Source organism: Anomaloglossus baeobatrachus, chromosome 2, assembly GCF_048569485.1.
Source record: "Anomaloglossus baeobatrachus isolate aAnoBae1 chromosome 2, aAnoBae1.hap1, whole genome shotgun sequence".
Taxonomy (NCBI): Eukaryota; Metazoa; Chordata; class Amphibia; order Anura; family Aromobatidae; genus Anomaloglossus; species Anomaloglossus baeobatrachus.
Window position 1 is genome coordinate 65236334 of NC_134354.1, and position 72089 is coordinate 65308422.

Below are 72089 nucleotides of genomic sequence, written 5' to 3' on the forward strand. Positions count from 1 at the left end.
TGGTCTGTGCTCGGTGGCCTCTGTGCCTCCTGCCTCTGAGCTCCTGGGCCCCTGTGGCCTCCTGGCCCCTATGACCTCCTGGCCTCGGTGGAACCTGGCCCCTGTGGCCTCCTGACCCCTGTGGCCACCTGACCTCTGTGGCCTCCTGGCCACTGTATCCTCCTGGCCTATGTGGACTTCTGGCCTTGTAGCCTCCTGCCCTCTGTGGCCTCCTGTGTCCTCTGTGGTCGTCTGTGGCCTCTGTGTCCTCCGGGCCTCTGTGTCCTCTGGGCCCCTGTGGCCTCCGGGCCTCTGTGTCCTCCGGGCCTCTGTGTCCTCCGGGCCTCTGTGGCCTCCGGGCCTGTGTGGCCTCCGGGACTCTTGGATTCTGTGGCTCCGGGCCTCTTGGCTTCTGTGGCCTCTGGGCTTCTGTGGCTTCGGGCCTCCTGGCTTCTGTGGCCTCCGGGCCTACTGGCTTCTGAGGCCTCCTGGCCTCCTGGCTTCTGTGGCCTCCTGGCCTCCTGGCTTTTGTGACCTCGGAGCCTCCTGGCTTCTGTGGCCCTCATGCCTGTTGGCCTCGGTGCCTGTTTGCCTCGGTGCCTGTTTACCTCGGTGCCTGTTTGCCTCGGTGCCTGTTTGCCTCGGTGCCGGTTTGGCCTCTGTGCCAGTTTGGCCTCTGTGCCGGTTTGGCCTCTGTGCCGGGTTAGCCTCTGTGCCGGTTTGGCCTTTGTGCCGGTTTGGCCTCTGTGCCGGTTTGGCCTTTGTGCCGGTTTGGCCTCTGTGCCGGTTTGGCCTCTGTGCCTGTTTGGCCTCTGTGCCTGTTTGGCCTCTGTGCCTGTTGGCCTCTGTGCCTGTTTGGCCTCTGCGCATGTTTGGCCTCTGCGCCTGTTTTTCCTCTGCGCCTGTGTGGCCTCTGCGCCTGTGTGGCCTCTGCGCCTGTGTGGCCTCTGCGCCTGTGTGGCCGCTGCGCCTGTGTGGCCTCTGCGCCTGTGTGGCCTCTGCGCCTGTGTGGCCTCGGCGCCTCTGGGCCTCTGTGCCTCCGGGCTTTTGTGCTTCGGGGCCTCGGTCCTCGGTGCCTCCGGGTCTCGTGCTCCTTGACTTCGTGCTTCCTGGCCTCGTGCTCCGGGCCTCGTGATTCTTGGCCTCGTACTTCCTGTCCTTGTGCCTCTGTCCCTCGGTGCCTCTTGGCCTTGGGCCTCTGTGCCTCCTGGCCTTGGGCCTCTGTGCCTCCTGGCCTCGGGTTTCTGTGCCTCCTGGCCTCGGGTTTCTCTGCCTCCTGGCCTCGGTGCCTCCTGGCCTCGGTGCCTCCTGGCCTCGGGCCTCTGTGCCTTGTGCTTCCTGGCCACATGCCTCTGTTGCCTCCTGGCCTCTGTGCTTCCTTGCCTCCTGGCCTCCGGCCTTCCCGGTCTCTGGGCCTCCTGACCTTTGTGGCCCTTGTGGCTTCTGGGCCTCTGTGGCTTCCTGGCCTCTGGCCCTCCCGGCCTTGGGCCCCGGGGCCCCGTGCCTCTGTGCCTCCGGGCCTCCTGCTTCTGGGCCTCCTGGCCTCGGGCCTCTGTGTCTCCTGCCCTCTATGTCTACTGGCCTCCGGCCCTCTGTGCCTCTTGGCCTCTGTGCCTCTTGGCCTCTGTGTCTCTTGCCCTCTGTGCCTCTGGGCCTCTGTGTCTCCTGCCTCGGGGCCTCTTGGCCTCTGGGCTTCTGGGCTTCTGGACTTCTGTGCCTCTGAGTTTCTGTGCCTCTGGGCTTCTGTGCCTCTGGGCCTCTGTGCGTCTGGGCTTCTGTGCCTCTGAGCTTCTGTGCCTCTGGACTTCTGGACTTCTGGGCTTCTGTGCCTCTGGGCTTCTGTGCCTCTGGGCTTCTGTGCCTCTGGGCTTGTGTGCCTCTGGCCCTCTGGGTCTCTGGCCCTCTGGGTCTCTGGCCCTCTGTGTCTCTGGCCCTCTGTGCCTCTTGGCCTCTGTGCCTCTTGGCATCTGTGTCTCTTGGCCTCGGGGTCTCTTGGCCTCTGTGCCTCCGGGCCTCGATGGCCTTTGGCCCACAGGGGCCTGTGTTCTGGCTTCCGCCTCTGCCGCCTTGCGCCTCCTGGGCCTTGCGCCGGCCTTGACGCCTTGGGCTTCGTGATTCGCTTCTGGTGTTCCTTTCTGCTCCCTTCCAGCCCTGCCGTCCCTGGTTCTCCCTCCTGGTGGCGTGCTTGTTCGGGGCCCCTGGGTTCTTCCGTCCCAGCCGGCCCTCCTGTCGCGGAGTCCCTTCCCTCCCCCCCCCCCCCCCGCGTCGCAGGACTCCCCTTGCTGGTGTGTTTTTGTCGGGGCGTTGCTGATGCTGCGATGTAGGCCGCCTGTCTGCACTCGCCCTTGTGGTCGGCTGTGGTTGCTCTTCCTGGCCTCTCTTCCTTCCTCCTCGTCTGCTGTATTCAGTTGTCCTCTGTTCTGCCATTCTCCTGTCGGGGGGGTTTTGGGTCTCTCGGTCGGTCCCCTCCGGGTGACAGTTTCTGCCCTGGGCGCCCTGTTTACATCCCGTCTTGCGGGTTCTGTGGGGTTATGCGCTTCCTTCCGACTGGGGGCCACTGCCAGCCAGTCCGTCTACCGGCTCTCCTCCCGGGGGTCTTGCTCTGGGGTTGGGCGCCCTCCTTTGCACTCTTCTTGCCCCTCTCTGTCGTGTGCTCTTTCTCCCTTCCTTCCTTTTGCGTCCTTGCTTGGGGGGGCGCTGTCCCCTCCCCGGGTCGGTCGGCGGCCCCTTGGCGGCTGGATGCGTCCTTTGTTTTTGTCTGTCAGGGTTCCGGCTGTGCTCCTCTGGTGTCGTGCCGTCCTTTGCCCCGGTGACTGTGGGCTTCGGTTTCCCTCGCGTCGGTGGTGCAGCCTGTTCTCCTGTCCTCCCTGGTGACGGATCGTCTCCTGCGAGGTGGCCTCCTACTGGGTGGCTGTGGCGGATGTCTCCTCAACGGTTTGGTAGGACTGTGACCTGGTCTTCTCCTTCCGCTTTCCGGGCTCTGCCGGCTGACCTTTGGTTCTTCCACTGGCCTTCTGTTTGGCAGCTTGGCTCTTCCCGTGGTTGTCCCGCACTCAGTGTGTCTTCTCTCTAAGTCTCTCATGGGTGCTGTCGTGACGAAAGGAAAAGACTATATTACGTACCGGTAATGGGATTTTCCTGAGTCGACGACAGCACCCTTTACACCCCTGCCCTTTCTTTGTTTGTTTTTTCTCACGCTTCGGATATCCTGGGCTTCATCTGTGTTATTTACTAATTCTTTGGCGGTTCCTCTCCCGGTCTCTGCAACCAACTGATGAGGGAGGGGGACCGCCCCTTTTTATCTGTAGGTTTCCTGTCCTGAAGGGGGCGGATCCCTCTCTCGTGGGTGCTGTCGTCGACTCAGGAAAATCCCATTACCGGTACGTAATATAGTCTTTGTTGTGGGGCCTGGGATCACAGACCGGGTCACGCCACCGTGATACCTCTAGAAGCGACCCCATTGGCCCAGTTCTGAGTACCCCCTATCCCTGGGCAACACAATAGCAGTTCTGATGTCCTTAGACAGCTCCTTTGTCTTCAATATTGTAACAAAGGAACAGAGCCTACCATGTGGCTTTTTAAAACACTGAAGTCATCATTCATGGGCTCATTCTTGTCCCATGGGTACTGACAATTTATCACAGGTGGGAGGTCATTGAATCTCTTAGATTCTGGTGACCTTGGTATAGGTTTTGATTATTCAAGGCTGGTGTGACATCATCAGTATATCACATCACATAGATAACGTTACACCAGCCCTGAGAAATCAAATGCTGGGAAAACCGGAAGGTAAGAGATTTTCAGACCACTGACCTAAACACTGCACCAGAGTCCTGTCAATTAATCTGCTCATCTCTATTTCTCTGTAAATGCTCAGGCACTCATGGGTGCTTTAAGAGGACCACCATGATTTTCATATATAAACTAAACCCAGGGCTATTCTAGCGCTATCATGCTGAATCTATACATACCTTTAGTTGTGTGATCGGATGTATACTTTCTGAAATATAGGCAAGTAAAGTTTCTGAAATACACTTTTACTTGATTGATAGCTGCTGCAGAATATCTAATAGGTCAGGTTTTGCTAGTTATTCCCGCCCCTGTCTGCCTACCTGTACTTCCTCCCCATCTCTGTTATTACAGGGGAAAGAAGGAGGGAGCTAGGACAGGCAGCAAACAGGGGTGAGAATAACTACCAAAACCTGACCCACCTATTAGATATTTTGCAGCAGCTATCAATCAACTAATAGTGTATTTCACAAACTTTACTTGCCCATATTTCAGAAAGTATACATCCCATCTCACAACTAAAGGTATGTATAGAATCAGCATGATAGCACCAGTATAGCACTGGCTTTAGTTTATATAGGAAAATCCTGGTGGCTGGTCATCTTTAAGTCAGCCCTAAAAAGCCTTGGATGTGACATTAATAGTACTGTGTTTTACCAACGTAAGACACTAATACTTTTTTTTGCCCCCCAAAAAAACACTACGGCTTATTTTTGGAGGAGGTCTTATTCTTGGGGAAAAACTTACCCCACAAAAAAGCAGACACCCCCCCCCCCAGTTCCCAGGAGACTCATACTTACCAGACCCGATCATCTGTGTGGCTCCCAGGTCCTCTTGTGATCTCTGGTGGGTGCTACACACCGTCCTCCCCTGCTGCTGGCTGACACACACATACACACACACACGCACACACACGCACACACACACACACACACACACACACATCATATTACATCCAGCGCTTCCGGCAGCAGGGAATGATGGGAGGAAGTCACGTTTGTCCGCAGGTCCTGTTGCGGCAGGTCCTTGCGCTCCACTGCAAAGCCTCTCAGGATTCTGCCGGCGAGAAGAAATCGGTGTCGATGGATGTGGTGAGTGTGGGTGCGATACGATGTGTGTGTGATGCAATGTTTATGTGTGTGATCTGATGTTTGTGTGTGCGATCTGATTGTGTGTGCGATCTGATTATGTGTGCAATCTGATTGGGTGTGCGATCTTATTGGGTGTGCGATCCGAAGTGTGTGTGTGAGATTGGATGTGTGTGTGTGAGATCTGATTGTGTGTGTGTGAGATCTGATTGTGTGTGTGAGAGAGCTGATGAGTGCGGGGGTGCGATCACTGCAGAGCCTCTGCTCAGCGTCTGGTCAGTGTGACTGCGGGGTGCTAGCTGTCTATAATGAAGTGTCCTGCAGTATCCGGGCTGCTCGGATCCGGATCCGCAGGGTGGCTCGAGGGATCTTCCGGACTCGGGGGTTTCGTAGACACTTCGAATAAAAGGGGACGTATTTGTATGGGATTTACCATAATCACTCTGTGACACCACCCATGGTGTGTGGTGAGATGTGGCACCACTGCTGCTGTTATGCGGTACCCGGGGGCGATGGGATGGCAGCTGGATATAAACCCCTCCATGGGTAGGGATGGATGCCCCAGGGCCCAGAGTCTCTGTGCTGAGAATGGTGATTGCAGGGGCCAGTGCGCCCGGTCAGACCAGGGGATATTGGTGTACTCACAGTCAATGAATCACACAAGTCCAATCGGTAAACCAAGGTGTCGGTGGCCGGCCGCCGCGGCCGGGTGTATTCTGGTCCCTCACCCGGGGTGATGGTCTGTGTCACTTTCCTCTGCACTGTTTTGGGTGTTTGTGGATTTCCCGGTATGGAACACCGGAGTCCGCTCCCGGTACTTTTGTTGGGAGTCTTGCCCGCTGATGCTGGCCCTTGGGATCTACCGGGCCCTGGCGGATGCCCTAACCCCTGCGGTGGGCTGTTGTCTACTTTTGGGACTTTGGTTGGCACAGGACCTATAATCCTGCCCTCAATTGGTTAATTAGCGAGGCCGTTGGTTCCGGTCCTGGCTTCAGGGACCAAGTACCCCCTCTGTGCACGGTTTCCAGGTCAGTTCTCCGGTGTTGGTACCGGTGGGCTCCTAACCTGTCCCGGTCCACCTCGGATCTCCGGCTGCCATCTTCCCGTCTCCTGTCAGACACTGACCACCATCTTCCACCTAGCCAGTACGCCAGGGCTCCTACCCCGATGCCTTTCCTTTCTGTCTTTGCCCTTGAGCTTCACTTTCTCCTCTCCTCCTGCTCCACTCCACTCAACTCCTTTCACTTTGAACTCAGAACTTAACTGAACTGACTCTTTTCCGGCTCCGGGTTCTCCAGACTCCTAGGTGGGCATTCTCCATCCACCTGGTGCCGCCTACTGGTGTGCCTTTCCTTCCCTGGGGGGGGTGACTAGGGTTTTTGTTGGCATGATGTAACCTGGTGAGGGATGGAGTTATGCGGGGGCCTATTCTATGTGTGACCACCTGACGGTGCCAGGGCGTCACACGGACACTTCATTATTGGTCCGCGACTAGGGTTTATTTTCGGGGGAGGGCTTATATTTAAGCCTTGCTCCGAAAATGCTGAAAATCCCTGCTAGGGCTTATTTTTGGGGGAAGGCTTATTTTTGGAAAAACACGGTAGTTTGTGAGATATCAGAGTAACTCAATGCGGAATGGCAAAGAGTTATCCAGCTACAGGAAAAATAAACAAGACCCAGCGCTGGAGACGGGACAGATTAGTTCAACCAACTTTAAGTTCAGACAATGACAGTATGGGATCAGTCAGCTAAAACAATTGTTTGATCTTCAGTTTTACCAAACAAATAATAATTCTGGCTGATATTGTTCAATCTTAACCAAACTCTAATGTCCATAGGCATCTTTATGATAGCAGTCACTGTTGAGCGAGGACCACTGATGGAAGGAACCCTGGTGGCAATCACATCTTTAATTTACCCCTCATATTTGTACTTTCTCTTTGTAAAAGTTAAAATATATGAAACCTCTATAAATCAGATTTTTCAGGACACCTGCCAACATCTTTGATGAAAAATAAAACTTATTTCCAGGCTTTAACCCGTCCACCCAGTCTGCCAATCTCTCATTCGTAGCAGACACCTATTGAGAGATCTCATCATAGCTGGAGCAGCTTCTTCATATCTTGGCTGTGTATAAGTGAGATAAACAGAACGCTTATATCAGCAGATCACAATGTGTGACACGGCATATAAGGTGCCAACTGCTCACTTTAATATTTTTGGTCTTAGCAGATTTACCTCTTTAAAGGCCAACAGTGTAATTATTCTGTAAAATAAGAGCTGTATGTGAAGCCTCTGAACAGATAGATCATTTTGGATGTATAGATATGAATCTGAAGCAGCTAGGGGCATCCATTTAGGTAATGTAACCTTGAAGAAAGCAGATGCCGCAAAGTGACAAGAATATATAGAGTTTTTTTCTAAATAATTTGAAGGTTACGAGTGTAAAGTCATAGTAGACCTTGAAAAAGTTTGTGTAAAGAAGTTTACTTTTTATATGCAGGGCTAACAACAATTTTAGAGGCTTGTCATTTTAGAATTTAGAGGTCATTAAAGAGGTTGCCTCCAGCAATTAGCTTTAATCTGCCGAGTAATTTGGCAGCTAGTGGTAGGTTTCCCTGCAGCACCTTCACAGGGGAAATTAAGTATTACATACTTTCCAATTAAATCAGTTGTGCTGGTCCTATAGTGCTGGGTCCTCAAAAGATAAAATACTCTTTGTAGCCAAACGCTGACTATTTAAATAAGAAGTAGACTGAGACAGAGCAAGTAAACGTTGGGATTAAAATAGGCGCTACGACTATTGAGTTGAAATGGGGGAAATGTATGTTGGCGGCTCTCCTCCTTTCCGATTGACCACATCCTTGTGCACACTTAAAGGGAATATGTCAGCAGATTTTTGCTACCTCATCTGAGATCAGCATGATGTAGACAAAGAGACTCTGAATCCAACAATGTATCATTTAAGGCCGCTTTACACGCTGCGACATCGTTACCGATATAGCTAGCGTGCGTTCCCGCCCCCGTCGGTTGTGCGTCACGGGGAAATCGCTGCCCCCCGTGGCGCACAACATCGCTCGTGTCAAGCTGTACTCTAAGATGTACAATAGCAGTACAGCGCAGTAATGTGGGACTGAGAGGATTCCTGAAACTATCTGAGAAGGTAGTTAGCTGGTAAACCACTAGGGGGCGTAAAAGTGGAGGAAACGTATGAGCAGGGAATTCCCTAGCAGAGGTTATACTAGTCAAGCCCACCAGATGGCAGTAGAATCGTCAGAAAGCCGTGTCACAACATGAGGTCTTGTAAGTACACAAGGGCAAAGTCTAAACGTAGTCAGAGGGAAGCAAATAGTCAGTAGCCGGGAAATCAGAGCCTAGGAGCGAGGGGGAGTGGGAAGACAAGACAGAATTAAGGTAAACAGATAAGGAACGAACAGGGAGACAGCGGGAGAGACACTGATGGAAACAGACAACAGAGGAGGTTAACAGGTCAGGTGAACACGGAGGTCAGGAGGGGGCAGAGCAGACAACAGAGGAGGTTAACAGGTCAGGTGAACACGGAGGTCAGAAGGGGGCAGGGCAGACAACAGGTCACTCAAGAGCAGAACACAGCAGAGCCAGAAGTATCACTAGCGAAGTCCAAGAGAAACAGTGCCCTAATAAAGCAGCCTGACCTCCAGAACGAGGCAGAAAGGATTAACCCCTAACGTGACTTGCATCAGAAGTGAAACTAAAAAAAGGCTCAGCTCCAGCTGAGCCAGGAGTCAATCATGACAGCTCGGACCCGTCACATTACTTACCTGCCTAGCGACGTCGCTGTGACCGGCGAACCGCCTCCTTTCTAAGGGGGGCGGTTCATTCGGCGTCAGAGCGACGTCACTAAGTGGCCGCCCAATAGAAGCGGAGGGGGCGGAGATGAGCGGGACGAACATCCCGCCAACCTCCTTCCTTCCTCATTGCAGGCGGCCGCAGGTACGGTGAGGTTCCTCATTCCTGCGGTGTCACACATAGCTATGTGTGCTGCCGCAGGAACGACGAACAACCTGCGTCCCGCAACTGCAACGATATTTGGGAACTGGACAGCGTGTCAACAAGCAACGATATGGTGAGTATTATCACTCGTTAACGGTCGCTCCTGCGTGTCACACGCAACGACGTCACTAACAAGGCCGGATGTGCGTCTCCAATTCCGTGACACCAACGACATCTCTTTAGCGATGTCGTTGCGTGTAAAGCGGCCTTTAGAATACTGGATGCAGCCATTCCTACACAATCAGTTTTTAGATTTAGCAATGCAACAGAGCTGAGAGAGCTGTCCCCACCTACACCAGGCTCTCTATAGCGATTGTACATTGACAGTGAGGTGACAATCAGAGAAGGGTGTGTTTGGACTGCCATGAGTGTGACATTGTAGTCTGAGCAATGATAATCGCTAGTTGATAAAACCTTTAGTTTAAGTAAACAGCACACAGCCTGATAAGAAAGTCATAGTTGATTTTTGTTTTTTAACCCCTACATCATGCTGTCATCAGATTACATAGCAAACACCTGCTGACAGATTCCCTTTAAGTTGCATGCTGCACCATTTTTGCCATTGAATACATATAACTACTGTTATATCTCCTCTGGGACTTGCTCCAGAGATGTCTGTTCTGTCACCCTTCACTGTTGTGTTCTTTCTTCTAGCAGCACTGCTGATGGGGAAGATGATGGGAACACAAGCTCTGTGTGGTGCAGACTTTGTCCATTTTTTGAGACCTGTACTGCTATCCATGGAGGGGTGGTTATGCTGTCCAGCTAAAGTAATCAGCTCCCTGCTTTAGAGACGAAACCACACCCTACTGGTACTCCCATCTTGCTGCTGAGAGCTGCCAGATATCGTTTTAATAGCCTTGATTCAACTCTCCAATCCAGTTCCTATTAGCCTTAGATATCGTTTTGTTCTTGGCCTTTTAATGTCCTTTTTTTGTTCCTTGTCTGTCCTGGTTTCACCTCAGGTTGATAACTGAATATGCTCCTTTTCCCCTGGTTCTGACAATGCTACCTTACTAGTGATGAGCGAGTACTAAAAAGCTCGGGTGCTCGAAGCTCGGGCCGAGCCTCCCAAGATACTCGTGTACTCGGGCCGAGCAATGAGCCCAATGTTATCCTATGGGAGACCCGAGTATTTTTGTGAAATGACCCCCCGGCAGCATGGAGAAACCCTAAAAATGTCACAAAAGTCTCAGAAGAGTGCTCAAATGACATGGCAACAGCATGGGGAAGACCCCTTGAAGCATTTATCACTGAAAAGTCATAGCTGTGAACAATTTTGTCCGCGTTTTACGCCATTTTTACAGACTCACCAGAAAACCTTCCAAAATGACCCCAAAATGATTTTTCATGGCGGAAATGTTAAGGGCACATACCCAATAGTGAGATAGAGCTGGTGTATGTTACTTTTTGAGATTAATACATGAAAGATTTTACGTGAAAACATTGTGTGGCACTCCGATGTCCCTGAGAAGAGACGTACATGAAGGCCTCTTGAGTCTAATGTGCCCATTTTGAGGAAGTGAGTCTTTGTAGTATTTTCCTTTGCCAGGGCAGTCCAAAATTGTGAGGTTCACCAATGCCCCTGCATACAGACGTGCATGAGGGCCTCAAAACATTAAGTGTCCATTGTCAGGAAGTGGGTGTATTATAGTATAGCCCTTAGGCAGGGCAGCCAAAAATTGGGAGGCTCCACGTTGTCCCTGGATAGAGACGTGCATGATGGCCTGTAAACCTGAAGTGCCCATTGTAAGGAAGTGGGTGTATTATAGTATAGCCCTTAGGCAGGGCAGCCAAAAATTGGGAGGCTCCACATTGTCCCTGGATAGAGACGTGCATGAGGGCCTGTAAACCTGAAGTGCCCATTGTAAGGAAGTGGGTGTATTATAGTATAGCCCTTAGGCAGGGCAGCCAAAAATTGGGAGGCTCCACGTTGTCCCTGGATAGAGACGTGCATGAGGGCCTGTAAACCTGAAGTGCCCATTGTAAGGAAGTGGGTGTATTATAGTATAGCCCTTAGGCAGGGCAGCCAAAAATTGGGAGGCTCCACATTGTCCCTGGATAGAGACGTACATGAGGGCCTGTAAACCTGAAGTGCCCATTGTAAGGAAGTGGGTCTATTGTAGTATAGCCCTTAGGCAGGGCAGCCAAAAATTGGGAGGCTCCACGTTGTCCCTGGATAGAGACGTGCATGAGGGCCTGTAAACCTGAAGTGCCCATTGTAAGGAAGTGGGTCTATTGTAGTATAGCCCTTAGGCAGGGCAGCCAAAAATTGGGAGGCTCCACATTGTCCCTGGATAGAGACGTGCATGAGGGCCTGTAAACCTGAAGTGCCCATTGTAAGGAAGTGGGTGTATTATAGTATAGCCCTTAGGCAGGGCAGCCAAAAATTGGGAGGCTCCACGTTGTCCCTGGATAGAGACCTGTTAGGTTCTTAGTGCCTCCGTGCTTGCATTTAAAAACCGCACGTGTGTGCCTGTTGGTGGCAGCTTTCCGCTGCATTTGTGTGAGTTTTGCAAAAACTTGGATATAACGCACAAGTCTAGTGAATACACATCAGCACAGCATTGCAAAATGCGCAAGGGCGTTGTCAACGAACAAGGAAGTGGACGTGATGGTGGTGCAGGCAGAGACCGAGGTTGTGTGCAAGCTCTAATTTCGCCACAACAAAGGGCCACATCTAGTCGCTCGCACGTCCTGTCCCAAATTCTTGGGGACCGCAGCAGTACACCGCTCTTGAACCAAGACCAGTGTCAACAGGTTGTTAGTTGGATAGCGGATAATGCTTCCAGTCAGATTGGCACCACCACAAACACTCTGTCTTCCACACGGTCAAGTGTCAGTAGCCGTGATACTGCACCGCACATTTCAGAACCTGATCCTCCTTCCTACCACCAGGCCGAGTACACGTCCACGGACATTACTGATCCCACACTTGGACACTCGGAAGAGCTGTTCGTTCACGTTTCCATTCACAAATTCTGGCCTCTCGCCAGCTCCTGTTGAAGTGGGCCATGACGAGATTGTATGTACAGATGCCCAAATATTTGAGCAGCTACGTTCTCACGAAGTTGGCAACGTGTCTCAACAAGGGGTGGACGATGATGAGACACAATTGTCAGGAAGTCAGGAGGAGGAGCAGGGTGCGGAAGAGGAAGACGACGTGGTGGATGATCCAGTAACTGACCCAACCTGGCAGGAGGATATGCAGAGCGAGGACAGCAGTGCACAGGGGGAGGGAGGCGTAGCATCACAACAGGCAGTAAGAAGCAGAGTGGTGGCCCCAGGCAGACGTCAGGCAACTGTTCCCCGGAACAACACGACACAAGGTGCCTGTACAAATGTTAGGTCTTCCCGAGTCTGGCTGTAATACTATTGTATGTATTGAGGATTTCGATTGCGTTAGGGCAATGACAACCAGAGACGAGTTCTTGGTGCAAGACGTTTATAATATGCAACCAGCAAATATGTACATAAACGGAACAAAAACACAGTAGAACATAAATACAGGAAATACCTTCCAGGGACGGAGCGAAAGGGAATTCCCGGGACCGCGCACCGGACTCCCCCAGGGAGACCACCAAGAGCGAACCCCTATACAGGGACTGTCTGGCAATCACCCCAGAAGCCCTAAATGCGCAGCAGCCGGGACACAAAAGGGCAATAGGTAAGTCCAAAAATGTCCGTACGTGATGTGAGTCCAGAGTGGTATTAAACGGAAGGAACCGGGCAGAAGTGCCGACCAAAGATGGCAAACGGAGTCCGGGCACAGCTAGATGATACCAGATGAAGTCCAGAGTCGGTGTCGGTTGTTTTCCAAGAGGATCCGAATAACAATCAGGAACCAAAAGCAGCAGGGCAGGAGCACACAGGAAGCAGTATACTCAGGCACTGGACTAAGCTTTAGGGGCGGCTTTTAAACAGATGGACAGGAAGTAGGGCAACAGAACAGAAAACTCCATGTTAACAAAGGGCAAGCTCTTTCAAAAGAAAACTGGAAAACCCGGAACTCTGACACTGGCAGTTTTTTAAGTTGGCTCCAGATGATTCTAAAAAGGCCATTTGCAACACCTGCCATGCCAGCATCAGCAGGGGTACCAAAACTAGCAGCCTGACCACCACCAGCATGATCAGGCACATGTCAGCCAAGCACCCGACTTTGTGGGAAGTACAACAGAGTCGAGGAGCAGTGCTTGCTGATGTCACTGCTACGTCTTCGCTGGTTGTGCATGCGAGCCAATCCCCTGTCCATGCTGCCTGCGAACAAGCCTCCTCCACTCCTGCACCTGCAGTTGCCTACGCAGAAAGAACACCATCATCAAGCACGTCCTTGTCCCAGCGCAACGTTCAGTTATCCATTCAGCAAACCTTTGAACGCAGGCGCAAATACACTGCCAACACCCCCCATGCCACAGTTCTAAATGCTAACATTTCGCGACTGCTTGCGCTGGAATTGTTGCCTTTTAGGCTGGTTGAGACAGAAGCATTCCGCGACCTGATGGTGGCAGCTGTCCCACGTTACTCGGTCCACAGCCGCCACTATTTCTCCCGGTGTGCCGTCCCCGCATTGCATAACCACGTGTCACAAAACATCACACGTGCCCTGAACAACGCTGTTTCAGCCAAAGTCCACCTAACCACAGACACGTGGACAAGTGCATGTGGGCAAGGCCGCTACATCTCGTTGACGTCACACTGGGTTAATATTGTGCAAGCTGGGACCCAGTCTGAGCGAGGGACGGAACACGTCCTTCACACACCAAGTTTTGCAGGCCCTACCTCAGTCAGGGTTTCACACACACTCTACAGCTCCGGAATGTCATGCTCCTCAGCCTCCTCCTCCTCCTGCGCATCCTGATCCACTTTACCCTCCACACCAGTCCCAAGCTGGAAGTGTCGCGGGCGGAGGAGGGGACGGTGCGCTCTCCCACTGCTCGGGTCCGGCTGACGCTGCTCTACGGCTGCTGCTGCTCGTTGGCTCGAGCGATGGCCGGATCCCGGGGACTCGAGCGGCGCTACTCGCCCGTGAGTGAAAAGGGGTGGTTTGGGTTTTGGGGATATTGTCCGTGACGCCACCCACGGTTGTGGTGATTGTGTGGACACCACCGCTGCTCTGGACGGGGATCCCGGGAGCCTGTGACAGGGAGCAGCTTTGTTGTTATTTCTCCCCTCCGTGGGTAGGGGGGTTGGTTGTCCCGGGGCCTGGTGATGGGGTAGACATGGATGACAGGCGGGTTGTGGGGCCTGATGAGGTGCAGGGTCGCAGGGGCAGCGCTGTGCCGCACGGCACGGAGGTACTCACTCAGCCCAATGATGATGACACAGTTCACGGTAAAACAAGTGGCTGGATGGACGGGTCACTCGGACGGCTGCGGTTGTTCCTCCCTGCAGGTTAGTGATGACTGTCTCTCCCTGCACCTAAGTTAAGTGTTGGTAGTGATGGTTTCCCAACGGTAACCCGCTCCCCGACCTGGATATGGGCCGGAGGAGCCCCTTTTGCCCACAGGCGCTGGCCCTGGGAGACGGTTGCCCTTGGCGGTGGCTGTGTCTCCCCTTCACGGTTGTACAGTTGCCTTCTATCTGGACTTGGCTGTTTGGAAACCCTGAGGTTCCCTTCACTAACGGATTTGTCAAATTCACGGCGACACCAAGCCTTGCCGGGATCCGAAAGTCCTCTGCCAATGGTGCTGGCTTCTCTTTGTATACCGGTCCGGTACGGCCGGGTCACCACCCGTCCACGGTCCTTACGGCAGACTCCAATCGGCTTCCACTACAGACGGTCACCACATCCTGCCAACCTTGCTGTCCTGTCCGGGCCACACACCCGGACCAACTTCAGGCTCTTTGCTGTCACTTTTCTCCTCTCTACTACTTTCCTCCTTCCACTTCCTTAGCTTAACTCTCACTGCCTGTGTTTTCCCTCCTCCTCGGTGGGTGGAGACCAACCGCCTGGCTCCACACCCTGGTGTGGACAACAGCCCCTGGGGAAGGCAACAAGGATTTTGTGTTTTGACTATGATATGCCTGCAGGGAGTGTGGGGTGTTTAAGTGTTGTGCTCTGTGGCCCCTGGCTTGTCCAGGGCGACACAGAAGCACTGCAGCACTGCCTCGGCGAAGCAGCAACAGGCAGTGCTGAAGCTAATCTGCATAGGTGACAAACCCCACAATGCAGAAGAGGTGTGGACAGCTCTGAAACAGCAGGCAGATCACTGGCTCACAACTCTGAACCTAAAGCCAGGAAAGGTCGTGTGTGACAATGGCCGGAACCTGGTGGCGGCTTTGAGGCGAGGCCAGCTGACACATGTTCCATGCGTGGCCCATGTGCTCAACCTCGTGGTTCAGCGGTTTCTAAAGTCATACTCAGAGCTGTCTGATCTGCTGGTAAAAGTTCGCCGCCTGTCTGCACATTTTCGAAAGTCACCTACTGCTTCAGCCGGCCTTGCCGGCTTAAGACGCCGTTTGCATCTTCCGGCACACAGACTGGTGTGTGATGTCCCCACGCGTTGGAATTCAACTCTGCACAAGTTGGTCAGGATATGTGAGCAGAAGAGGGCAGTTGTTGAGTACCTGCATCACCTAAGCCGTCGGGAAATGGGTCAAACTCCACACATAACACCTGAGGAGTGGAGATGGATGTCCGACCTATGCACCATCCGCCAAAACTTTGAGGACTCCACCAAGATGGTGAGCGGCGATGACGACATTATTAGCGTCACCATACCGCTTCTCTGCCTTCTAAAATGGTCTCTGCTCAAAAAACAACCATGATGCATTGCAGGCGGAGCGCGATGAGTTTGAGCAAGAAACAGTAGTGGGTGTGGGTGATGATAACACACAGCCCAGCCTCGTCTCATCACAACGTGCAGTGGAGGACTATGACGAGGAGGAGGATGAAGACATGGAGCAACTCTCTGGCCAAATTGAGGATATGACATGCAGTCATATCCTCGGTTCAGCGTGGCTGGCCAGAGGACAGGGTAGATGATGAGGAGGAGGAGGAGGAGGACAGCATGTTCAGTCATCGTGTTGGTCAGGATACTGAAGTGATGGCTGTTAAGAGTCTGGCACACATGGCTGACTTTATGGTAAGCTGCCTGTCTCGTGACCCTCGCGTTAAGAACATCTTGGCCGACAATCATTACTGGTTGGTAACACTGTTAGACCCACGCTAAAAGGAGAACTTTATGTCTCTTATTCCCGAGGCGGAGAGGTCAGGCAAAATGCAGCAGTTCCAGAAGGCCATAGTCACGGAAGTAGGCAAAGCATTCCCCTCACAAAACGCTAGCGGCATAGGTCAGGAATCAGTGGACAACCAAGGCGTACAGCCGAGAGGGGCACAAGTCCAATCCGCCAGAGGTCGGGGAACAGTCTTTAAGATGTGGGACAGTTTTCTCAGCCCCTCACATACCACAGCCCCTGAGGTGAGGGGTAGTGCCACAAGAAATCCTAAGTTTGGCCAGATGCTCAAGGAGTACCTTGCAGATCAAACAACTGTACTCCGACATTCCTCTGTGCCTTACAATTAATGTGTATCCAAGCTGGACACGTGGCATGAATTGGCTCTCTACGCCTTGGAAGTCCTGGCCTGCCCTGCCGCTAGCGTTTTGTCAGAGCGTGTTTTTAGTGCCGCAGGTGGAATCATTACAGATAAACGCACCCGCCTGTCAACTGTAAATGCTGACAGGCTGACTCTGATCAAGATGAACAAGGGTTGGATTTGGCCAGACTTCACCACACACACCAACAGCAAATTACAGCGGAATTTAAAGTTTGTAACGGGAATTTGCCATGTACCTCCACTCACCCATGGTAACACACTTCTGGACTTTGGCTAATCGCTGGACTGCTCCTCCTTCTCCTCATGCGCCATCATGGTGACCGTTACAATAGTTAAGCCGTTGTTTCAGGTATACCCCCAGTGGTAAATTTTTTCGCCCATTCTTTCTGAATGGGCATTACAACGACAGGAGACCCGCTCCTTTGCAATGGGAACAATGTTTTGAGGCCCTCATGCACATCTCTATCCAGGGACAATGTGGAGCCTCCAAATTTTTGGCTGCCCTGCCTAAGGGCTATACTACAATAGACCCACTTCCTTACAATGGGCACTTCATGTTTACAGGCCATCATGCACGTCTCTATCCAGGGACAATATGGAGCCTGACGCTGCCACCGACTGCCACACACATGCTGTTTTTAAATGCAAGCACGGACGCAATAAGAACCTAACTGGTTTTTAGGAGCGACAATTACTGAGAAGTCTTACACTATCAGACACTGCTGACTGACGTGTATTATACACTAGACTTGTGCGTTATATAATAGTTTGTGCAAAACGCGCACCTGTACCCTGCCACCGACTGCCACACACGTGCTGTTTTTAAATGCAAGCACGGACGCAATAAGAACCTAACTGGTTTTTAGGAGCGACAATTACTGAGAAGTCTGACACTATCAGACACTGCTGACTGACGTGTATTATACACTAGACTTGTGCGTTATATAATAGTTTGTGCAAAACGCGCACCTGTACCCTGCCACCGACTGCCACACACGTGCTGTTTTTAAATGCAAGCACGGACGCAATAAGAACCTAACTGGTTTTTAGGAGCGACAATTACTGAGAAGTCTGACACTATCAGACACTGCTGACTGACGTGTATTATTATACACTAGACTTGTGCGTTATATAATAGTTTGTGCAAAACGCGCACCTGTACCCTGCCACCGACTGCCACACACGTGCTGTTTTTAAATGCAACCACGGACGCAATAAGAACCTAACTGGTTTTTAGGAGCGACAATTACTGAGAAGTCTGACACTATCAGACACTGCTGACTGACGTGTATTATTATACAATGAAGAAAAAACAAAAAGCCAGCACCAAATGTGCACTTCAGCACTAAACATTCCAAACTGTACTTATTATAAAAAATTTTTGAGATTTTTGGCAAAAAATTGCAATTTCTTGAGCTGCCTCGCCACGTCACGGCAAATCTCATTAGAGGCAGTCCTACACTAAAATATTTTTATAAAATGTGCCATACGGCCTCACATATGAATAGTAGAACTGCTCTCAGCAGCACTCACCTGGTCTATTTCAATCCCGTACCCATGACTGAGTCATGGCTGTGGGCGGGACAGGTCCAAGCAAATGCTGCATGAAGTATATAGCCTGTGGACAAAGCCTGATGACTCAATGTGAACAGTCACCAACCGCCAAAATCTAGACAGATGGAATACATCCCAAATTGGGGTGCATAGCAAGGTGGAGGTCACCCACCGACCAATTCAATGAAGAAAAAACAAAAAGCCAGCACCAAATGTGCACTTCAGCACTAAACATTCCAAACTGTACTTATTATAAAAAATTTTTGAGATTTTTGGCAAAAAATTGCAATTTCTTGAGCTGCCTCGCCACGTCACGGCAAATCTCATTAGAGGCAGTCCTACACTAAAATATTTTTATAAAATGTGCCATACGGCCTCACATATGAATAGTAGAACTGCTCTCAGCAGCACTCACCTGGTCTATTTCAATCCCGTACCCATGACTGAGTCATGGCTGTGGGCGGGACAGGTCCAAGCAAATGCTGCATGAAGTATATAGCCTGTGGACAAAGCCTGATGACTCAATGTGAACAGTCACCAACCGCCAAAATCCAGACAGATGGAATACATCCACTACATCCAATACATACACTAGACTTGTGCGTTATATAATAGTTTGTGCAAAACGCGCACCTGTACCCTGCCACCGACTGCCACACACGTGCTGTTTTTAAATGCAAGCACGGACGCAATAAGAACCTAACTGGTTTTTCGGAGCGACAATTACTGAGAAGTCTGACACTATCAGACACTGCTGACTGACGTGTATTATACACTAGACTTGTGCGTTATATAATAGTTTGTGCAAAACGCGCACCTGTACCCTGCCACCGACTGCCACACACGTGCTGTTTTTAAATGCAAGCGCGGACGCAATAAGAACCTAACTGGTTTTTCGGAGCGACAATTACTGAGAAGTCTGACACTATCAGACACTGCTGACTGACGTGTATTATTATACACTAGACTTGTGCGTTATATAATAGTTTGTGCAAAACGCGCACCTGTACCCTGCCACCGACTGCCACACACGTGCTGTTTCTAAATGCAAGCACGGACGCAATAAGAACCTAACTGGTTTTTCGGAGCGACAATTACTGAGAAGTCTGACACTATCAGACACTGCTGACTGACGTGTATTATACACTAGACTTGTGCGTTATATAATAGTTTGTGCAAAACGCGCACCTGTACGCTGCCACTGACTGCCACACACGTGCTGTTTTTAAATGCAAGCACGGACGCAATAAGAACCTAACTGGTTTTTAGGAGCGACAATTACTGAGAAGTCTGACACTATCTGGACTGTTTTACACTGTGTACACCAGCCCCAGATATGATGAAGGCTGGTATACGGTCACCACTACCCTGCCTGCCTGCCTGCCTGTATACTGCTACAATAGTCCTGACAAGGACTCTTCTGGTCACTAGCCTGTATTCCGACCTGGCTATACCCTGCCTGTATATAGCAACAATAGTCCTGAGAAGGACTCTGCTACTGTACTCCGACCTGGCTATACCCTGCCTGCCTGTATACAACTAGAATAGTCCTGAGAAGGACTTCTGGTCACACTGTTTGCAGCCCTGCTCCGGAACTAACTATAAAGGGCCGCAAAGCTTTCCCTGAATCAGCGACACTCTCCCTACACTGACTGTCTGGATAGTTGTGAGCAGAGCACAGCGCGCCGGCCGGTATAAAGGCTCGGTCACGCTGTGCAGGCCGGCCAATCACTGCAATTCCACAACTAACAGGGCTGTGGCATTGCAGTGGTCTGCCAGCCAATCCCTGCATGAGGGCTGGCTCTCAAAAGAGCGCCAACATGCAGAAATGAAGACCACGAGTACAGCACGAGTATCGCGAGATTACTCGGTCCCCGCCGAGCAGCCCGAGTACAGCGATACTCGTGCGAGTACCGAGTAGTTACAAGCATGCTCGCTCATCACTATACCTTACCACTCCAGCCAATCTGCACATTTGGCCAGCAGCCAACTCTGTTGCCCCAGCCCAGTGGTTCCTGTGGAAGTCTGGATCTTTGTACAGGGGTTAAAGGGAAAAGACAAGTGCAACGCTCAAGATCAGTTACGTCGTTGCGTGTAACGGGGCCTTTAGTGCAAGCATCTCGGTGTATCTAACGATATATATCGCCGGGGTTACGGATTCCGTGATGCACATCCAGCATCGTTAGCGACGTCGTTGCGAGTGACAGCAAGGAACGACCATTAAGGATGGAAAATAATCACCTTATCGTCCATCGTTGACATGTCATTCCTTTTTAAATAATCGTTTATTGTTGAGCACGCAGGTTGTTTGTCTTTCCTGAGGCAGTGCACATCGCTACGTGTGACACCTCGGGAACGACGAACAACAGCTTACTTGCGTCCTCTGGCAACGAGGAAGGAAGGCGGTGGCCAGAGTGTTACATCCCGCTCATCTCCGCCCCTCCGCCTCTATGGGGCGGCCCCTTAGTGACGCCACTGTGACGCCGCATGAACTGCCCCCTTAGAAAGGAGGCGGTTGGCCGGCAACAGCGACGTCGCTAGACAGGTAAGTCCGTGTGACGGCTCTAAACGATTTTGTGCGCCACGGGCAGCGATTTGCCTGTGACGCACAAACGACGGGGGCGGGTGTTTTCACCAACGATATCGATAGCAATATCGCTGCGTGTAACATCCCCTTAAGGCTGTCCATGGTAGACATTTTTAGAGCTTTTGAGGAGCACACTGACAGAGCCACAACATAGTTACTTATTTAATACAGCACGGTGGCTCAGTGGTTAGCACTGCCGTCTTGCAGCACTGGGGTTCTGGGTACAAATCCCACCAAAGACAACGTTTTTAAAGAGTTTGAATGTTCTCCCCGTGTTTGTGTGGGTTTCCTCTCAGGTAATCTGGTTTCCTCCCACACTCCAAAGACATACAAGGGAATTTAGATTGTGAGCCCCAATGGGGAGAGTGACAATTATGTCTGTAAAGGGCTGTGGAATTACTAGTGCTATATAAGTGAGTAAAATTAAGAAATAATATGGTTGAAAAAATGTCTTTCACATTCAACTGAAGGATGGGAAAGCACAAAGGGAAGAAGCACAATAAAAGTAATTTTGACCAGAAGTGCCCAAACTTTTGCATGTAACTGTAAGATATAGATAATAGTCTGCTTTTAATTATCTGTTTTTGCTCACAACATGCCCAGTTATCTGAACATATGCATTTGGCTCTCATAATTTAACCATAAGGGATTTAATCTAAAGTGTGGATGGAATGAACACTAGTTGCATGTTGTGTGTTATTTTCCAAAGGGCCACAAAAAAAAAATCAAACTGGTACTTACATGAATATATCCCCAGAACCACAGTTAATAATCATCAAAAAATAAGTTTTCAGTATTTAAAAAGGATGTGAAGAGTTTCTGCTCCAAAAAATCAGTGTGAATGTGGCGCCCTGGACAAGCCAGGGGCCACAGATAACAACACACACACACCCCCACCCCCAGCAGTTCACAGCAGACATCCCCAAAGTGACCTGCTTTCTTCCTCGGGCTCAGACAGAGACACCAGGTGGGCGGAGTCAGGAGATGGAGACGCCCACCCAGGAGTTTGGCTGGCCTGAGGCAAGAAACAAGCCCAGTCTAGTTCAGGCAGAGGAAGAGGGAGGAGGTCTGCAGAGAGGCAGACATAGCCAGGGGCCTAGGTTGGAGCCTAGGGCCCTCGTACAGAAAGTCAGGCAGACGGTAGTGGCCGTCTGCAGGGAACCGGGAAGACAGTTAGTGGAACCGTAGGTAGCCGGGGCTGGGCGGTGGCCCACCGGTACTGAACCGGGGAGCCAGCTGGAAACCGGAACGCAGGAGGAGTGTGCACGGAGGTGAAAGAAAGGACTTACACCACCAAACTGGGTCAGGGGAGAAGCAACACCGCAGCCGTCTGTGGGACCCGTTCATCCAGCCGTGTGTTTTACTGAGAACTGTGTCATCATCATTACCGGCTGAGTGAGTACCACCATGCCGTGCGGCACCGCGCTGCCCCCGCGACCCTGCACCTCACCAGGCCCCGTAACCCGCCTGCTACCCATCCACCTACCTCACCGGGCCCCGGGACAACCAACCCCCTACCCACGGAGGGGAGAACTAACATCTAGCTGCTCCATACCATCACTCCCGAGATCCCCGTCCAGAGCAGCGGTGGTGTTCCAATCTCACCACAACCGTGGGTGGCGTCACGGACAATCTCCCTTACCAAATCCCCTTTTACTGTGGAGCCTGGGATCACAGACTGGGTCACGCCACCGTGATACCCACAGAAGTGACCCCGTGGCCTGGATCTGAGTACCCCTGGTCCCCGGGCGACACATTTGGCGTCACGAACAGGATCTTACCGCTCTGCCGTCTGGTAGAGGTGCGCCTTGCTACCGCCGGAGGTGTCCGGCCGGAAAATTTCAGAAGCCGCCATCTTTAGCGCGAAAATTTCCCGCTCGAGCGTCTTCCCCGAGCAGGAAAGGCGCGAAAGTGGAGCCCCACCCCCTGAAGAAGGAAGTGCTAAAAAGAGGCTAAGGGGGACGGGATGGCGTCCGGCCGCATATGAACCGTGGCTGTGGAAGCAGGGACGCCAAGACTCTGCCAGTGTTTCGTTCCTGGAACACCGCTGCACGAGCTGTCCCGTCCATCCGGCACCGCTGAAATCTCAGTGCCCGTGGCCAACGCCCCGACCGACCCGTTACCCCTGTCACCGGTAGCGGAGCTCGCAGCGTCTGTGAGGGAGGGCCCAGGTCTTACCTTTGTCACCGCCCTGCCACCGGTCCCGACTTCCATCCCAGCCGCACCGCCGATGACGACGGCCCCGGCAGTCCGCCCGGCCGCAACGGAGATGACGACGGCTCCGGCAGTCCGCCCGGCCGCAACGGCAGCGAAGCACCCATCCCATTAACTATCTGGGCAGCCTGGTTCTGGACTGGGGTCAAGGGGTGCTGCCAATTTCTTAGGGGCAACATCAGGGCCAGGTTGTTTGGGTGGGTGACTAAAGGACCTGTTCCGTTGCCATTATTAAAAGTGTTTATTTTTGTTGCAACGTTGAAGTAATGTGCATCCCGTTGTGGGAGGTTTGCAAGGGAATGCTTGTGTTTTGATGTTTTATTCTTTTTGCAGTTAAAAGAAAAATAAAACCGGTGATGGACGGGCAGCCCGCGGACGGTCTGCATTTTGCTAAGGGGGAATGTGGCGCCCTGGACAAGCCAGGGGCCACAGATAACAACACACACACCCCCACCCCCAGCAGTTCACAACAGACATTCCCAAAGTGACCTGCTTTCTTCCTCGGGCTCAGACAGACACACCAGGTGGGCGGAGTCAGGAGATGGAGACGCCCACCCAGGAGTTTGGCTGGCCTGAGGCAAGAAACAAGCCCAGTCTAGTTCAGGCAGAGGAAGAGGGAGGAGGTCTGCAGAGAGGAAGACATAGCCAGGGGCCTAGGTTGGAGCCTAGGGCCCTCGTACAGAAAGTCAGGCAGATGGTAGTGGCCGTCTGCAGGGAGCCGGGAAGACAGTTAGTGGAACCGTAGGTAGCCGGGGCTGGGAGGTGGCCCACCGGTACTGAACCGGGGAGCCAGCTGGAAACCGGAATGCAGGAGTAGTGTGCACGGAGGTGAAAGAAAGGACTTACACCACCAAACTGGGTCAGGGGAGAAGCAACACCGCAGCCGTCTGTGGGACCCGTCCATCCAGCCGTGTGTTTTACTGAGAACTGTGTCATCATCATTACCGGCTGAGTGAGTACCACCGTGCTGTGCAGCACCGCGCTGCCCCCGCGACCCTGCACCTCACCAGGCCCCGTAACCCGCCTGCTACCCATCCACCTACCTCACCGGGCCCTGGGACAACCAACCCCCTACCCACGGGGGGGAGAACTAACATCTAGCTGCTCCATACCATCACTCCCGGGATCCCCCTCCCCGTTCCAATCTCACCACAACCGTGGGTGGCGTCATGGACAATCTTCCTTACCAAATCCCCTTTTACTGTGGAGCCTGGGATCACAGAGCGGGTCACGCCACCGTGATACCCACAGAAGTGACCCCGTGGCCAGGATCTGAGTACCCCTGGTCCCCAGGCGACACATGAACACACTCAACCTTGCACTGAGTTTTTGATGCAGAAACTGAGTATGAGCTTAATCACATCCTCCTCATAATCTCAAAACTAAGTTTTGAGAAATTTTCAGTTTTAACATGAAACTTGGTATATATTGCTACATGATGAGAACCACTGTCTGTAAATGAATGCGGCACCAGAACCACTGTCGGTACATGAATGCAGCACCAGAACCACTGACCATACATGAATACTGCACCAGAACCACCATCAGTACATGAATGCAGCACCAGAACCACCGGCGGTATATTTATGCAGCACCAAAATCACCGATTGTACATTAATGCAGCTCCAGAACCACTAACGGTACATGAATGTAGCACCAGAACCACTGACAGTACATGAATGTAGCACCAGAACAACCATGGTACATGAATGCAGCACCAGAATTACCGGAATCACACTTTCCCATACTGTGCCTTCAAGTAAACAAAGAAAGTCCCCTAAATCTTTGGCTCCATAAGATGCTTACCTTTCCCTCTTTGGCACTGCTGACAGCGACAATGGATAGCATATTTACTCTCAGTGGATAGGCTATTATGGGTTTTAATTTTGTTTTTAATTTTACTTCTTTTAATATGCAACATTTTTTGTAATGAAAAAAATAAAAAATAGTTAATTCAGATAATAATTGTAGAAATTTTTTTTGAAAAGTGGTTTGGAAAGTCAGTCAGAGAAAACTTTTGTGACAGCACACAGGTTTTCTGCCTTTCTAGACATGAAACAGGGGGATTAGGATGAGCAATTGTGAATCGTTCCTATATATAAAAAAAAGAAGCTGGACATGAAAAGAAAAAGTGATCATTAATAAAAAAAATGTTGAATCCTACATACAATGTAAGTGCTTTCCTAAAATGACTGTGTAGGTGAGATAATCACAGACACTTTTGTATAATAGCATACTTGTGCATTGCAGCGTCTTGACCTTCCCATCTCCTCTGCATGCACTCGGCGTGGAGGGATGCACACACAGCAAAATACATTCATTAGGAAACCCTTCAGACATCTGAATTTAGAAGGTGATGACGCCAGATACACGTATGTGTGGATCAAGTTTTCATTTCACTGAATGGCTGGTACAGCCTGTAGCTCGCTGTCAGTGCACCCAGCCCTATATAGGCTGCAGCTATTTTCTGGTTTTCACTATTAATACCTTTGCCGGCCTAACGGAAGACTTCTAAGAAATTTTTAAGACTTTAGATATATATTTATAACATGGGATTTTCACAGGGTTACAATATACACTGCAATATGTGTGTATATATATATATATATATATATATATATATAATATAGTGCATGTACATCTAAATATATATACACAGTGTATATTAGTGCCGACCTTTTATAACATATACAGTACAGACAAAAAGTTTGGACACACCTTCTCATCTCTAGAACAACTGTTAAGAGGAGACTTTGTGCAGCAGCCTTCATGGTAAAATAGCTGCTAGGAAACCACTGCTAATGACAGGCAACAAGCAGAAGAGACTTGTTTGGGCTAAAGAACACAAGGAATGGACATTAGACCAGTGGAAATCTATCTGTGCTTTGGTCTGATGAGTCCAAATTTGAGATCTTTGGATCCAACCACCGTGTCTTTGTAGAAAAGGTGAACGGATGGACCCTACATGCCTGGTTCCCATCGTGAAGCATGGAGGAGGAGGTGTGATGGTGTGGGGGTGCTTTGCTGGTGACACTGTTGGGGATTTATTCAAATTTGAAGGCATACTAAACCAGCATGGCTATCACAGCATCTTGCAGCAGCATGCTATTCCATCCGGTTTGCGTTTAGATGGACCATCATTTCTTTTTCAACAGGACAATGACCCCAAACACACCTCCAGGCTGTGTAAGGGCTATTTGTCTAAGAAGGAGAGTGATGGGGTGCTACGCCAGATGACCTGGCCTCCACAGTCACCAGACCTGAACCCAATCGAGATGGTTTGGGGTGAGCTGGACCGCAGAGTAAAAGCAAAAGGGCCAACAAGTGCTAAGCATCTCTGGGAACTCCTTCAAGACTGTTGGAAGACCATTTCCGGTGACTACTTCTTGAAGCTCATCAAGAGAATGCCAAGAGTGTGCAAAGCAGTAATCAAAGCAAAAGGTGGCTACTTTGAAGAACCTAGAATATAAGACATATTTTCAGTTGTTTCACACTTTTTTAAGTATTTCATTCCACTTGTTTTAATTCATAGTTTTGATGCCTTCAATGTGAATCTACAATTTTTAGAGTCATGAAAATAAAGAAAACTCTTTGAATGAGGTGTGTCCAAACTTGTGGTCAGTACATTAATGTAAATACAGTGTGTGTCTGTGTGTGTGTGTGTGTGTGTGTGTGTGTATATATATATATATATACAGTTAGGTCCAGAAATATTTGGACAGTGACACAATTTTCGCGAGTTGGGCTCTGCATGCCACCACATTGGATTTGAAATGAAACCTCTACAACAGAATTCAAGTGCAGATTGTAACGTTTAATTTGAAGGTTTGAACAAAAATATCTGATAGAAATTGTAGGAATTGTACACATTTCTTTACAAACACTCCACATTTTAGGAGGTCAAAAGTAATTGGACAAATAAACCAAACCCAAACAAAATATTTTTATTTTCAATATTTTGTTGCGAATCCTTTGGAGGCAATCACTGCCTTAAGTCTGGAACCCATGGACATCACCAAACGCTGGGTTTCCTCCTTCTTAATGCTTTGCCAGGCCTTTACAGCCGCAGCCTTCAGGTCTTGCTTGTTTGTGGGTCTTTCCGTCTTAAGTCTGGATTTGAGCAAGTGAAATGCATGCTCAATTGGGTTAAGATCTGGTGATTGACTTGGCCATTGCAGAATGTTCCACTTTTTTGCACTCATGAACTCCTGGGTAGCTTTGGCTGTATGCTTGGGGTCATTGTCCATCTGTACTATGAAGCGCCGTCCGATCAACTTTGCGGCATTTGGCTGAATCTGGGCTGAAAGTATATCCCGGTACACTTCAGAATTCATCCGGCTACTCTTGTCTGCTGTTATGTCATCAATAAACACAAGTGACCCAGTGCCATTGAAAGCCATGCATGCCCATGCCATCACGTTGCCTCCACCATGTTTTACAGAGGATGTGGTGTGCCTTGGATCATGTGCCGTTCCCTTTCTTTTCCAAACTTTTTTCTTCCCATCATTCTGGTACAGGTTTATCTTTGTCTCATCTGTCCATAGAATACTTTTCCAGAACTGAGCTGGCTTCATGAGGTGTTTTTCTGCAAATTTAACTCTGGCCTGTCTATTTTTGGAATTGATGAATGGTTTGCATCTAGATGTGAACCCTTTGTATTTACTTTCATGGAGTCTTCTCTTTACTGTTGACTTAGAGACAGATACACCTACTTCACTGAGAGTGTTCTGGACTTCAGTTGATGTTATGAACGGGTTCTTCTTCACCAAAGAAAGTATGCGGCGATCATCCACCACTGTTGTCATCCGTGGACGCCCAGGTCTTTTTTGAGTTCCCAAGCTCACCAGTCAATTCCTTTTTCCTCAGAATGTACCCGACTGTTGATTTTGCTACTCCAAGCATGTCTGCTATCTCTCTGATGGATTTTTTCTTTTTTTTCAGCCTCAGGATGTTCTGCTTCACCTCAATTGAGAGTTCCTTAGACCGCATGTTGTCTGGTCAGAGCAACAGCTTCCAAATGCAAAACCACACACCTGTAATCAACCCCAGACCTTTTAACTACTTCATTGATTACAGGTTAACGAGGGAGACGCCTTCAGAGTTAATTGCAGCCCTTAGAGTCCCTTGTCCAATTACTTTTGGTCCCTTGAAAAAGAGGAGGCTATGCATTACAGAGCTATGATTCCTAAACCCTTTCTCCGATTTGGATGTGAAAACTCTCATATTGCAGCTGGGAGTGTGCACTTTCAGCCCATATTATATATATAATTGTATTTCTGAACATGTTTTTGTAAACAGCTAAAATAACAAAACTTGTGTCACTGTCCAAATATTTCTGGACCTAACTATCTATATATATATATATATATATATATATATATATATATATATATATACATATATATACACACATACATTATATTTATACACACACAGGAGATCAAAATTGGAGAACACACAAATTCCTAAATGTTTCGGTCATTGTGTAGATGTCCTAACATGAGTAAACTCGCAGTCTTTTAAGCTGATTTCATAAATTGACTTTATTGTACAGCACATAAAAAATGTAACTGAGATAAATGAAGAACTTTGATCAAAATTAGGGAACAATTTCAGTTACCTGCAAGTTATTGGTGTTAATCTGGCACCTGGTGCTAATTTCCTTAATTATCTGACAAATCCCTATTTAACTGATGGCCTAACTTTCCATTTTGCACTGACTTTGCGACGGTCCAAAGGGACTGAAACCCTCCAACGGCAGGTTTTCCAGATGACAGTCAAAGGTGTGACCCTTTCAGCCATAACAAGAGAAGATGGTCGCCCCAAGTCTGTGATTCGAGAATGTTGCATCTTTACATCACAAACTCTTTCAAGTCTCCCAAAAAGGCTGGTCACTTCAAAGCTTCTTCCTGTTTCTTCCAAACTTATCGATAGTCATTATGGGCAAACAGTTCAATTTTAGTTTTGTCAGACCATGTCTCCAAAAATTAAGGTCTTTGTTCCTCTGTGCATTTGAAAACACTAATCTGGCTTTTTTTATGTTTCTTTTGGAGTAACGACTTCTTCCAGGCAGAGTGGCCTTTTAGCCAATGTTGATACAGTACTCGTTTCACTGTGGATAATGACACAATCTTACCAGCTTCCACCTGCATCTTCACAAGGTCTTTTGGTTTTGTTCTTGGGTTGATATGCACATGTCTGACCAAAGCACGTTCATCTCTGGTACACAAAACCCATCTACTTCCTGAGCGGTATGATGGCTGGACATTCCCATCTTCTTTGTACTTGGGTATAATTGTTTGTACAGATGAACGAGGTGCCTTCAGGTATCTGGAAATTGCACCCAATGAGGAACCAGATTTGTGCAAGTCCACAAGTCTGTTCCTGAGATCTTGGCTGATTTCTTTTGACTTTCATATGATGCTACACAAAAAAGCAGTGTGATTCAGTTGTGCATTAAAATACATCCACAGGTGTGTTTCTAATTAACTCAGAAGATTCCAAAGACACGACATCATCATGTGGGCTGTCCCATATTGTTTAAAGGCAAAGTCCTCTTAGTGTATGTAAACTTTTGACTTTACAGAAAGTAATAAAAATCCCATAAAACATTCTCTCTCTCGCTCATTATTCTGGCATTTGGCAAATATAAATAATTTTGGTTCCTAATTGACCTAAAACGGGAAAGGTTTATTCTGATTTTATGTCTGATTGTGAGAAAAACCTGCAGATGAGTCTTTTTATATAGTGTATGTAAACTTCTGATGTCAATTGTATGTACACACTAAGGAGGGCTTTGCACGCTGCGACATCGGTAACAATGTGTTACCGATGCTGCAGCGATAGTCCCGCCCCCGTCGCACGTGCAATATCTAGTGGAAGCTGCCGTAGCGATTATTATCGCTACGGCAGTTTCACACGCACATACAGTTAGGTCCAGAAATATTTGGACAGTGACACAATTTTCGCGAGTTGGGCTCTGCATGCCACCACATTGGATTTGAAATGAAACCTCTACAACAGAATTCAAGTGCAGATTGTAACGTTTAATTTGAAGGTTTGAACAAAAATATCTGATAGAAATTGTAGGAATTGTACACATTTCTTTACAAACACTCCACATTTTAGGAGGTCAAAAGTAATTGGACAAATAAACCAAACCCAATCAAAATATTTTTATTTTCAATATTTTGTTGCGAATCCTTTGGAGGCAATCACTGCCTTAAGTCTGGAACCCATGGATATCACCAAACGCTGGGTTTCCTCCTTCTTAATGCTTTGCCAGGCCTTTACAGCCGCAGCCTTCAGGTCTTGCTTGTTTGTGGGTCTTTCCGTCTTAAGTCTGGATTTGAGCAAGTGAAATGCATGCTCAATTGGGTTAAGATCTGGTGATTGACTTGGCCATTGCAGAATGTTCCACTTTTTTGCACTCATGAACTCCTGGGTAGCTTTGGCTGTATGCTTGGGGTCATTGTCCATCTGTACTATGAAGCGCCGTCCGATCAACTTTGCGGCATTTGGCTGAATCTGGGCTGAAAGTATATCCCGGTACACTTCAGATTTCATCCGGCTACTCTTGTCTGCTGTTATGTCATCAATAAACACAAGTGACCCAGTGCCATTGAAAGCCATGCATGCCCATGCCATCACGTTGCCTCCACCATGTTTTACAGAGGATGTGGTGTGCCTTGGATCATGTGCCGTTCCCTTTCTTCTCCAAACTTTTTTCTTCCCATCATTCTGGTACAGGTTGATCTTTGTCTCATCTGTCCATAGAATACTTTTCCAGAACTGAGCTGGCTTCATGAGGTGTTTTTCAGCAAATTTAACTCTGGCCTGTCTATTTTTGGAATTGATGAATGGTTTGCATCTAGATGTGAACCCTTTGTATTTACTTTCATGGAGTCTTCTCTTTACTGTTGACTTAGAGACAGATACACCTACTTCACTGAGAGTGTTCTGGACTTCAGTTGATGTTGTGAACGGGTTCTTCTTCACCAAAGAAAGTATGCGGCGATCATCCACCACTGTCGTCATTCGTGGACGCCCAGGCCTTTTTGAGTTCCCAAGCTCACCAGTCAATTCCTTTTTTCTCAGAATGTACCCGACTGTTGATTTTGCTACTCCAAGCATGTCTGCTATCTCTCTGATGGATTTTTTCTTTTTTTTCAGCCTCAGGATGTTCTGCTTCACCTCAATTGAGAGTTCCTTAGACCGCATGTTGTCTGGTCACAGCAACAACTTCCAAATGCAAAACCACACACCTGTAATCAACCCCAGACCTTTTAACTACTTCATTGATTACAGGTTAACGAGGGAGACGCCTTCAGTGTTAATTGCAGCCCTTAGAGTCCCTTGTCCAATTACTTTTGGTCCCTTGAAAAAGAGGAGGCTATGCATTACAGAGCTATGATTCCTAAACCCTTTCTCCGATTTGAATGTGAAAACTCTCATATTGCAGCTGGGAGTGTGCACTTTCAGCCCATATTATATATAGAATTGTATTTCTGAACATGTTTTTGTAAACAGCTAAAATAACAAAACTTGTGTCACTGTCCAAATATTTCTGGACCTAACTGTACCTGCCGTGCGACGTCCCTCTGGCCGGCGACCCGCCTCCTTCCTTCCCACACGGCAGGCGGCCAATTGAAATGGAGGGGCGGAGATGAGCAGGATGTAAACATCCCGCCCACCTCCGTCCTTCTCATTGCAGCCGGCGGCAGGTAAGGTGAAGTTCCTCGCTCCTGCGGCTTCACACACAGCGATGTGTGCTGCCGCAGGAGCGAGGAACTACATCGCACCTGTCGCTGCACCGGCATTATGGAAATGTAGGAGGCTGCAGCGATGATACGATAACGACGCTTTTGCGCTCGTTCATCGTATCAAAAAGGATTTGCACGTTGCGATATCGACTGCGACGCCGGATGTGCGTCACTTTCGATTTGACCCCATCGACATCGCACGTGCGATGTCGGTGGGGTCAAATCGAAAGTGACGCACATCCGGCGTCACTTTTGACATTGTACTGTGTAAATGCTAGATGATACGATGAACGAGCGCAAAAACATCGTTATCGTATCATCGTTGCATTCCCCGACATTTCCATAATGCCGGTGCCGCGACAGGTACGATGTTGTTCCTCGTTCCTGCGGCAGCACACATCGCTGTGTATGAAGCCGCAGGAGCGAGGAACATCTCCTTACCTGCCGCCGGCGGCTATGCGGAAGGACGGAGGTGGGTGGGATGTTTACATCCTGCTCATCTCCGCCCCTCCGCCGCTATTGGCCTGCCGTGTGACGTCACTATGATGCCGCACGACCCGCCCCCTTAGGAAGGAGGCAGGTCGCCGGCCAGAGCGACGGTCCCAGGGCAGGTGAGTGCATGTGAAGCTGGCGTAGCGATAATTTTCGCTACGCCAGCTATCACACGATATCGTACCTGCGACGGGGGCGGGGACTATCGCGTGCGACATCGCAGCATCGGCTTGCGATGTCGCAACGTGCAAAGCCCGCCTTAGAAGTTTCATTGATGTTGTCCTTAGGTTGGCAATAAGTATAAATAAGGGAAAACTGGAATTTATATACACTGTATATTAGAGATGATAAAATCAAATGTAGTTAAATTAAAGTGTAAAAATCTTTTTTTTTATTTTGGCCTTACTTCTCTCTGTCCCTTCCGTGTCACCTGTCTGGTACTAGTTGTAACTTCAGATTGCGCCACTCACATTAAATTTCCCAAGCCTCTCTGGGCCAAGGCTTCCAGAATGATTAGGCCTTGGAAGGTTCTACACAAGCATATGCGAAAATCAGTGGATGGTGTCATGAAATCATGGCATGCATCATGACCTCACGTTTTTGTGCAAAACTCTTGCGGGCCTCATTAGAGCCAAAAGTCAGAGCCAATAGTAAGAGGCCTGGAGAATTCTATGTGAGTGGGACCAGATATAAGTGATAGTGAGGATTGGAGGGGCTGGAGATGTGAATACTGAGGGGTGTATAAGTATTTATTTATTTTTTTACATATTCTGTTTAATATGTGTAGCAGCCAGATGGCAGGGGGTTCAGGTCTGGTCTCGTACCTGTTACTCGTCAGCGGGCCGGTGTAGAGGTCTAGGATGTCACGGGTGACTTGGCCCGGTTTCGTGCCCCGAGGTGTCCACAATGAAAGGGGGTGATTAAAGATGGTGAAAGTTTGTTGTGATGCCACCTGTGGTATGTGGCCATGGATTAGCCGCCGCTGCTGTCGCTGTCCTCCGGGGTGGATGGTAGTAGCAGCAAGGATGGTTTCACTCCCCACAGGTGGAGCAAGCCCCGGGGAGGATGATGAGGGCAATAGTCCACAGGAGTACCGAAGCACGGTGCGCCGGCAAAGACGGGGACAACACCTGAGGGGGGGGGGAAAGTGCTGCAGTTCAAAGTTTGTAAGATGCCCCAGAGGTGCCACTCTGCTCCACGATTGGCTCCAGCCGGTCTCAGGAAAATCATAAGCAACTACCGGTGTCTGTTGAGTATGAGACTCTCCACCTCTGCGCTTAGTTGTGGATCCCCGTGGCTTGAGGCAACTTGGGGACCCCAGTGTTCTTGTAAAGTGTCCCTTCCCGTATGCAGGTGGCGCAGATCCTCACCGTGGGGCCTGACCATGATCATCTCCTCGGAACCTCTGTGTCACTGTGCTTTTTGAAAATGGGTGCTGGGTGATGGGACTTAAAATCCCCAACCCCTGCAGATTCTGGTGGTCCAACGTGGGACATGTCCCACCCCAGGGCTCTGCACCCTGGCACTATGGGAACGCTTAGGCTTGACCTCCAGCTACCATGTTCTCCTCCCTCTCACTAGCTCCACTGGTTGCCTCTTGCCCTCTTCCAGTCCGGCCGGTTCAACCTAGAAGATCTCTGAAGTACTCCTTCTAAGGACTGTGTTGTTTAGAGTCTCATACCTTTCTGACTAGAAACTGGTTGTGTGTTCCTACTCACTCAGAGCAGCCCCCACCTTTCTGATGACTCACTGGTGGTTGCCCCAGCAAGCGGGAATTTCCCCAGGCTTTCTGCTTTGTGAGTTGTTTAACTGGCTGACTCATAGCTAAATGTTGTGAAAGTGAAAAACACCAGTGGTTAACTCCTTCACCACCGAGGATAAGGCATTGCATCTTAAGTGAGATGCAGTACCCAGTTACGACAGAGCCTCAGGGGCAACACATATGCACCTCTGGTTTGGTGTTCATACTAAACATAGACTTTAACCAAAAAACAGAGTTCGGATTTGGAGTTTGGGTGCTTTACGCATGAACACTACTCCCCTGAGCATGGTTGTGTTCAGGTATGTTCAGTGCTCGGCCCAGTGTGAGCTATTTCTAGTGTTTTATTGTCTCCCACTGGAGGTAACAGCAGCACGATCAGGTGTAGTGTATAGCAAAAAAAAAATTGGAAAAACCCGCCCACCCTCCGCCAGAAGTATTCTTTTTATGGTTGGCTGAATGTGGGCATAAACCTATTCTGCCCAATTAGTGACTTGTATTTCACAGAAAAAAGTCACTTTCTAAAATATTGATTCTTTATTATGCAAAAAATGTTTTAAAAAAAATATTACATTCAAAACCTTAAGGATACACATAGACAGAAAGACAAACAGCCAAATATGATAGACTTCAACTAGTCATATAGCGGAAAGACCAGTGATATACCCCAATCACAAAGGGGTTAGTATATCACTGTGCCAATCAACCTATAATATATTTGATTGGAAAAATTCTAGGTATGTCTATACTCTGAGGTTCCCACAAGTCCAAGATAAGAAAACTGGGAGTGCTCAGAATACATTCGCCCAGACAAAACTGTCCCTGAAGTCACAAAAGTATTTACATGACATTTTTTGCAAACTCCTGATTAAATTACATTCAATATTTTTCACCCGACGCGTTTCTCCTCCTACACCACAGGTTCATCAGGGGTGTTTATAGCATGTCATAATACATTCAGTTGATAAAAAAAGGAAAGTGAGGAGACAGATAATAAATAGACATATGTAGATATCACAATATTATATGGAAAACCTCATCCCTGAAGATTTTTGATGTCAGCCGTTCTCTAGATTTTAATCCAAATCTTTTATAAGGCAAAATTGAATCTCTTCAGTTTTTATTAAAGGTTTCAACCTAAAAAATATACATACAAAGACCACCTGTTAGTAAAATGCATTCAGACAGTGAATTTTTCAGAACACGGTACAAAGATATATTTTACTTGTATCAGAACACATTATTTACTCACTGATATCTAGGGGATGTTGGCCCAATCAGAGTGCAATTTCCACATCAATAAACTTTTAGACCTAAAATGATGTCAAAGACAGTTTTTTACTAAAGATCCAATTACACACTTGGACTTGAGGGAAAAAGAACCCAATCACCCAGAATATAGAGTGTGACAAGAAAAACTTCCTCCAAAACATGTGATTGTAAATAAAGGGGGAAGCTTACAGTATTTTTCATTCCAAGATAGTTAGTGTTGAATTTCACTAGTCCATACACTGGTACGTAGATAGTCTCAGCAGATAATTTAAACTGCAAAAGAACATATATTTGTATATATACAGTTAGGTCCAGAAATATTTGGACAGTGACACAATTTTCGCGAGTTGGGCTCTGCATGCCACCACATTGGATTTGAAATGAAACCTCTACAACAGAATTCAAGTGCAGATTGTAACGTTTAATTTGAAGGTTTGAACAAAAATATCTGATAGAAATTGTAGGAATTGTACACATTTCTTTACAAACACTCCACATTTTAGGAGGTCAAAAGTAATTGGACAAATAAACCAAACCCAATCAAAATATTTTTATTTTCAATATTTTGTTGCGAATCCTTTGGAGGCAATCACTGCCTTAAGTCTGGAACCCATGGATATCACCAAACGCTGGGTTTCCTCCTTCTTAATGCTTTGCCAGGCCTTTACAGCCGCAGCCTTCAGGTCTTGCTTGTTTGTGGGTCTTTCCGTCTTAAGTCTGGATTTGAGCAAGTGAAATGCATGCTCAATTGGGTTAAGATCTGGTGATTGACTTGGCCATTGCAGAATGTTCCACTTTTTTGCACTCATGAACTCCTGGGTAGCTTTGGCTGTATGCTTGGGGTCATTGTCCATCTGTACTATGAAGCGCCGTCCGATCAACTTTGCGGCATTTGGCTGAATCTGGGCTGAAAGTATATCCCGGTACACTTCAGATTTCATCCGGCTACTCTTGTCTGCTGTTATGTCATCAATAAACACAAGTGACCCAGTGCCATTGAAAGCCATGCATGCCCATGCCATCACGTTGCCTCCACCATGTTTTACAGAGGATGTGGTGTGCCTTGGATCATGTGCCGTTCCCTTTCTTCTCCAAACTTTTTTCTTCCCATCATTCTGGTACAGGTTGATCTTTGTCTCATCTGTCCATAGAATACTTTTCCAGAACTGAGCTGGCTTCATGAGGTGTTTTTCAGCAAATTTAACTCTGGCCTGTCTATTTTTGGAATTGATGAATGGTTTGCATCTAGATGTGAACCCTTTGTATTTACTTTCATGGAGTCTTCTCTTTACTGTTGACTTAGAGACAGATACACCTACTTCACTGAGAGTGTTCTGGACTTCAGTTGATGTTGTGAACGGGTTCTTCTTCACCAAAGAAAGTATGCGGCGATCATCCACCACTGTCGTCATTCGTGGACGCCCAGGCCTTTTTGAGTTCCCAAGCTCACCAGTCAATTCCTTTTTTCTCAGAATGTACCCGACTGTTGATTTTGCTACTCCAAGCATGTCTGCTATCTCTCTGATGGATTTTTTCTTTTTTTTCAGCCTCAGGATGTTCTGCTTCACCTCAATTGAGAGTTCCTTAGACCGCATGTTGTCTGGTCACAGCAACAACTTCCAAATGCAAAACCACACACCTGTAATCAACCCCAGACCTTTTAACTACTTCATTGATTACAGGTTAACGAGGGAGACGCCTTCAGTGTTAATTGCAGCCCTTAGAGTCCCTTGTCCAATTACTTTTGGTCCCTTGAAAAAGAGGAGGCTATGCATTACAGAGCTATGATTCCTAAACCCTTTCTCCGATTTGAATGTGAAAACTCTCATATTGCAGCTGGGAGTGTGCACTTTCAGCCCATATTATATATAGAATTGTATTTCTGAACATGTTTTTGTAAACAGCTAAAATAACAAAACTTGTGTCACTGTCCAAATATTTCTGGACCTAACTGTATACACACAGTGCCTACAAGTAGTATTCAACCCCCTGCAGATTTAGCAGGTTTACACATTCGGAATTAACTTGGCATTGTGACATTTGGACTGTAGATCAGCCTGGAAGTGTGAAATGCACTGCAGCAAAAAAGAATGTTATTTTTTTTTTTTTTTAAATTGTGAAAAGTTTATTCAGAGGGTCATTTTTTATTCAACCCCTCAAACCACAAGAATTCTGTTTGGTTCCCCTAAAGTATTAAGAAGTATTTCAGGCACAAAGAACAATGAGCTTCACATGTTTGGATTAATTATCTCTTTTTCCAGCCTTTTCTGACTAATTAAGACCCTCCCCAAACTTGTGAACAGCACTCGTACTTGGTCAACATGGGAAAGACAAAGGAGCATTCCAAGGCCATCAGAGACAAGATCATGGAGGGTCACAAGGCTGGCAAGGGGTACAAAACCCTTTCCATGGAGTTGGGCCTACCTGTCTCCACTGTTGGGAGCATCATCCGGAAGTGGAAGGCTTATGGAACTACTGTTAGCCTTCCACGGCCTGGACAGCCTTTGAAAGTTTCCACCCGTACCGAGGCCAGGCTTGTCCAAAGAGTCAAGGCTAACCCAAGGACAACAAGGAAGGAGCTCCGGGAAGATCTCATGGCAGTGGGGACATTGGTTTCAGTCAATACCATAAGTAACGTACTCCACCGCAATGGTCTCCGTTCCAGACGAGCCCGTAAGGTACCTTTACTTTCAAAGCGTCATGTCAAGGCTCGTCTACAGTTTGCTCATGATCACTTGGAGGACTCTGAGACAGACTGGTTCAAGATTTTCTGGTCTGATGAGACTAAGATCGAGATCTTTGGTGCCAACCACACACGTGACGTTTGGAGACTGGATGGCACTGCATACGACCCCAAGAATACCATCCCTACAGTCAAGCATGGTGGTGGCAGCATCATGCTGTGGGGCTGTTTCTCAGCCAAGGGGCCTGGCCATCTGGTCCGCATCCATGGGAAGATGGATAGCACGGCCTACCTGGAGATTTTGGCCAAGAACCTCCGCTCCTCCATCAAGGATCTAAAGATGGGTCGTCATTTCATCTTCCAACAAGACAACGACCCAAAGCACACAGCCAAGAAAACCAAGGCCTGGTTCAAGAGGGAAAAAATCAAGGTGTTGCAGTGGCCTAGTCAGTCTCCTGACCTTAACCCAATTGAAAACTTGTGGAAGGAGCTCAAGATTAAAGTCCACATGAGACACCCAAAGAACCTAGATAACTTGGAGAAGATCTGCATGGAGGAGTGGGCCAAGATAACTACAGAGACCTGTGCTGGCCTGATCAGGTCTTATAAAAGACGATTATTAGCTGTAATTGCAAACAAGGGTTATTCCACAAAATATTAAACCTAGGGGTTGAATAATAATTGACCAACACTTTTATGTTGAAAATTTATTAAAATTTAACTGAGCAACATAACTTGTTGGTTTGTAAGATTTATGCATCTGTTAATAAATCCTGCTCTTGTTTGAAGTTTGCAGGCTCTAACTTATTTGCATCTTATCAAACCTGCTAAATCTGCAGGGGGTTGAAGACTACTTGTAGGCACTGTATATATATATATATATATATATATGTATATATATATATATATATATATGTATATATATGTATATATATATATATATATATATATATATATATAAAAGACCCTTGCTCCATTCAAAAAGCTTAGGTTCAAATAAATAGTTTACATACCAAGGTCTTGTTTTTCAATGTGGAACACTGCAACTCCAAACACCTCCTCACATGACTGATGCTTCCCCACTATGCCATGTTCCTCCCTTTATATACACAATTTATCCAATGTGCTCCTCCCACCAGGGATAAAGAGATCACTCAAAAGAGCTTAAATAAACTCATAGTCGCACCAATGTGGCGCCGATATTAAACATAACACAAAAAATAATTTCCTGCAACTGTAGAAACCACATGAAAACCAGCGTGCGTTCCACTGAGGAATTAGTGACTTCCATTGGAGTTCAGGTCAAGTCCAGAGCCAGAACAGAACTTTATCCAAAGTCCGGATGAAGCCGCCAAAACGAATTTCAACAGGTCCGCTCATCTCTACTCATATCTAATATATATATATATATATATATATATATATATATATAAAAGTAAATTTCTATATATGCACCATATATATCATATATAATTGTCTGACAAATGAACAAATGTCCTTCTGCTAAATTAATATTTAACACCTATACACCCTCCTGCCACCATTCACTACAGTTCCTGTCGCCAATGGGGCTCATAATCTAATTTCTCATTCTCCTCACGTTTTTAGTAACTTTTTTTCCCATGTGAAAAAACATTAAATGCAAAGAGGCTGAATGGCAAAATATCAGTAGACACCTAACCACCACAACTATACGAGCTTGGTGGCAATGTCATCCCTTATTTACAAATTTAGGTCGCTTTTGTGGCTATATCAACTTTTACTCTTTTGGAAAGACTCTCCAAAATATTGGAGTGTATCTATGGAAATTTGTACTGTTTCAGCATAGAGAGCATTTGTGTTTCATGGGATCTGAATTTATTGATGGTGAGAGGTCTGTGCAGTGAACCCACTCTGCCTCAGGACATAGAAAACCCAGAGGGGCTTGATTGCAGAACCACACCTGGTTTTCACCATAGTCTGTAATGGTGAGGGTGTTACGCTGCAGGTGTGAGACCGGGTGCCAACCGGGAAGACTGGAGCTGCGATGGCTGGCCCCAGGGGTGCGGGAGCGATAGTCTCTGGAGACAGGTAACAGTGGCAGCAAGTGTCGAGGTTTCGACCGGGATGGATAGATTCGGCAGCAGCGGCTGGTGAGTTTACTTCTCAGCAGTGGGTATCGTGGTTGGCGTCCGGCGTGGCAGCTTGTTGCAGGAGCGGCAGGTTAGGGATAACAGCAGCAGTACACTGTAACACAAACATATGTCAGCAGCAGAAATTAGCACAATACAACAGCAGCAGCGGAGAGAGCAGCACAGTGCTAGGGAACCTGAGAACTAGCAACGTTTAAGACTCGTTGCCCAGGCACTTCCTAAATGGAGGAAGTACCTTAAATACCTGCAGGCTCCAGCTGACCTGAGAGGCACTTCCAGGTTAAGGGTGCGCTGGCCCTTTAAGAAAGGGGGTGTGGCCACGTGAGCCCCTAAAGCAGATCCAGGAAGCCTGCAATGAGAACACAGCCTCTGGGAGACAGCAGCATGGGATGGGAATGGAGTGGTCACCACAGGAGAGGCAGGACCATGCGGGGACGCCGGTGTGGGCGTTACAATAGACCTCATTTTGTGCACAGTGATGCAGAAATAGGAATGGGTCAGAGTCGGACATGGACAGAAGAGGGCCGTCTGTGCAAGAACATGAAATGGGCCTTTTTGCACTCCAATGGCTCATCGTGATGCACTGCTTTAACAGTTTGTGACAGAAGCTACTCTAGAGATGGAAGCTGCCTTGATACTTCTTTGACCCATGTGCTGTTGCACAGATTGCACAATGTTTGTGTCTACCCCTGAAATGAGACTTCCGAAGATTATCGAAAAATGGTGCACAATGCCTGTTTATGCTACAGCATTAATATTACCTTTCACTGAAAATATGAGGGTAAACCATGAAAAATGGCCCCATACAAATCTCTTCACCATTATTATAAGATGAGCTTTATTGATTCCAATGTTTGTTCTTCCGACATCATACAAACCCAAACGCATTACTCAGAGTACCAGATGTCATCTCTACAGAGAACACGTATAGATTGCTCTATGGTCCATTGCCCATTGCCCATGTGCTTTACACCACCCCATCTGACGTCTATCATTATGCTTGGTGATGTAAGTTTTGTCTGCAGCTGCCCAAAGAAAACCATTTGATGAAGGTTCTGACACACAGTTCTTATTTTTGGAATCCATTGTAGAGTAAGTTTGAAACTCTGTAGTGACTGACACTACAAAATATTGACAATTTCTACAGCCCATATACAGTTAGGTCCAGAAATATTTGGCCAGTGACACAATTTTCGCGAGTTGGGCTCTGCATGCCACCACATTGGATTTGAAATGAAACCTCTGCAACAGAATTCAAGTGCAGATTGTAACGTTTAATTTGAAGGTTTGAACAAAAATATCTGATAGAAATTGTAGGAATTGTACACATTTTTTTACAAACACTCCACATTTTAGGAGGTCAAAAGTAATTGGACAAATAAACCAAACCCAAACAAAATATTTTTATTTTCAATATTTTGTTGCGAATCCTTTGGAGGCAATCACTGCCTTAAGTCTGGAACCCATGGACATCACCAAACGCTGGGTTTCCTCCTTCTTAATGCTTTGCCAGGCCTTTACAGCCGCAGCCTTCAGGTCTTGCTTGTTTGTGGGTCTTTCCGTCTTAAGTCTGGATTTGAGCAAGTGAAATGCATGCTCAATTGGGTTAAGATCTGGTGATTGACTTGGCCATTGCAGAATGTTCCACTTTTTTGCACTCATGAACTCCTGGGTAGCTTTGGCTGTATGCTTGGGGTCATTGTCCATCTGTACTATGAAGCGCCGTCCGATCAACTTTGCGGCATTTGGCTGAATCTGGGCTGAAAGTATATCCCGGTACACTTCAGATTTCATCCGGCTACTCTTGTCTGCTGTTATGTCATCAATAAACACAAGTGACCCAGTGCCATTGAAAGCCATGCATGCCCATGCCATCACGTTGCCTCCACCATGTTTTACAGAGGATGTGGTGTGCCTTGGATCATGTGCCGTTCCCTTTCTTCTCCAAACTTTTTTCTTCCCATCATTCTGGTACAGGTTGATCTTTGTCTCATCTGTCCATAGAATACTTTTCCAGAACTGAGCTGGCTTCATGAGGTGTTTTTCAGCAAATTTAACTCTGGCCTGTCTATTTTTGGAATTGATGAATGGTTTGCATCTAGATGTGAACCCTTTGTATTTACTTTCATGGAGTCTTCTCTTTACTGTTGACTTAGAGACAGATACACCTACTTCACTGAGAGTGTTCTGGACTTCAGTTGATGTTGTGAACGGGTTTTTCTTCACCAAAGAAAGTATGCGGCGATCATCCACCACTGTTGTCATCCGTGGACGCCCAGGCCTTTTTGAGTTCCCAAGCTCACCAGTCAATTCCTTTTTTCTCAGAATGTACCCGACTGTTGATTTTGCTACTCCAAGCATGTCTGCTATCTCTCTGATGGATTTTTTCTTTTTTTTCAGCCTCAGGATGTTCTGCTTCACCTCAATTGAGAGTTCCTTAGACCGCATGTTGTCTGGTCACAGCAACAGCTTCCAAATGCAAAACCACACACCTGTAATCAACCCCAGACCTTTTAACTACTTCATTGATTACAGGTTAATGAGGGAGACGCCTTCAGAGTTAATTGCAGCCCTTAGAGTCCCTTGTCCAATTACTTTTGGTCCCTTGAAAAAGAGGAGGCTATGCATTACAGAGCTATGATTCCTAAACCCTTTCTCCGATTTGGATGTGAAAACTCTCATATTGCAGCTGGGAGTGTGTACTTTTAGCCCATATTATATATATAATTGTATTTCTGAACATGTTTTTGTAAACAGCTAAAATAACAAAACTTGTGTCACTGTCCAAATATTTCTGGACCTAACTGTAATTCAGCCCTCGCTGGCCCCGAAGTTGCATAGTCTGCCACTTCATGTCTGAGCTGTTATTCCCCGAGCAGGGCATTTTCTGATGCTAGGGTCTTAAAGGGTATATTTCATCAGGATTTAAACACCTAATATAATATAGAGACAGGGACCCGTTACCCCCAGTGCGAGCCGATCAAACACTTCAAGTGGTCGCACTGGGCCAAGCACTGTGCATATCCAAGCACACTGATGCTCTTGCCAGTGGGTTGTATTCGTAAAGCACCCAAACTTTGATTTCTTGGGAAAGTATGAACTCGTACCAAACACTGAACACCAAACTTCAGGTTTGCTTATCTCTACTGGTGGCAGTTTCATTTTAAAGGGAACCTGTCAAATCTCCTATGCACACAGAACCACGTGCAGTTCTGGGTGCATATTTCTAATCCCTGCCTAACTGTCCTAGCATATACTTGTGTGGCACCCCTGACCTGGTCAGGCACCACTGAGTACTGCACCCATGCTGGGGGCAGTACAAAACAGGTAATCCAGAAGGCTGACTGGGGTGTGGTTACACAGGCGCATAGTAGCCAGGTCTCCCACATTGACCTTTAAAGGGACCCCTGGGGAATCCAGGAGGGGGCATGGCCTCTATCTCCACTCAAGGGGTGTGGTAGAGAGCCTGGTTGCTAAGTTGTGTAGGCAGGCACAGAGGGGAGGAAGTAATGAGCCAGTCTGAAGTGAAGCTCAGGGAGAGCAGTTGCAAGGAGGAAACCTGGAGGCTGTCACTAGTCAGACACCGCAGGTGCAGTTGTTACTGACAGGGGAGAACGGTCATCTGGTAGGGCCGCCCGAAATCCACCCAAGGCTGGAGTGCAAAGGGGTGGCTGAGTACGGGGACTGCCAGGCAAGGACCAAGCCCGCACGGGGTTACAGGTACGGGGTTACAGGTCCCCAGAGCAGGGCCTCATTCAGTTGGCCTGCTCAACCTGCAGGTGGGGGTACTTCACACCCTCCACCACAACACCACAGAGTCCGGAGCCACGTAGCAACGAGAGGGCCCATAGTTCACAAGAGGCAAGTAGGCGGAGTGACCTGGTCCAGGCAACAAGCAGACGGGCCGAAAAAGGGGAGAACAGGCAGCAGCAACTTCCCTGGGTGATCCCAGCAGGACTTCAGGTCGGGGTCACCACAAAAACACAAGGGCTAGGAAAGCGAGTCAGTAGCCATCCTCACAAGTCAGCCTGAAGGAATTCCTGGTTCCACCTGTTTATCACAGCTTCGCCCGGGTTACTCACCCCTGCCACCTAAAAGTAGGTAAAAACCCTGAAAGACATTCTTGCTGTGCGTTTGAGTCATTCTGCGACCTGTGGTTCCACACACTTACACTGGGCCCTGGGGCCAACCTCACTCTCGAGAGGCCACTAGATCTAACTGCATTCAACATCAGCCCCAGGCGTCCCCTAATCTGCAGTGGCGGTCGCCATGACCACAATACCAAGAGTGGCGTCACGAATCCTATAGAAGTCAACCTACCTGTGACCAGAAGGACCCAGGACGCGCCGTCCCTGAAGACCCTGAGACGACCTGAAGGTAACGGGGCCACGGAGCGGCACACTTGCATACGTAAAGAGATCTTAAGAAAAAGTATTTCTAAAGATCCTTTATGAGATGCTAGTGAGCATAGGGACTAGTCGCAAGGGCGTTAGTTTCCCCCAAACTAGTCTGCCCTCTTAGTATGTTAGCACACCCCTGTGGGCATGCTAACATGCTATTCAAAGCCCATTGTCCAGCGTCATTGGCATGGACGCGTGTACCTGTCTGTAGTCACCGCCTGCTATGCTGGGTTTAGGCTCAGTGCGCATGATCAGAAGTCACTGCACTTTTGGTCATGCTAAGTATGAAGCTGGATGTATGCATCCCGGCTTCAGAGAGGTCTAGTACGCATGACGGGAAGTTCTGGAACTTCTGATCATGTGCACTGAGCCTAAAGCTGAAATAGGAGGTGGTGACAATGGTCACAAGTACATGCGTCCATACTGATGACACTGGGCATTGAATAGCATGTTAGCACGTCCACAGGGGTGTGCTAACATGCTAAGAAGGCAGCCTAGTTGGGGAAAACTCATGCCCTTGCGACTAGTACCTGCACTCATTTGCATCTCATAAAAGATGTTTACAAATACCATTGTGGGCATCCCTGCAGCGCTTCAGCATGAAAGTGTGGCCTGCCCCCGGGGTGGAAGAAGAGGACTGTGCAGCCCCCGGGGGAGTAACTAAAGAGGAGAGCCCGCCTGCCACTGTGCCGAGAAGTGCAGCGAGCGGAGGCTAGAAACAAGTGGGTGCGACTGCCGTAAGAGGCCCCGGCCCGGAAAGTCCGGCTGAGAGAGAGACCCCGCCTGAGGGACAGGAAGCTGGCACCTGTGGGTTTGTGGGTGAGAGAACAGAGTGAGATGGAGCGAAAGCAGAGTGCGGAGACAGGCCCGTGAGCCTTGGGAGAGAAACAGATCCAGCAGCCAGGCCTGAGTGAGTTTGAGAAGTCCAAGCGGTTGCGACCTGGAGGACTGCAAGAGATCCTGAAGCACCAGGTTGGAGCAGTGGGTTTGTTGGGACCTACCACACTGGCCACAGTGATGACTGTGGCGGCCGCCCCTGCTATCAGGACGACTGGGTACCTGTGGAGGAGAGTGGAGGAGAAATCCGGCCTGGTGACCAAGCCGCTACCGGTCAGTGAGACTCCCTCTGGGTACCCGGGCTCAGTAAAGAGCAAAGTCCCTGGGGAGGTGGAGCCTACACAAGACCACGGGTCCAAGCAGGAGACCCCCTGCTGTGACCATAGAGCCGAGGGACCACTCTACCATGGTGGTCCACTTGAATGGAAGTGAGTCAACCCCTGAGCCGACTGCCATGATTGATGAAGAGTACACCTAGAGTTGGAAGGTTGCGTTTTGTCTTTTGTTACTGTTCCCTGTCCCTGAGGGTGTAAGGCCAGGAGGCTCTGAGTTTTGTTAGTCCAGGAACATGGCCAAAGATTTGGTTTGTTTTCCCCCCTCCAAGTTCTGTTGCGCTCCCCCCTGCTGGAATTTCGGGACTACTGCTTTAACATCTTATGGACTGTGTCTCTTTATCCCATGCCCACTAGAACTGTGACTCTGCCCACCAGACAATGCTGAGCAAGTGAGGGGACTGCTAAGTGAAAAGGAGGAAGAGGGAAAAATTGAGGACTGGAGGGCTAGTAGGGCCCTATTGCAACAGACTGTGGATTTGTGGACTCACTGAGTCCTGTGAAGATGTTTTAAGAACTATGCTTAGGAAAATGGACTCCAGGATGTGAGCTCCTGAGGACTCGGGTTCTTAGAGGTCTTTGGGCCTGATGTGCTGACGATTTGACTCTCGAGTTACAGCAGCAGCTGGACTTTTAAGAAAGAGGTTTTATATGTTTTTTGAGTAATGTTTTATTGCAGAAGTTTATATGAAGAAATTAAAAAGTATGTCATGAGTGTGTAGATATCGTGTGTATTGTGCCATTTGTGTTTGGTATTTTGCAAATCCGGAGCAGAGTTGGTCAAGGACAACGAAGATTAAAGGAAGGAGGAGTGTAAGGGGGTGTGAGGTTCGGCCACCCCAGACCTGCAAATCCACACTGTGGAAGGTGTAAACGTGTATTGTGTACAGTTTGTAAAATGTGACATTTAAGTTAGAGTAATATGTGTGCGGCCACTAGGTGGCCACATTGGGCTTGCTGCTTCTCCTGGTACTCTAGGCTAGAAAGAGTTAATGGCAGGGTGGAGTCCAGCTAGTAAAAAGGGTGAGCAGACAGGAAATTACAGGAGAGGCCCTGTGGGAGAGAGATAAGCCACATCTGTGAGATGTGTGAGGAGAAAAGACCCTAATAACTACAATTAGACTGATCCTCTGAGTCAAATCCCAGTGCTGGACATGTGGGGCCCTGATACGGAGTTGGCTGTGCAAACGACATTCCAGAGTGTGGGTAGAGTCTGGATGGCCTGAATGGTGGTCACCCCCTGGCAGATACCCAAAGAACCCCTTCAAACAGCGAAAGGTCAGTGGGCTCCAATGACAGAAGTAGGTCCTGACAGAACTGGGAAGAGGAGTGCCATCCAAGAAGGCTCCGTCATTGCTTCCAGCTAAATCCCTGTGGCTGGGATGAGGAGTGACCTAAAGGACTATTTGATCCTGCCCGACAGTATCAAGATGAGTGAGGGGATTAGGGGCTTAGGAGCTCGAACAGAAGCCCAAATACCAGGGAAGTGGCTTGCCTGCAAATTAAGTCTAACACCAGCTATTGGCAACTCCGTCAGGGAACCGGAGCGTATGTCTGAAGTATTTACGGAAAAGTACTTTTGTGGCCCCTGTAACTGAGAAGAAATGTGCCCACCACAGGCGTGATGAGAGGCTTGATGTTGTTTTACTCAGTAAAGAAACATTTCTGTGTCTCTGTGTGGTGCTTGAGGGCACTGGGAATTGCTGCAACCGGCAGCTGGGAAGCGGCCCTGAAGAGAGAGTCAGGATTGGCCTCCAGCCTGAAAGTAAGTGCCCCGCACCACAAGATCAAACAGACTTTCCCCTGCACTGAAGAGGCGATCGTGGTGCAGAGTCAATACCCAGGGCTGCTCTGCGGCCGAACAGCAGTCTCTGCTGCGACTAGCATGGCCCCTCACCGCCGCTCCAACATACTTTTTTCTAAGGATCTCTTTATATGTACTAATTTATGCTGGAACAGTTAGGTAGGAATTAGAAATATGCACCCAGACCTGCTCGTGGTTCTGAGTGCATAGGGAACCTGACAGGTTCCCTTTAAAGGATCAGTATCACAAGCTGCAAGGAATATGTCTACCTATTTGCCCTCGCAATGCTTGAAATTAAAGACCAACCATGGCTCCCTTCTCTACACTGGGATCCAACTGTATTAGCTTTATGTTGATGCTGTTCAAAAAGGTAGTCACCTGGAAATCCATGAACCGGGCAAGGAACCAAGAGCCTATAACCTGGATGGTCGGGGCTGGTGGTGCCACTTCTCCAATGTATATCTTCAATAGATTTCAATCTGAATTATGGTAGTACATCCAAAGATTAAAAGAAAGAACCAGCACCAACCTACTATTATAAAGAATAGTAGGGTCTAAACATTCTACGTTGATGACCCCTCCTCTTCTATTTCCTGCCGATACATTGAACACAATTTAAACTTTAGCATGGCTATTTTCTGCTGTTATTCACTGATAAAGTGACAACATTGTGGATTAGTGCGTCTATGTGCGATTACGATAGTCCCAAGTTTACCATACAGAACTATCCCTCTTGAAGACAAATGATCCTTGTCATCCTCATGCATTCCCTTTTCCATTACACCTTGCTCATGAATGAGAGAACACCTCTATATAAGCAGTAATTCTGCCATTTCGGGCTAATCATTGAGATAACGGTTCATTTTTCTTTTTAGTTAACAAATCTGTTGACCTTTACATTACGGAAGGCTTCAAGGTAAGGAACATGCAGTGTCTCATGGACCCGTCTTGTCACTCATTATTCTCTCTGACCTTACTTGTGCTCTCGGCTTGAAATGCTCCAGATTAATGAGGCATTTGTTCTCTATGAAGAATCTATTTAAAAATCCAGTTTTAATGAGTTGCGTAAGATTGATGATTATTATCTGTTTGCTTGTACAATACCAGTGTGTTGCCAGCTTTTGGCATTTCATTTTTTTGGCGTGCTAGCGTGTTTGTAGACTTTTATTGTGGGACATTAACATTAGATCAAATATCCACTCTTAAGGTGGAATTCATATAAAGTATATATATTTTTCTTATGTAGTAAAATTATGGTTTATAATATTGGGAACAATTTACCCCCCACTAAAAAAAAATAAATTTAAAGGGCTGTTCCAAGTTTAGTTGAAAATAGACAGAGCGTGAAATAAGAATTGAACACGTCACCAATTTTCAACATAAATATATTTGTAAAGGTGCTATTGACATGCATTCCTCACTAGATAACAGTAACAACCCATCCAATCCACACAGGCAAAGAAATCAAACCATAGATGTCCATAAATGTAGTGATGTGTAATAATGTGAAATGACACTGGGGAAAAGTATTGAATACGCTTACTGAAATTTATTTAAAAAACTTTGTTGGTGATGACAGCTTCATGACACCTCCTGTATGGAGAAACTAGTGGCATGCATTGCACAGGTGTGATTTTGGCCCATTCTTCCACACAAACACTCTTCAACTCCTGAAGGTCCCGTGGGCTCCTTCTAAGAACTCTGAGCTTTAGTTCTTTCCATAAATTTTCTATCTGATTTAGGTCCAGTGATCGGCTCGGCTACTCAAGTAGCTTTATTTTTTTTCTCTGAAACCAACTGAGAGTTTCCTTGGCTGTGTCTTTGGGCTCATTGTCTTGCTGAAATGTTCACCCTCATTACATCTTCATCATCCTGGTAGATGGCAGGAGACGTTTATCATGAATGTTTCGGTATATTTGTCCATTCATCCAATCATATGAAGTTTGCCAGTGCCATATGCTAAAAAACACCCCAACACCATGATGTTCCCACCTCCAAACTTTACTGTTAGTATGGTGTTTTTGAGGTAATATGTTGTGCCTTTTTTGCATCCAAACACGGTGTGTATTAAAAGAGTTCAATTTTGGTCTCATATACCAAGACTATATTCTCCCAGTATTTCACAGGCTTGTCTAAATGTTGTTGAGCAAACTTTAAATACTCTTGAACCTGCTTTTTGTTCAGCAATGGAGTGAGCGTGCATACAGGCCATGGAGATTGAATGCAATACTTATTGTTTTCTTAGAAACAATTGTATCTGCTTATTGCAGGTCTTTCTGTAGGTCTTCACAGTGGGTTATTGGCTCTTGAACAACTTTTCTGCTACTTTTTTTACTCCTCTGTCTGAAATCTTGTGGAGAGCACCTGGTCATGGTCATTTCACTGTGAAATGATGTTCTTTCTAGTCACTGAAACCTTCAGTGGTTTAGAAATTCTTCTGTAACCAATGCCATCAATATGTTTTGCAATAATAAGGTTGTGAAAGTCTTGAGACAGCTCACTGGTTTTACCCATCATGAGATTTTTCTTGTGTGACACTTTGGTAATAAGATACCTTTTTATAGGCCATCAGTTGTACCAGCAGATATTATTTTTCAGTAAGTGGCTGAATTTTTAATTACTGATAGATGTTAGCTGGTGTCATGACTTTCCATGGCTGTTTGCACCTACCTTTCTTTCGTCATGTGTTCAATACTTTTTCCCTGTGTCATTTCTCATGATTACACATAACTTAATTGATGGACATCTATGATTTGATTTCTTTGCCTATGTTGATTGGATGGGTTGTTACTAGAGATGAGCTGACCCGTGAAAAGCTTGGTTTGGCGTGTGCAGCTGGACTTTTGAAAAAGTTCAGTTTGAGACCCGGACTTAACCTGAACCCCAATGGAAATCACTTTTTGGGTAGTTCAGGTCTCTGCCCGCATGCATACAGCCATAAACAGAACATTTCTGGGGGTGGGAGAGGTTTTTCCATTTTTTTTTTTGGTGCACACTACACCCGATCACGCTGTTGTTACCCTCAGTTCAAGCCAATCAAGCACTGAAAGCGGCTCGCACTGGGCTGAGCACCGAGTGTACCCGAGCACAGCGATGCTTGTGCAAGCGGTTTGCATATGTAAAGCATCTGATCTCTGAACTCAAACTCAGGGGGTTTTTTAAGTACAGTCTGTGTGAACACTGAGCACTGAACCTCGGGGTTCGCTCACCTCTACTTGTTACATCTGGTGAGAAATTAATTTCAATTGCACCTTTAGAAATATATTTATTTAGAAAATTGGTGACATGTTCAATAATTATTTATTTATTTATTGTCTCTTCCTCCATGGTTTGTTTCTTTCTCTGCTGAGCCACAGCCAGGTTGGTCTCTTTCCAAATGCAGATGGTTCTTTTATCTTTGCTTCTTCCTTTGGTTTGAATTTAATCAGGTGTTCTCACTTGTATATTTTGTCTCTGTCGCATCATACATTTAGTCAGGCTTAATGGGGTCCTCGATGCTGAGAAATATGGTCAGATACTTATCCTTCATGCAATACTATTAGGGAGTTGCCTATCTTGCTCCAAATTTATTCTGCAACAGGACAATGATCCTAAACATACATCCAAAGTTACTAATGGCTATATTCTTTACACTGAGCCCAGATCTCAACATCATTGAGTCTGTCTGGGATTACATGAAGAGATAGAAGGATTTGTAAAAGCCTCATACAGAAAAGATCTGCAATTAGTTCTCCAAAATGTTTAGAACAACCTCCCTGCCGAGTTCCTTCAAGAACTGTGTGCAAGTGTATCTAGAAGAACTGATGGTGTCTTGAAGACAAAGGATGCTCACACTAAATATTGGTATGATTTAGATTTCTATTTTCATTATTTACTTTCCATTTTATTAAGTTATAAAAAAAATAATAATTAATGCTTCTATTTTTGAAAGCATTCTTACTTTGCAGCACTTTTTTCAGCCCGCCTATAACTTTTGCACAGTACTGTAGACACTAGTTTTCTGCTGAGCTCTGATTCTGCTTCATGTTTACTCAGCCTCGGCCCCATACAAGACTTAAACTAGAATTACATTTTTGAGGTTTACATTATGAATATGTTCATCTTACTTTTAAAAGGAAGTAAAATTATTCTTGTCATAGCCTAGACGAAAATACCATTTCTGTTACGGGGTGAAAAATAATAGACATACTCTATCTTTTTTTCCTTTTCTTCCTTAGCATACTTTTCTTCACCCCAATCTGAGAATGATAATATATATGTAGATCTGTTGTGAGAAGAAACACATTCCTTTTTATGAGATTTACAAAACAACTGGCTCAGTTGTCTCTGTTATAGAAATAAATGGGCCACCTCTCCATACATTCTCCACCTTGACATGATGGACTATGGCTACCTTATCAGTTGGGTTTGTGGTATAAGGATCCCTGTTCTGGAGAGTTAGGTCACAGAGTTAAGGGGTACATCTCTCAGTTATGATGATGTCATGTGCTGTGGATATTTCAAACAGTGAAAAAAATAGTTTAGCATTATGATAAAGGCATATCACTCTTACCCTAGTAATAATTACCAATGAAATGGCTATGACCCTAATGCCAAGTCTCAGGAGTGCTAGGATCTACCTAGTGCTACAATACGATCTGCAGATTCTGGGAGTTGGGGAACCGCAATCACATATCACATGGGACTCCTGGGCTACAAGATGGAGAACATTGCTCTAGAATCTAAATCAAAGTTATCCAACCTAAGTTCCATACAAGACAGCAGAAGCATATGCAAGACTAGGAAAGAGTAAAAGTGAGAATGTGGTCATCCAGGAGATATGATGGCTCTTTTGTGAGCCTTGGAATTCTTCCGTTTTTTCTCATAGAATTATAGAATGGTAAAGTTGGAACGGACCCCAAAGGGTCATCGGATCCAACCCCCTGCAAGTGCAGGTTTTAGAAAAATTTGCAGGTAATAGAAATATTCTTACTATTGTTTGTCAAAAATGACCTTTTTACCATTACAGGTTCACACTTTAGGTTCTGACTGCTTGTTCCCAGCTACATCATAAACTTTATCAGGAAACATTTTGCTACCGTAACAATAATGGAAGTGAAACAATTTAAGCAGCATCTTGCCCTAGTAATTTTTGTGTTCAAATGGTAAGATGTGACTAACTGTGTGTAGGAGTGCAAAACGCAGCACACAGGGAGAGGCCGTAAATACAGCAGCTGTGACTCCCGGGCATCATGTTGCACTCTATTCACATAACATATGCATAGTTCATATCTATTAAGACATTTTTATAAGGCCAGGTGCAACAACCGAGGCTTCTGACTCTTGGCGCCATCAGGAACTGCCCCCCTTTCTTAAATCTTCTCAATTCATGTGCTTCAAGGAGGGTAATGTGTTAAGCTCAGACAACTCTCGTTCTCTACATCTATCCAAGTGTTAGTAGAAATAGAAGAAACCGCTGTCATGGAGTCAGCAAGGAACAGAAAGAAAGGCTATGACTACCATTATGGTGGTGGGGGAGTTGGAAAAAAAGCTTTTGCCAACTTTGGCCTCCTCACATTTTCACAGGGTGTGTTGATGGTTTACCAGCCAGGCCACAACCATTCCTGTAAACTGGAGACTGATGGGGCACAATAGGCTTTTTGTCAATTAGGAACACCCTTGAGATACTGTTTAATTAGCTGAATGACCTTGGTACAGATTTTTTTATTGGTGCCAAGAAATTTTGAAATACTCTTCTATCACTATTCTATCACTCCTGCAGTAGAGCTGGCAACATTTATTCAACCTGTTCAATGATGATTAGCATGAGGGCAAGCAACCAAGCAATATGATTAACTAGGATATAGATTACTATATAGATATTTCTTGGTGGAGTTTGAAATAAGAGAATGGAGCCCTTGGCAGAGGATATTTTTCAGGATTCCTGTTCCTAGTAATATGATTGAATATCAATGTTGTTGTCCGATGGTCTTCAACCTGAGACTTTGCGAATCTTGTGAAACAACTAATCCTGCCAACCTGAAAGATGTGATTCCTGTGTTTCTGGCTTTGGCATTAGACGTTAAGGATGTCCACTTGGTATATCGATCTATCACTTAACATAATTTTTATTTTACCTGGTATTAATGCCTCTGTTCTCCTGAATTTGGCAGATTTTTTTTGTTTGTTCCTGTATCTTTCCATTCCTGAAATATGGATCCTTCTTCGTGGTATGTAAATTCAAGCAAATGGACAATTTTACTCAACACTTCTCTATGGGTATCTTCTTGAGCCTTAAGGCTGCTTTACACGTGTCGATTTTATGTGCGATCGCACCCGCCCCCATCGTTTGTGCGATACGGGCAATTTGTTGCCCGTGTCGCACAAAGTCGTAAATCCCCGTCACACGCACTTACCTCCCGAACAACCTAGCTGTGGGCGGCGAACATCCTCTTCCTAAAAGGGGAGGAACGTTCGGCGTCACAGCGACATTACACAGCGGCCGGCCAATAGAAGCGGAGGGGCGGAGATGAGCGGGACGTAAACATCCCGCCCACCTCCTTCCTTCCGCATTGCCGGCGGCCGCAGGTAAGCTGCAGTTCATCGTTCCCGGGGTGTGACACGGAGCGACTTGTACTGCCTCGGGAACGATGAACAACCGGAGCACAGAAGAACGTTCGATTTTTTTTAAATGAGCGACGTGTCAACGAGCAACGATAAGGTGAGTATTTTTGCTCGTTCACAGTCGCTCATTTGTGTTACACGCTACGATATGTCAAACGAAGCCGGATGTGCGTCACTAACGACGTGACCCCGACGACATATCGTTTGATATATCGTAGCGTGAAAAGCCCGCTTTAGCCTGGTTGGCTAAGAAGACTAAATTTATATACAGGGAAGAGGGAGCCATATCTCAGAAACTGAGAAAAGTAAAGTGGATATTTTCATGGTTTCTATTTCTAGTAATAAGGTTGGATATCAATGCTATTGTCCGATGTTCTTCAACCTGAGACTTTTCAGATGTTGTGAAACAACTAATTTTGCTAACCTGAAAGTTGTGATTCCTGTGTTTCTGGCTTTGGCTTTAGACATTGAGCATGTCCACTTACCATATATTTTTTTTTTACCTCTGTTTTCCTTAATTTGGCAGATTTTTTTGTTTGTTCCTGCACCTTTCCACCTTTCCATTCCTGAGATATGGACTTTGTTCCTGGTATGTAAATATAGCTTTTTTTTTTTTTACCCAAATGGACGTGGTCCTCAACAATTCTCTACGGGAGACTTTTTGAGCCCTACCCTGCTTGATTAAGGCTATGTGCGCACAGTGCGTTTTTCGCGCCGTTTTTGCGCGTTTTTCGGGTGCGTTTTTGGCCTAAAAACTGCAGGACTTTGCTTCCCCAGCAAAGTCTATGAGTTTTCATTTTTGCTGTCCGCACACATCTGGTTTTTTTACCTGCGTTTTTGGGTAAAAAAAAAAAAAATGGACATGTCAGTTCTTTCCTGCGTTTTTCAGCGTTTTCCCCCCATGCAATGCATTGGAAAAATGCAGCAAAACGCAGAGATCAAAAATGCAGCAAAACGCAGCCAAAAACGCACCAAATCGCGGCAAAAACGCATGCGTTTTTTCGACGCAGGTGCGTTTTTGTGCGTTTTTAGCGGCCAAAAACGCACAAAAACGCAGCGTCAAAAAGACGCAGTGTGCGAACCTAGCCTAAGAAGACTAAATACACATATACAGGGAAGAGGGAACCATATCTAAGAACCTGAGAACAACAGAAAAAAAAACAAAAAATAACACCAGATTTAGGAAACTAGAGGAATTTACACCACAAAAATATTATACATTTATGGAAATTGACGTGCTCTCTTTAATGATCATTTGGTAGATCTCAGCATTGAACATTGATGTATTACCAGAGAATTACCTTAGGCCATGTGCGCACTTACCGGATTTTGCCGCGGATTTTTCGCGGATTTGCTGCATGTTTCGCTGCAGAAAATGTTCATAACATCTCTGCAGTGAATCACCAGCAAATCCTATGGAGAAAAAAAATCCTGTGCGCACTAGGCGGAATTTGACAGCTGCATGTTTTGCTGCGGGAATCCCGCAGCAAAAACAAGTGCATGTCACTTCTTTTCCGCACATCGCTGCGGGATTTCACTCCATTGACTCCAATGTTAATCATGAAATCCCGCAGGGAATAACGCAGGTAGCAAATTCTGTGCGGTTCACTGCTTTTTCCTGCGTTATTGCCTGCGGTATTTCGCGGTTTACCTCCGGTAATGTACATCGCCTGTCTGCGGTTTTGCAGGGAAGTGATGTCATTACAGGAAGAGGAAGCAAAGCAGAGAGTAAACACAAACACATCACAGACACAGACATCACAGACACATAGAACACACATAGAAAGAAAACGGAAATATAGAAAACAAAGAACGTGGGCTCCGCTGCATATTTACCGCCCAGCCGAGGTAAGCACACAGCGGCGGCCCGGTATTCTCAGGCTGGGGAGGGCGAGGGGCAGGGTTAATGTCCCCCGCCTCACTCCCCCTCCCGCAGCCGAGAATATCAGCCGCAGCTGCCCCGGCACTGTCGCATGCATTATGCGGCAGCACCGGGAGTGTCCTCGGCTCTTCCTGCCGCCGTGTAGCAGTGGCGGTCAGGGTAATAAGGGGTTAATGGTGGTGGATCACCGCCATTAACCCCAGGCTTGATCATGGCAGCGTCTATGTGACAGCTGACATGATCAACCCGTAAGTAAAGTGAAAAAAACACACAGAAAAATCCTTTATTTTAAATAAAACCAACAAGCCTCGTTAACCCTTTTATTAACCCCTCCCGCACCAAAGCTCCGGCGTAATCCACCGCTCCGGCATAATCCACAGCTCCTGCGCTGCTGACATCCAGCCGCGACTGTCACAGACACAGCGCTGAATGAGTGCAGCAGACAGCAGAGGTAATTACCGGTCATTTCCCACGGCCGGTAATGTGAACTCACTGCCGACCGTGGGAAATGCAGCGATCTGTCATCTATCTATCTATCCCTCTATCTATCTATCCCTCTGTCTGTCTATCTATCCCTCTATCTATTCTTCTGTCTATCTACTATCTCAGAATTAAATGACTTTTTTTTTTTTTTTTTTTCAATGTGCTTTATTGCATTGAATGCAATAAAGCACATCCCAACCCGCATGCGGCAAAACCGCGGCAATACCGCGAATAATACCGCGGTAAAACCGCAGCAAACCGCGGCAAACCGCATGCGTTTTTCGGGTGCGGTTTCCCGCGGTTTTTTACCGCGGGTGCGGTAATCTTTGAGAGCATACGGAATTTTCTCAAGAAAATTCCATTTCCCAGTGCGCACATAGCCAAGACATCTACATCTAAATTGTATAATACTAAGGAATACAGCAATCTTAGGCTAGGTTCGCACACTGCGTCTTTTTGACGCTGCATTTTTGTGCGTTTTTGGCCGCTAAAAACGCACAAAAACGCACCTGCGTCGAAAAAACGCATAAAAAACGCATGCGTTTTTGCCGCGATTTGGTGCGTTTTTGGCTGCGTTTTGCTGCGTTTTTGATCTCTGCGTTTTGCTGCGTTTTTCCAATGCATTGCATGGGGGGAAAACGCAGAAAAACGCAGGAAAGAACTGACATGTCCATTTTTTTTTTTTTTACCCAAAAACGCAGGTAAAAAAAACAGATGTGTGCGGACAGCAAAAATGAAAACTCATAGACTTTGCTGGGGAAGCAAAGTCCTGCAGTTTTGAGGCCAAAAACGCACCTGAAAAATGCGCAAAAACGCCGCGAAAAACGCACTGTGCGCACATAGCCTTAAAGGTTTCCATGAGTTTAGTATTGATTATAAAAACACATTATCTGCTTAGACATCAGTCATCAGCCTGTGTGGGAAAATTATTAGTATTTTTTTCCTTTCCGTTCTTGTGAGAGTATTCTCGATATACACACAAAATATCTTGAATGCACATAAACAAATTTCAAAAAGATCCCCTCAAAAAGTATATCTGAGAATTGTGTCACTTTATTCCCATCCTATTTACTTAAGATAAGAATCTGCATTCTTTAGAAGTTCAAAAAGCCATTGAAAATATTAGCAGGGAATTAGATCCCGGAGCTCGGTTCAAGGTTAGAATTATAGAAGAAGGAAATGAAGGGGAAGAGACTGTGGGGGGTTGTAACTGAAGATATCATATGGTGGGAATTGGTGGTAAGAAGAGACAAAGTTTTAAAACAAAAATAAAGCAATTACCATAACTTAAAGAGGCAGTAAAATCGCATTTATTGCATGGTTGGACTTGGTAGTAAGAAAAGACAAAATTCTAAAAAAATAAAGCTCTTACTATAACTTGCCGAGGTAACAAAAATGATATAATACATAATATAAGATACCGTATTTTTCGTTTTATAAGACGCACCAGATTATAAAACGCACCCAAAATTTAGAGATAAAAAAGGTAAAAAAAAATGGGGCATATCTTATACTCCAGTGGTGTCTTACTGGAGGGGGAGTGTCAGGCTGCCAGGAGGGGGAGCTGGAGTCCTGCAGGGAAAGACACTACATGGAGCTGAATGAGCACTGAGGGGAACTCCCAGTGTGTGCTGATGCAGTGTCTGCCAGCATCAGCCGGACAGCTGAAGCTGTGGCGCATGCGGGAGATGGTCAGATGGGTCCGGGTCATACACAGTACGGGCAGCAGGAAGACCAGAGGTACTAGCAGAGGAGGAGTCGAGATCAGGCCGAGGTCAGTCCCAGAGGAAACAACTGAGTGGGGAGTAAGAAAGGGGGGAACAACCGGGGCTATTGCGGGAAGGAAGGAGGTGGGACAGAGGAATGGCAGAACGACTAGGGGACAGAACACAGACATAGGCTTAGGGCACAGAGAGGGAGCGGATCAGGATCACACTTACAGGGACCAGCAATCACAGGTAAAGCAGCGCTAAGCTTATAGCCGGCACTGGTTCACCGGAGATGACAGTATTTAAACCATCCCAGCTCCGGAAGTGAGGCTCAGGAGAAGGCTCCATTCCCTAGCCATGTGGACACTAGGGAGGGGAAACCGTGACAGGGAGGCAGGAGCAGTGGTGGAGTGGGGTCACAAGAGGCAGAGGCGATGCTGGAATAGGGTGATGCTGCAGGCGCTGCATTGACGGCTGTGCTGGCTGCAGTATGGGCTGTGCTGGCTGCGGAAGCTGTACTGGCTGTTTGGAGCAGGGCAGTGTGGCAGGTGTCCCAGATGCTGTGTCGGCAGTGCGGGCTTCAAAGAAATGGCATATTGGGGATGTAAAAAATACTGATATCTATAGTATGTACCATATTTTTGGAATTATAAAATGCACTTTTCCTCCAAAGAATTTGGGAGGAAACTGAGGGGTGCATCTTATAATCCGAATGTAGCTTACCAGGAGGTGTAAAATGGGTGCTGTGCTGGCTATGGAGCACTGGGCTGCGGTAGGGGCTGTGCTGGCTGCAGTGGGGGCTGTGCTGGCTGTGGGCACCGTGCTGGCTGTATGGAGCAGGGCAGTGCGGCAAGTGTCCCAGATGCTCTGTTGGCGGTGTGGCCTTCAAAGAAATGGTGCCCGAAGTCAACACGTGCGCAGATGGAGCTCTGCTCGAGATCTGGCATTATGATTCCCCAGGTCAGCACAAGTACGTAGACACCAAACATGTTTAGTTTTATTTTTAAGTGGTGAAAAAAATTCTGAAATTGTCAAAAACAAATTGCTCCTTTGTCTCCATGTTCCGAGACCTGCAGCATTCTCAATTTTGAGGAGCTGGTGATGTGTGGTGACTTATTTTTTGCATCTTGAGCAGATGTTTTTAATTGTACCATTTTTGGGAGTTTCTCACCTCTTATTGCATTTTCTTGCAATGTTGTGGGGACCAAAAAGCCATAACTTTGGTGTTTTTATTTTTTCTTTTTATACCCTTTTCAATCAGATTAATTTGTTTTATATTTTAATAGAGTGGATGATACCAAATATGCGTATTTTTTTACATTTTTTTTAATTGTTTTATTCTCAACGGGGCAAAAGGGGGTGATTTGAACTTTTGTTGTTTTTTTCTAAATTTTTTGATATTTTTAAAAATTTTTTTTTTTACCCTTTTTATTGATTTTACTAGTCTCCTAAGAGCAGGGTTCCCCAACTCCAGTCCGTTTTCACACGCACCGGAGACCCGTACACATGTAGACCCATTAAAATCAATGGGTTTACGCAAATGTGCATGTTTTCACATGGACCATGTGTCCGTGTGGAGCATGCATTTGTCCGTGTGCTCTACATGTAGACATGTCTGTTTTTCTCCAGTAGCACGGATGTTACACGGCCCTCAAACTGATGTGATCCGTGTGACATCAATGTGACATGTACCAAAGAAAATGATGTCTCCAGCACTGCTGTCACTTGCTTCCGACCCTCGCTCATTATGCTCATTGCATATTCACTGTACCTTGGACCTGGATCAGCAGCACCATAAACAGGTAAGTATAGAAGTTCATGCTGTGCGTGTGCTATGCGGATGTAACATGGTGAGCACACTGACAGCACACACTGAGCACACACAAAGACACATGCACACACATATGCACCTACACCATGGACCATGCAAAATGTGTGCGTTTTCCATGGATGCGTGAAAGAGGCCTTAGGGGACTTGAAGCTGACACAGTTCGATAGCTTCTGCTTAAGCATCGCTATGAACAGCAGAATCGCTGATCTCCTGTGAATGCCGGCGCTCTTGCGACATTCACAGGAAGTGAGTCATAACAGTGACAAGGGTCATCAGCTGACCCCACGCTGCCATCGACACCCTGTGACCATTTCATGGGGCCACTGATGGCGACAGAGAATGATGCTCTACCCACTGGAGGGCAGTTAAATTTACAGAGGGATTTAACTAGCTAGCAGGCCCGGGTGGATCTCCGATTCACCCAGGCATGTCAACTGCACATGTCTGCTGATCATGTGTGGGAAACATGCGGTTTCGCCAGGTGAGCCCACAATAAAGAGATGGCCAAGGACGTCCAAGATCATGAAAGTGTTAAAGCCTAAAGACCTTGTCTATTTTGGGTGGAATTTCACAGCATTTATTTTGCAATAATTATAAGTTCAAATGATAAAGTAATAATAATGTCAGCAGATTTTCTCAGTGGGCGACACTCCACCCATTAATTCTCTTTTTTCAGTGCTTATGCATGAATTAGAAACCTCATTACACCCTAAATATATTCTCCACAGAAGCATAGGAGCAAATGCAGGATTTTTTTTAAACGAAGGGGTGAAATATTCTTGTGATATTACGATTAGTATTAAATTTATTTATATATTTTATTTATACTATATAATTGTTTTATATTATTTGATTATTTAAATAGTTAATTGGATTGGACTATGTTTACCTTTTGTGTCGCCCGTTGATAAGGGGTACTCAGATCCGGGCCACGAGGTCACTTCTGTGGGTATCACGGTGGCGTGACCCGGTCTGTGATCCCAGGCTCCACAGTAAAAAGGGGTTAGGTAAGGGAGATTGTCCATGACGCCACCCACGGTTGTGGTGATTTTGGTGACACCACCGCTGCTCTGGACGGGGATCCCGGGAGCGGTGACAGGGAGCAGCGTAGTTGTTATGTCCCCTCCGTGGGTAGGGGGGTTGGTGGTCCCGGGGCCCGTGGAGGGTTTTGGAGCTGGCAGGCGGGTTACGGGGCCTGGAGAGGTGCAGGGTCGCGGGGGCAGCGCTGTGCCGCACGGCACGGTGGTACTCCCTCAGCCAGTAATGATGACACAGTTCTCGGTAAAACACACGGCTGGATGGACGGGTCCCACAGGCGGCTGCGGTGTTTTTTTCCCCTGACCCCAGGTTGGTAATGTAAGTCCTCTCTTTCACCTCCGAGCACGCTCCTCCTGCAATCCAGTTTCCAGCTGGCTCCCCGATTCAGTACCGGTGGGCCACCGCCCAGCCCCCGGCTACCTACGGTTCCACCAACTGTCTTCCCGGCTCTCGCAGACGGCCACTACCGTCTGCCTCACTCTCTGCACGGGGGCCTTAGGCTCCAACCTAGGCCCCTGTCTGCTTCTGTCTCCCTGCAGACCTTCTCTCTCCTCCTCTCCCTGGACTTGACTGCGCTTGTTTCCTGCCTCAGGCCAGCTAAACTCCTGGGTGGGTGTCTCCATCTCCTGACTCCGCCCACCTGGTGTGTCTGTCTGAGCCCGAGGAAAGGAATCAAGTTTCACTGGGGATGTCTGCTGTGAACTGCTGGGGGTGGGGGTGTGTGTGTGTTGTTACCCCACACTTTCATTTATTCTAAAAAGGTGCATTATTTTTATAGGGGGTCAAAGATCTGTTTTTCTATTGACCTGAGTCCCAAATTTTATATTACTTTTATAGCCGTGGAGTAAGATGCTATCTCCAGAGGAAAATTGAGCATTTAACTTCAGATGTTATGAAATAGTTTTTAGGTAGTAGAAAGGAGAAACTGAATTTCTGAAATATTACACCTCTCCTCCGTGCTTTCACCCTCACAACTGAGCAGAAATCTGAAGCATTGTATCTAAATCATGGCTCCCATCATAGCCGCAAAACACAGGTGGCGTCACGAGATAACTACTCCCATCATCCCCAACCCCTTCATCTTTATTGACACCGACAGGGTCACAGAATCAGGCCAGGCCGCTGTGACACCCCAAACCCCCAACACCGGCCTGGTGACAAGTAACCCCAGAGACCCTGCGGGCGCGGCACTAGTCGTCCCTATTTTCATCTTATCAAGCCCCTGTTGGTGTGATAATCTGATTTCCAGAAGTCGATGTCACCCCCAGCTAACAGAAGTCTTGTATATCTGCGCTGCTTATTTTGTCACCGTTAGCTAGTGAAAATCTCGTGCATGCGCACCGCTCATTTCAGAGCACCTTTGAAGCAAGGTGGACGCTTCCCGGCTTCATGACTGGAAGTTCAGAAGACGTCTTCTGAGCTCCCAATCATGCGCAGTGCGCCTAATGAAGCAGAAAAGTGTCCAACCTACTTTTGAGGTGCATTGAAATGAGCTGCGCGCATGCGCAAGATTTCCATTGGCTGACGGTGACGCCGGCTCATAGAAATTGTGTTATCACACCCACTGGGGCTTTATAACATGGAGAGAGGGACAACTTGTTTGGAGAAACAAACCTCTGAGACAGGCCTAATTAGCATAATAACAATTAAGTTTAGAAGTTGTTTTTTCAAACATTCATATTAGTGAATAGTGTTATACAGGGCTGGTTATAGAGGGAATTTGGGCATACAGGTATCAATGCTGCTGGGTTGTAGAGCAGAGGAAACCTGTTTCTGTTATTAGCTGCAGCCACCACTAGTGAGCCATTATATACAACATTCCAGAATACTGTATATAATACTTTACTTTATAATACTCACCTAGGGGAGCTGTCTCGTCTGATGGGTGTCGCTGGTCTTGGTCCGGCGCCTCCTCCATCTTGTGTGATTGCCATCCTCCTGTCCCACTCGGTGTCCATGATGCATCTTGCATCATTGAAACAGAGGCCTCCATTGGGCTCCTGCACATGCATACTTTTATCTGCCCAGGGCAGAGCAAAGTACCGTAATGTGCAGGCGCGAGGAAAGGTCATAGACCACCCGTGCATGCGCACTACAATACTTTGATATACCTTCAGCTGGGCAGATCAAAGTTTGCATGTGCAGGAGCCCAATAGAGGCCTCTGTGTGAATGATGCAGAAGGCCTCATGCCCATGGGGCTGAGAAGAAGGACGGCAACTGCACAAGGTAGAGAAGGGGCCGAACTGAGAGCAGCCACACCTATCAGACCGGACCACCCCAGAGGAGAATATAATAAAGGTGTTTTTTATGTTATACAGAGCGGCCTGGGCTCTTATATACAGTATTCTAGAATGTTGTATATACGGGCTCACTAGTGGTGGCCACAGCTCATAAGGGAAAATCCAGGTGAAAGGTTCCCTTAAATAAATCTCCTCCAGGATTTGGAAAGCATGCTTCAGATGTCTACTCAGTAGTGACAGTGAAAGCACGGAGAAGAGCTGTAATATTGTCATTCTTATTCGCTTCAGTAACTTATAGTAAAACGGTCACTTTGTGAAAATTTTAGAAATTCCATTATTCCTTCCTACTATCTAATAACGATTTCAGAACACCTTATGTTAAATGCTCAATTTTCTTTTGCTCCCTCTCAGTCGGAGATTTGCGCTAAAGTTTGTGCCAATTTTACTTTACTAACAATAATTTTTGGGTTAAAGCTGTTGTGTAATAAACAACATCCATATTTCAAAACTGACATGAAATGAAAAATGTTTTTTGCGCCAATAAGGAGTACCAAAATGTGTAACTTTCCAATGCCACAAAGAAGCGCAAACCACCTGATAAATTCCTCCCACTAATTCTTTTTTTTTTTTCTTATTTTTTTAATCCCAATTCACATGAATTATGCATCAAAAACCTGCAAGAAATCCTCAACATCTAAACATGATGGCAATTTTTTTTTTATATTGGTATATTTCTAAAAATATCTTGATAAGGTTCTAGTTACAAAAAATATTACAGAACTATCTACAAACTAATGCAAAGAACTGTAATTATCTAAAAAGCATTTCCTGTAAGGCTATGTGCCCACATTGCTTTTTTATGTGCAGATAAAAAGCATGTTTTAGCAGGAAAACACAGCAGAAAAAAAACCGCATTTTTTATTGCGCTTGCGCGTTTTTTTATATGCGTTTTTCTGTGTTTCTTTTTGTGGTTAGCTTAGGCTGTGTGCCAACATGGTGTTTTTTTTGTTTTTTGTTTTTTTGGCGTTTTTCCATACGTTTTTTCCTTGCAGATTTTAATCAATAAAAGCAAGAGAAAAAAAAACATCCCAGCAAAGTCTATGAGAATTGTGACTTGCTGTGCACACACTGCTTCTTTTTTCTTCCAGATTTTGTTGCTGAAAAAAGAAGCAGTGTATCAATTTTTTCTGTGTTTATTCCCTGCATTTCTACAATCTCCTGCAATGCTTTGTCACTACAGGGGATTATATCACAGCACTTTGCCTCACACACCGTGCATACAGTATTGTGTGTGAGGCTCTCCATAGCTCAGTAACCCGGGGTCGTCATGATGACGACCCAGTGATACTATGGCAGCAATCTGGTCCCCGTGATCACTTTCTGGGGACCTGATCACCAGGGAGAGGTAAGTGATCCCTCTCCCTGCTTTCTGAATGCTGCGATCGCACTAATCACAGCATTCAGGGGGGTTAAACTGCCGGGAGCAGCACGAGGACCACTCAGAGCAGAAAGCAGGGTCCTGGCCATAACATCAGCTGGAGATCCGGCGGCAATCGCGGGGGTACAGCACCTGAACCGACGAGATCACCATGACTTAAAAAAGCACAAATGAAGTATGGAAAAATGCATATGAAAAATGCGCAAACGCAATAAAAAATGCACATTTTTTCTGCTGCATCTTATCTGCCAAAATATGCTTTTTATGTGCACATAAAAAAGCGATGTGGTCATATAGCCAAAAATTTCTAACTTTTTTTAATTGAAAATTTAAGTAAATATTATGAATTTATGAATATCTTATGAATCCCAAAAATTAGCCATCGATTTCTGTATTGCCATTCCATTATATAAAGCTATTCCAAGGTTTGTGTGTTCAATAAAGTCTTTGATGTCAACCCTCATATTTTCCTTTACCATCCCACCCTATATATTTTGCTTAGCACAGAGTGTCATGTCCTTTTCCGTGACATAGAAAGCATATAAAGCTGCAGGCAATATCCTTTTCAACTTGGAATGTCACCCAATCCTGGTAATCAGATATGAATTTGTAGTAAATACACAAAAAAATATGTGCAAATGATGATGAACCTCCCCGAGGGTACAGAGCACGTGAAAGTGATGTCCTAGTCATGAGGTCCACCGAAACATCCTCATGATCTTATCACAAAGCCCTTCTAACATAGAATGTCAATTGAATTATACGCCAGAGTAAAAAAAAAAAAAAAAAATGGCTTCCATTATTTCTGAGACCATAAAACGCTCTTTAACATAGTAACATGAAATAATTATTAACTGTAACTGCCGGTGACCTCTTTCGCGTCCAAAATATTTATCTTGAACCTTTTATCTGTTCCGCATCGAACAAGAAGCTCTTTCTCAACGTAGAGCTCCAACGGGGCGGTGCGGAGAGCAAGTCTACACATCGTAGTGAACTTCTGACCTCTTCAAAAAGTTCCGTCTTAAGTTCGAAGAGTTCTCCAATGTTGTATGGTGTTATTATTAACTTTCTGACCCCTGTGATTAAGGGGAAGTACAGCGTGAATGCATACTGTGAGTCAACCTTAAACTTTTAACCCACATATAATAACAGCGATCATCATGCAGCCTCTTCTATAGATTAATTTTTTCCATTTTGCCTTTGAACTTGTCATAAATTTAAAGATTTTTTTTTTTACTTCTTCTTTTTTTGGTTTCGTGATAGAAGAAATCACAAACACAACAATTCAGAATTTTACCCACAAGGTCTTCTCTATGTCTTGAGTTGATGGAAATGTGAGTAATGGAAGAAAATGATTATAGATTTGTAGGGAATTTACTACAGGCGGATTAGTGTGTAATTCTTGCTATTTGCTGTCGTTCTAGTTAATATTTATTGAAAAGGATTATCTGAAAGGCAAAATGCAAACAGACGTCACACTCAGTGGAGATAACATGATGGGCATTTACAGATAATCTGGCTATCGTTACATCAGAATCTTTGAAAATGGATAATTGCCTAGCAAGCCCATACATTTTATATATATATATATATATATATATATATAATATATATATATATATATATTATATATATATATATATATATATATATACAGTATATAATAAAGCTGAGTGTATGTATGTATGTATGTATGTATGTATGTGTGTGTGTATGTCCGCTAATGGAATTTGCACCGTCGCATGTACAATCACGAGATTTTGCACAGACACTCTATTTGACTCAGGGAACATCATAGACTATGTTTTGAGTGGAAATTTTAACCCCACACTTAACAGTTATTCGCCAAAAAACCTGCCTCCATTAAAGTCAATGGAACTGGGAGCTACAGTGCAGCCAGAACTTCAGAAGAATGTGCAGCCACGCCCTTAAATGGAATGTTGGCGTGTCACAATGCAGCCAGGGAAAGAGACAGACAGACAAAGAAATAGGGAAAATGATAGGGAAATAGACAGACAGGGAAAGAGACAGACAGGGAAAGAGACAGACAGGGAAAGAGACAGGCAGGGAAAGAGACAGGCAGGGAAAGAGATAGCGAGACAGACAAGGAAAGAGATAGAGAGACAGACAGACAAGGAAAGAGACAGACAGACAAAGACAGAGACAGACAGACACAGACAGAGAGACAGACAGAGAATGGGAGAGAAACAGAGAGACAGTTACTATCTCGGGCAACGCCGGGTGCTACAGCTAGTTTTTATATAAATGTCCCATTCATTTAAGTTGTTTTACATAATATTCTGATTTGGAGAGCTTAATAGTTTGCAGGAAAAAAAACAAAAAACAAAAACCTTCCAAACATTTATAATAAAATCAGACACGAACACACAAAGTATGGGACCACCATTAATCCAGATAGCTCACCAGAAGAAAGTTCCTTGAACAATCCACCTGTATGTTAGGCTCACCTGGAAAAGTAGATTCACAAAGCTGAAAGTCAGGGTGAACAAACAAACCCAGGGCATTGGCACACCATATTGGAAGACACGTGGAGGAATACATCTGGTTATACCGGTTGGCAGACTAATATTTGAGGCGAGACACACTGGAGGCTACAGAACCAGGAGTTCAGATGAAGAGGATCTGCATTGATCAATTCAGTAGCTAAATTTCTCTTTATTCATATATTCATGGCAGTAATGCAGGTTCCATTTTTCACATTTCATTCTTACAAATAGCTATTGAATTTTTCATGTCAGTATTCACACAGCAGTTTCTGCTATTCCATGTATTCCCCTTCCATAGTCACTGGTGTGCATACCTTATCTCCCCATAGTGATGTTTTTTAGGTTTTTTGCACCCAGTTCAGACATAGAATGGAGTTCCAAACGTTATTCCTTAATGTTAGTAGTTTTTCGTTTGTGAACCCTCCCCATACACACCTATTGCCAATCCACATTATACGCATATATAGCCTGGGTCTCAGCGTCCCATACACGGTAAGTTTTTTAACTGCATGAGAGGACACACACAAGCTAGGGACCCCAACGTAGAGAAATACTTTGGCGTAGTGTTGGGGCTCTTCTGCATTGATCAATTCAGTAGCTAAATTTCTCTTTATTCATATATTCATGGCAGTAATGCAGGTTCCATTTTTCACATTTCATTCTTACAAATAGCTATTGAATTTTTCATGTCAGTATTCACACAGCAGTTTCTGCTATTCCATGTATTCCCCTTCCATAGTCACTGGTGTGCATACCTTATCTCCCCATAGTGATGTTTTTTAGGTTTTTTGCACCCAGTTCAGACATAGAATGGAGTTCCAAACGTTATTCCTTAATGTTAGTAGTTTTTCGTTTGTGAACCCTCCCCATACACACCTATTGCCAATCCACATTATACGCATATATAGCCTGGGTCTCAGCGTCCCATACACGGTAAGTTTTTTAACTGCATGAGAGGACACACACAAGCTAGGGACCCCAACGTAGAGAAATACTTTGGCATAGTGTTGGGGCTCTTCTGCATTGATCAATTCAGTAGCTAAATTTCTCTTTATTCATATATTCATGGCAGTAATGCAGGTTCCATTTTTCACATTTCATTCTTACAAATAGCTATTGAATTTTTCATGTCAGTATTCACACAGCAGTTTCTGCTATTCCATGTATTCCCCTTCCATAGTCACTGGTGTGCATACCTTATCTCCCCATAGACACAGACAGAGAGACAGACAGAGAATGGGAGAGAAACAGAGAGACAGTTACTATCTCGGGCAACGCCGGGTGCTACAGCTAGTTTTTATATAAATGTCCCATTCATTTAAGTTGTTTTACATAATATTCTGATTTGGAGAGCTTAATAGTTTGCAGGAAAAAAAACAAAAAACAAAAACCTTCCAAACATTTATAATAAAATCAGACACGAACACACAAAGTATGGGACCACCATTAATCCAGATAGCTCACCAGAAGAAAGTTCCTTGAACAATCCACCTGTATGTTAGGCTCACCTGGAAAAGTAGATTCACAAAGCTGAAAGTCAGGGTGAACAAACAAACCCAGGGCATTGGCACACCATATTGGAAGACACGTGGAGGAATACATCTGGTTATACCGGTTGGCAGACTAATATTCGAGGCGAGACACACTGGAGGCTACAGAACCAGGAGTTCAGATGAAGAGGATCATGGCAGATCTGAAGCAGTACACAGATGCAAGAGGCAGAATTGCTAAATGTGTACAGTGTTTAATAGCAGTTTAGGATGCTGATAGCAAACGATGGGTTAACCCACAGGTCTGAGGGTTTGAAGAATTCACATAATCACAGTTTTCAAAGACAGTCTCTAAATGTCAGCTCGTATTGTTTACTGCAAACAATGGATTAACTAGTTGGTCTTGTTCAGATGTAAGTGCTAGATGTAGAAATTTGTAAACACAATATAGAACACAGCAAAGGGTGATGGTCATTAGGGAAAGGAATAAACCCAGTCCAGCTGAGACAAGTGGCAGAATTGCTTAATAGGAACAGTCTTTAAGGCGGGCTTTGCACGTTGTGACATCGCAAGCCGATGCTGCGATGTCGCACGCGATAGTCCCCGCCCCCGTCGCAGGTACAATATCTGGTGAAAGCTGGCGTAGCAAAAATTATCGCTACGCCGGCTTCACATGCACTCACCTGCCCTGCGACCGTCGCTCTGGCCGGTGACCCGCCTCCTTATTAAGGGGGCGGGTCGTGCGGCGTCACTGCGACGTCACACGGCAGGCGGCCAATAGGAGCGGAGGGGCGGAGATGAGCGGGATGTAAACATCCCGCCCACCTCCTTCCTTCCGCATATCCTACGGAAGCCGCAGTGACGCCGGTAGGAGATGTTCCTCGCTCCTGCGGCTTCACACACAGCGATGTGTGCTGCCGCAGGAGCGAGGAACAACATCGGACCGTCGCGTCAGCGTAATTATAGATTACGCCGACGCTGTACCGATGATACGATTACGACGCTTTTGCGCTCGTTAATAGTATCATCTAGGCTTTACACACTGCGATGTCGCATGCGATGCCGGATGTGCGTCACTTTCAATTTGACCCCACCGACATCGCACCTGCGATGTCGTAGTGTGCAAAGCCCGCCTAAGAGCAGTTTAGGATGCTAATAGCAAACGATGGGTTAGCGCACAAAGAGAGCTAACACAAGGTTAACCCACAGGTCAGAGGGTTTGTAGTATTCACAGAATCACAGAAGTTTACAAAGATAGTTTCTAAATGTCAGCTCGTATTGTTTACTGCAAACAATGGATTAACTATTTGGTCTTGTTCAGCCGTGGGTGCTAGATGCAAAAAGGGTTACTCCTGATATTGGAGATCCCTGAGTTTACTTCCTAGTCCTGCTAGTGACCAATCCTGATCTAATTTCCTCTACCCCAGGGAGGGATGGGACAGGAGTGTTATGACACCCACAGACAAGGGAAAACCAAAACTCTGTCACACAGCACACATACGTAATGGTTAATAAAATAAGAGATACAGGAGGAAAAACAAGAGCAGGAAGGAAGTACAAAACAACAGGGGTAAACTCTACAACTGCACCAAGCAATAAGCACAAATTTCACCAGAAAATCTGCGACATCCCACCTCAGAGACCAACAAAGACAAACTGTAGCTGGCATGGGAGTAAGGATTAAATCAGCATAAATAAGAGGGGAGGGATGTGATAGGTGTCCCCACAACATGTGATCAAAGGAGCAAGCAAATTAGCAGAGAGTAAAGCGGGCTTTACACGCTGCGATCTTGCTAGCGAGATCGCAAGCGATCGTACCCGCCCCCGTCGGATGTGCGACACGGGCAAATCGCTGCCCGTCGCGCACAACCTCACATCCCCCTGTCACACGCACTTACCTGCCCTGCGACGTCGCTCTGGCTGGCGATCCGATTCCTTTCTAAGGGGGCGGGTCGTGCGGCGTCACACCGACGTCCCACGGCAGCCATCAAACAGAAGCAGAGGGGCGGAGATGAGCGGGACGTAAACATCCCGCCCACCTCCTTTCTTTCGCATTGCCGGTGGAGGCAGGTAAGGAGATGTTCGTCGCTCCTGCGGTGTCACACATAGCGATGTGTGCTGCCGCAGGAATGACGAACAACACCGCTAATTAGAAGAAAACGATATTTTGTTTCAGACGACCTCTCCGCTGCAAACGATTTTTTAGGTCTCACATAAGTGTCACACACTGCAATATCGTTAATGACGCCGGATGTGCGTCACAAACAACGTGACCCCGATGATAATTCATTAACGATATCTTAGCGTGTAATGCCCGCTTAATTCTTGCTAGCCTACCTATAAAACAGCACACAGCAGGTCGACGCCCGAGTCTGCTTGTGTTGGTCCCAGACACCAGAGAAATCATTGAGCAGAGTATCAGAATCTGCAATCTGAACAGCGCCCAACGCCGCCATGACAGTCGTCAAAATTTGGGCAAAACTCCATGTGACAAGTCTTTGAAGCCTTGTTCAGGGCTCTGAAGTGAATGATTAACACTTGAATTTTGGAACACAAGTTTGGCATTATGCCAAATTTGCAGGGATCTTAAGGTGACTAAACAGCAGAAACAGTAGTGACCCCATTTTGAAGAGTTTCTCCCCCAAGGATTTCAACTATGGGTACAGTGAGCATTTTGAACTCACAGATGCTACACAGAATTTTATAATATTGCATGGTCACATTGAAAATTTAAGTTTTTCAACTAAAATGTTGCTTTAGCCCCAATTTTTTTTTTACAAAAAGTAACATGAGAAAATGAAACACACAATTTGTTACCCACTTTCTTCTGAACATGGTGACACCCCATAAATGAAACTACTGTTTAGACAAATGCCAGGGCTCAGGATGGAAGGAGCAATATTTGACTTTTGGAGCACAAAATTGGCTTTATTTGGAACAGATTGCTATACTTTCAAAGCCTTTGAGGTTCAAGAACAACAGGAAACTCCCATAAATAATCTCTTTGAAAACTATACCATCTAATGTATTTATCTAGAGGAGTAGTGAGTATTTTGATAGCATCATTTTTTTTTATGAAGTTGAAGCAACACAAGTTTGAAATATCACAATTTTCACAAATAAGTCACTTTTGTGAATCTTTCTTGTACAATTGTTTTCCAGGTTATTGGGGTGGTTCACCCGTTTTCATTATTGGCCACATCAATATTATGTTGAGAAACAAGGTTTCTCTCAAATACCCTGTGTTGCCAATAGTACCTGTAAGTGGCGCTATTGTGCTCCGCTCATCCCCTTTGCATGATCCCCAGGCTCCATGACCTCAGATGTTCGGTGCTGTCACGTCAACTGAGGCAGGCTGCAGTCTTCCTGAGTCACTGGGCTGTGGGCAGAGTTTTACTGTTCATAACAGGACAGCATAACTGCCCAGCATCTCTCTGCTCCATCCCCTTTCACTGCAGAGCGCCGCAAGCAAGAGCGATGCTGGACTGTGATGAGCAGTGAAACTCCGCCCACAGCCCAGTCACTCAGGGAGACGGGGTCGGTCGCGGTGATGTCGTATCAACAGGAAGTTGACGTGACATCACCGGACATCA